General features: G+C 48.9%; 2 protein-coding genes across 10 annotated transcripts; one reads left to right on the plus strand and one right to left on the minus strand.

Moving 5' to 3' along the window:
• Positions 1-1,021: 1,021 nt before the first annotated feature.
• Positions 1,022-26,853, minus strand: NFE2L1 (NFE2 like bZIP transcription factor 1). 6 transcript variants are annotated; one of them, XM_077315236.1, is made up of 7 exons: positions 26,683-26,830; positions 23,352-23,580; positions 22,535-23,040; positions 7,960-8,175; positions 6,063-6,152; positions 5,458-5,619; positions 1,022-4,252 (listed from the first exon to the last, which is right to left on the minus strand). In XM_077315236.1, the coding sequence occupies exons 3-7, from the start codon at positions 23,036-23,038 to the stop codon at positions 2,936-2,938; spliced, it is 2,289 nt and encodes a 762-aa protein (XP_077171351.1). In that variant the 5' UTR covers positions 23,039-23,040; positions 23,352-23,580; positions 26,683-26,830; the 3' UTR covers positions 1,022-2,935. The 6 variants fall into 6 exon arrangements, with proteins under 6 accessions (XP_077171351.1, XP_077171353.1, XP_077171352.1 ...); XM_077315238.1 differs by having other exon boundaries at positions 7,960-8,142; positions 22,535-23,580; positions 26,683-26,853; XM_077315237.1 differs by lacking the exon at positions 23,352-23,580 and having other exon boundaries at positions 26,683-26,832.
• A 13,295-nt stretch (positions 26,854-40,148) lies between these two features.
• COPZ2 (coat protein complex I subunit zeta 2) lies at positions 40,149-57,732 on the plus strand. 4 transcript variants are annotated; one of them, XM_077315242.1, is made up of 10 exons: positions 40,149-40,424; positions 43,134-43,202; positions 44,731-44,812; positions 46,545-46,636; positions 48,178-48,233; positions 48,899-48,976; positions 50,750-50,801; positions 50,895-51,003; positions 55,400-55,438; positions 57,670-57,732. In XM_077315242.1, exons 1-8 carry the CDS (start codon positions 40,314-40,316, stop codon positions 50,991-50,993), a joined length of 639 nt encoding a protein of 212 aa, XP_077171357.1. In that variant the 5' UTR covers positions 40,149-40,313; the 3' UTR covers positions 50,994-51,003; positions 55,400-55,438; positions 57,670-57,732. The 4 variants fall into 4 exon arrangements, with proteins under 4 accessions (XP_077171357.1, XP_077171358.1, XP_077171360.1 ...); XM_077315243.1 differs by lacking the exons at positions 55,400-55,438; positions 57,670-57,732 and adding an exon at positions 55,236-55,358; XM_077315244.1 differs by lacking the exon at positions 50,895-51,003 and having other exon boundaries at positions 40,151-40,424.
• The last annotated feature ends 12,681 nt before the right edge of the window (positions 57,733-70,413 follow it).

The raw sequence follows: 70,413 nt of genomic DNA on the forward strand, positions 1-70,413 counted from the left end.
TGGCCTTCCCTTCCTCCACAACAGACACCCTGTGAGGGGGGTGAGGCTGAGAGAGCCCTGATATCACTGCTCGGTCAGAACAGCTTTATCAGCGCCAGGGTGAGCCCAAGGTCACCCAGCTGTCTGCATGTGGGTGAGTGCAGAATTGAACCCAGCTCAGATTGGAAGTCTGCACTCCTAACCACTACACCAAACTGGCTAAATTAGAACAGGATTGGGTAATTGCTCTGTCTTCCAGGGGAGGCTATCTCAGCCAGGATTTCATGATGGCCCTGGGTTTCCCCAAACGGGTGGGATTTAATTTTTAATATATTTTCTAAATTTCTTAAAACATTTATCAGGTGATATAACTATATGGTCATGTTGACTTTCCTCCCTCGAGGGAGTGGGAAGGAGAGGGGCCCCAGGAGATGTGTACAATACACTTGGATGGGCAGAAGAGATGGGAAATGTTGGGACTTAATTTGACCACTATCCACATTCTGTGGAGCTTAAATGTTCTAGAATGGACATCCAGGATGCTTGTTTCTACTCCAAGCAGTTGGAGGGGGGAAACCCCCTCAAACGTTCAGTGCCTAAATCACTAATCCTCCAAGGTTATATTACATTTACAATGAGAGATCTCTGAACAGTCCAGTTCTAATGATGGACAGTGTGTTGGGAGGGAATAGATTGGACTAGGCTGCTAGAGATTGTAATTTTTATTGTTTGGTCCAAGAATGGTGGTCAGTAAATTTAAAAATAAAAAGATGTAACTGTCCCTTTGGATAGAAGACAAATCAGTGATCAGTATACCTTCACTGCTCATTGAGGCTGCACAAAGGCTCCCATCTTGTTCTTTAAATTAGGGATTTACTATACTATAGCCAATGAAGCCTTTGTACCTATAAGAAAAAGTCAGTGCATGGACAAATTTATAGTGGTGACCGTGTCAGACTAAAGATCAGGGAGGCCCAGAATCAAAGTTCTTCGAGCTAGGAAGGCAGTTCCATTTTTAAAAAAAAGAAAGACCACAGTGATGTTCAAATAGTGAATAAGCCTTTTTTTATTCTTTTTCATCCTGTGCTTGCTCACTCTCTCCTCTCCCCAACAGATCACAGAAACCATTCAAAATAAAAATTTCTAAAAAGGAACAAAAAATAAATTAACACATGCACACATCAGGGCTCCATCCGAAGCACCCAGCGAACCCCAGCCACAATTCTGACACATTTTGTGCTTCAAGTTTTCATGCTGTCACACACCTTGCAGGCACAAGAGGCTCCACGCTCCCACCTCCCCGTGCTTTCTCTCCAAAACCTCGGCCTTAGAAGGCAAGATCATAGGGAGCTCCAGGTGGCCATATTTGCCCTTTGCCAGATAAACAGCACATCATAAACCCCCTGGATGGTGCTCATCTCAGTGCTACACCCTCTCACAATCACATACACAGGACTGACTGGCTGGGGAGGGAAACCCAAAGCCATTAAGCTCCTCAGGTGCTGGTAAGGTCAATAATACTACCAGCTGTGCTATACTGCAAGTTTTAACAGCTTGGAGGACGGCCTCGAAGCTTGAGGCCAGCCATGTTCAAGGCACTACCTGCACCCTTTGCCTTATTCTCAGGAGAGGGAGAGGTGGTCAGAGTGACACGCCCCCCCCCTCAAAAACAAACAAAACCAAAAAACCAAGGGAAGCCAGCTGTGGAATCACAGAGTGTCCTGTTATGGCAAAATAAGAATTTTCAGCAGCCTTCGTCATCCGGGACAGGGAGACCGCATTTTTCCCTTGCTTTTCCTACATGTATGCTACAAGACCAGTCTACAGTGCAAAGGGGTAGGGAGAGAACAAGACAGCCAACTGCTCTAAAACCCATTCATTAAAATCCAACTACCCTCGGAGAAAGGGGACTCGCTACTGGGAGTGCAACGTTCTCCATAGCAGAAGCCCATTTTAGGGGAAACCAAACCCACTGGGGACCCAACAGCAATGACTCCACCCTACTGAAGAAACCAGGGTTTATACCTACTCCCCCCCCCCCAAAGCAGTTTCTTCAAGCCAACTGGTAGAGAAGATGGCAAACTGGAGCATGCGATGTACTGTGTGCCATCTCAGCTGAATGCATCTCGAAGGCGGTGTCGGCCTGTCACCCATGCTGGTTCCTCCCTGTGGGCAGTGACATGCTTGGTGAGTGTTCAATGGGAAGATGCATCACCTTAGCTGCTCTGTTAACCCATCCCAGCCTTCCAACACTTCTGGCAGGTACTTAAAGGCCAGATTGCACTAGTTCACTCCTTGAATGGAAACTTCTCACTTCCTCCCACAGTCCAAAGGGATGAGGAAACAGCCCCTAACCAAAAACCCTTTCCTACTGCTCTCATCCCCCCTCCCTCCCGAACTTAAGGAAGGGATGCTGGCTAACTGCAGGATAAAACTGAGTTTTTTAAATTGCACCCAACTGATGTCAAAAAAACAGGTTAAGGAAAATAACCCAGGTACCTGACATTTACCTGCATTTTGGGAGTTCAAAAACAAAACGCTCGCTTACACCTGCTTCGTCTTTCCACAAAATACTTGTTCCCCCCTCCCTTATCTTAAGAAGACCCAGCTGTAGCAACTCAACTTTTCTACCCTCCACTGCGACTCACCCCCCCCTCCCACATACACATTTTGCCAGCGATCTCCCCCAACCCACCCCCCAACATTCCACAATGGGTGCCAGGCTGCTGGGGGCGCAGGTCTTTCCCAACATGCTTTGCCATTCTGCCCCCTCCAGACGTGTCGGCCCCCCCGCCCTGCAGTCTGCTCTTATACACTGACTGGCAGCTATCATGGTTTTGAGAAGATATATTGGATAAGAAGGGCGTGAAAGTTCTTTCAGCTTCTTCCGGGCTCAGCCCTTCTCGAGATGTCGTTTCAGCGAGTTTCAAACTCCCCTGCTGCTCATCACCACCTCTCACTTCCTCCTGTCTTTCTGTTTCCTCTCTTGCCGCCTGCCCTGCTGGTCAGCTAAGGAGCGTGGTATTAGGATCATGCTGCCATTGCTGGCGTACTGTAGGGCATACTGATTTGGGGAATAGGGCTGGCCGTTCTCATCCCGCAGGCAGCCGAATACCTCCTGGTAGAGGCTCTGCACCTTCTGCTTCATCTGGCGAAGAGACCTGAGGAATTCCACCTTCTCCCTGAGCAGCTTCGACTTGTCCCTCTGCAAGTCCTCCACGTCCCTTTCCAGGTTGAGGATCGTGTCCAGCTTCCTCTTGCGACAGTTCTGGGCAGCCATCTTGTTCTTCCCCCGCCTCCGGATGTCCCGGATGAGGCTCAGCTGGGCCTCGCTCAGCTGATACTTGGACAGGAGCTCATTGAATTCTTCCACGGGCAGGTTGATGATCTTCTCGTTGGGGAAAGGGATCTTCATGGCTCGGGCGCGGTGCTCGTCTCTGCTCATCTGCTTATCCAGGAAGTCGGCCTGCTTCTCCTTGGCGCTCTTCTTCCCCACGCTGGCTGGTTCGGGCTCCTCGGTTTCCAAGCTCCTCGGGTCCATGTTGTAGGTGTGGTTGTGACCCACATGCTCTAGGTAAGGCAGGTAATGCAGCTGGGAAGGGTTCTGGTAGCTCATGCGACAGAACTTACTGTACTCCGGCTGGTAGCCGACAGCCCCTTCCGTCTCCTCAAAGTCCACGTTTTCAGAGTCTGAGTTGTAGCCTACGGCACCTTCCTCAGAAAAGGAGGAAGAAGCAGAAGAGGACGATGAAGAGCCTTCGGAGCTGCTGAGAGAAGCAGGGCTGTGACTTGAGTCCAAAGACAGCCCCGAGTCTGAATCAAACTCCTCCTCCAGGCGGGAGGCCTGCACTGGGTTGAAGCCTTCCTCGATAGCCAGGTCCATCAAGCTAATCTCATCCAGCATGGCTTCATCTAGGAGCCCCCCTAGAGGATCGGGAAGGTCGGGCTCGGATGTGTCGTTTACAGTGTTGTTCAGCTGAGAAGGGAAAAAGATCCCGCTCAGGTTGGTCGAGCCGAAGGTGGAGGTGAAGCCGGTGGAGTTGTCGGGCACCAGCTGCAACAGAGCTGAGCTGCCGGCGAGCGAAGGGCTCTCGATCTCAGAGCTGAACAGGGAAGGGAAGTCCTGGGTGCAGCTGCCCAGCGATGCCTGATGCAGGCTGACATTCTGATTGATGGGGGTGGAAGGTGCAAGGCTGTAACCGGCTGTCAGGAGGTCTCCGCCTGTGCTGTTGTACAAGTTCTCCGCAGCCGCTGTGCTGTTGACCTCCATACCCTGATAAAAGGAACAGAGATTCTCTCAGAGGTCTCTCTTGCTCTAAATCACATCTATGTCCTTAACCACCAACTAGGATGCACAGCAGTAAGTACACAAAGCAAGCCCTTCCCCACCTGCTCATGGAATCCCAACAGAAAACCTTAGCAGTCCATATTTTAAAACTCATTTTTAAGGCCCATATAAACCTATGGAACTTCTGGGTTCCCCAGGACTCCATCAAGACAGAAGTTACAGATAGCGGGGAAGGAACAGGTCTATTAGGTCACTGCTAACTCATGCCATATGGTGCAACTTCTGACAGCCATGAGACTTTTTTTACTTTAAATCGGGATTTCCAGCAACTTTCTGTATAGTGAACTTTGATTATTCAGTATGCAACAAATATGGGCTAAGAAAAACCCTGGCATCTCAGCTCCCCAACTAGGCGATGGTACTCCGGATCCTCCAAAAGGAAGGACGGCCCAAGCAGTTACAGGCTGCCTTGCTTGTAAACCTGCAAGGTGCTGTATGCCCATGGCTGGCTCCCAACCAGGAAGCCACAGAAAGCTGGAAGAGAAGGGCCCTCCGTGTTTCAGCAGCAGCTTACTGTGCTCCAGGTGTAGAGGAAATCCATCTGCCCCAAAAACACACCCTGAACAATGAAGCTCTACTAGGGACAGTGACGAGACCATATGCCTTTATGTGAGGGATGCTGCATGGTTTGGTGAAGGGCTCCAGCTTGCACAGGTGTCTCTCCTGACCCTAGAGGTTCTCTTCTTTCATTGAGTCCTCTCCTGCAGCAAGCGGCTGGCGCCGTCTCTGTGCTCCTATTACTCAATTTTCTCTCACTTTCTGCCTAAAACAGGACAGGGTCTGGATGGCAAGTTGGGCTGGTGGGAGGTTCTGCCTTTTGGGTACTTTCCAGTCAGCTGTTTTGTGCACCACTCCAGGTGGTGAATAATGTGTCTGGCAGCTGCACCTGTTCTGTACTCCCAGCCTAACATTATCAGGCTGATGTTTGTGGGGAGGTGGTGCAGGGGAAGTCCACTGCACGCTTTCAAGGCTTGAAGCCTATACAGAAAACAACCAAGGCCAATCACAGCGTCAGAGTGAGTTTCTACTGCTGAAAAGACTATTGGTACAAGCAATGTAGAGGAGAGGACAGCAGCAGGGGATCCAGGATATGCAGCTCGGGGAGAGGCAGGCCGGCCAGCCCTCCTCACCTGCGTTTCCATGATAGACATGAGGTCCTGCCACTGCTGCTCCAGATCGAAGGGCAGCGCCGTCTCTGTCAGAAGAGGAGACAGGAGCCCGCTTGGAACAACGGATGGCCCGCTTTCACTAGGCACAGCTTCGGTCAGGCTGGGGGCATCTGCAGCTGGAAACTGAAAACAAAGCAGAGTTTGCTCACCTTGGGAGTGCAGCTATACGAGTCATATCAGTGACAGTCAGCCCAGTCGTTCCTACATACAAAGGGTTTTAAAGCAAGGGGGACAGGGGAGAAGCAGGCACCACAGTCTCCCTCCGCCCCCCCCCCTTTCCCTGTGCTTCATGCAGCAGCAAGCTTTCTTCGCCATTTAGGAAAGCTGCTCACCTAACGAAGCCTGCAGAATACAGAGACGTATGGCAGATGAAATGCTGGGCTTGGCCGCAGCCAGCCCAGGTTCAAATCACAAAGTGACCTTGAACGGTCCCCTGCCCAACTCCCAAGGTTACTACAAGGACATGAGGAGGAGGGGGCTCCACAGGCCTCTAGAAACGGGAAAGCCCTGCGGAAATGACCGTGATGATTCAGCTGCCCATCCCCAAGGGTAAAATGCACACCCACCTCCGAGTTCTCTCCAAAGGGAAATGTGGCCTCCAGCAGCCTAAGGCACTCCTCCAAAGACAAGGCTGTCTGGTCCTCCACACCAGGCACCTGGAAGGCAGCAATTCAACAGCGGCTTTAGCTCGTGGCGGCCCAGCCACAAGGATCCTCTGCCCCAGGCAAGACCTGGGACCTCCTTTCACCCTAGCCTCAAACATGGAACCCATTTAATTTTTCTTTCTACTGTCCATTTTGTGGGTGTGAACTTTTTCTCTTAAGTAACTGCTGATGCAGCCCAGTTCTGAGTCATAATCGAGACCAATGATCTAGGCCAGCCCGTGGCTCAGGAAGCTCCATTTGCTTACTGGTCCTCTTGGCAACACGCAGATGTCTGTTCAATCCCACAAGCAAGATTCTAACCCCTCCTGCAGCACCCTGTGCGTTCTTCCTTGCTCCAATTACACCCAACTGCCTCCTCTGGGCTCAGCCATGCCTGGCCATAGCTCTGCCCAAGGAAATAAATTGCTGTAATCAAAATAAAATCTGTGTGGATGTGAGCAGAAAGGCGGAGATCTTGCCCTTCTTCAAGTGAGCATAAAACATCACATGCAGTCCAACTCCTGTTTTACCCTCACAACCACTAAGTTAAGGTAGGGCAGGCTGAGAGAATGAGAAGGACTCCAGCTCGGCCAGCAAGCAAAGCTTCATAAAAGTGGGGATTTGAACCTTCAAAATGCTCTTCACGTGTTGGCAGCTTTCACAAAGGGTCCATTTGTTAGAGGGCAGGTTTGTCCAAACCCTAGCCTGTCACACCAGAGACCCTGCCTCAGCTGCCAGCAACATTCGGCCAGCACCAACTGCCTGAGGACCCCTGGCCCCCACCTGGTGGGATGAGCTCCCTGAAGGTATCAGGGCCCTTCCTGAACTCCCACAATTCCAAAGGACTTGTAAAAGGAAGCTCCTCCTCCAGGCATTCGACTGAGGCCAACAGACCTAACACCATTCAGCTGCCCCCCTCCCCCGGGGACATCAGACATCCTCCACATCCACGGGTTCTTTTTGAAAGTTCTCTTGCACTGCTAATTGTTACGTTATTGTTGATCGGTTCTTACCGTTACTGTTATGATTATTATTATGGTTATAATGGGCTCCCCTATCTTTTACGTAAACTCCCCTGAGCCTTACAGGAGGGCAGTATAGAAATTAAATAGATAAAATAAACCATAGCAACAAAGGTAACTTGACAACTGGAACCAGGCCAGGCACCTCACCCACTGGCTGAAGATGGTCAAGAGACCCACGCACAGCAAGCTCCAACATCTTACCCTAAAAGCCCAGCAAATCTGGGGGTCATTAATGCACACCCTGAAAGAACAGGAGGGCTAATGTCCCAAAAAGCTGGAATAAAATTTTACTAGGTTTACTAAAAGAGAAAAAAATGGTTTTAAAAAAAGGGAACGGGAGACAGGCCTTTTTTTCAGAGAAAGCCAGAATCCCAGGGGTAAGATTTGGGACCAGCAATAACCCCTAGAAAGGACTAAGGGACCCCTTAGTGCAGAAAATATGGGAAGGGTCACAATCACAGACAAGCCTTCAGCCAAGGTACCAAATGGCACTAACATGTGTATCTGTGCCCAAATGCAGCACAAACCGGGAGAAGCTGCCCTCAGTGCCTGCTTTCTGGACCACACTGGCTCGCAGCCTCTGCAAGGGCTCAGCTTGAGAAGGGAGGGCCCTCGTGAGCATCGCTGCCTGCCCTCCCTTTTCCCCTTGAGAAAAGCCTCTTTTGCTCCAAGGCCAGCCTCAGCACGCAGCTGCAGATTTCTCTTCCCTCCTATTGGGCCGCTGGAGAGAGACCAAACCCCCAAATGAGAAAGACGGCCGGGCCCAACCAAGGGTGGGGTGGTTTTGTTTTTACCTGTGCAGGGAAGCTTTCCCCTGTCTCGCCATCCACTAGCAGGGCCCTGTCGGCAGCGTCGCCCCTTCGGCTCCTCCAGCCATCCCCACACTCCTGCCCGTTGCTGGCTTCTTTGTCCACCTCGTTCTCCTTCTGACGGTGGCTGTAGTCAAAAATCTCACGCCCAGCTCCAAGGTCGATATCCTGTCTCCACAGGATGTCAATTAAATCAATGTCCTAAAAGGGAAGGGGAGGGGGGGGGGAGGGAAACTTTTCTTCAACACTCAACTCCCCCTTGCTCAGAAGCCCCCCCCCAATTCTGAGCACAACCATCAGCAGCCCCTACTCCCAAAGCACCAAGACAACTTCAGCTTTGCCACTCAGTTGACCCCACTCACCTCCAAGTGCCAGCCTTCCTTCGGGGCAGGAGCCTGCCCCGCCTTCCCCTCTCTTTTCCTGGACCAGCCCCGCTGCCGTGGGGCTCCGGGCACCTTCCCCCCACCTACAGCCATTCTGCACTGGGAGCTTGCCAGGGGCGGCTCTGCAAACAGGCTGCTCCGGGGAGCAGATCGCGAACTCCATGAACAGCCACAGAGCTGTCTCCTCCTCGCTGCCCATGCTACGCAGCAGTGCTCTTTCGGCCCAGGCAGGAGGGAGTCTGCAGCTTTAACTGCTCAGACGGCTGGCTGGCTGGCTGGCTGGCTGGCTGGGGAGGGAGGGAGGGCCAATTGTCATTCCAGATTGCTGCTCCATAGCGGGCTTGCATCAGCCTGTGGTGCCATTCTGGGCATTTGCATAAAGGGGTGGGGAATCTCTGCATTTCCAGCCACCTGATGCAACTTGAGAACCCGGCTTTGCCATGCGTGCTGTGCCTTGCCAGCTCGGAGGCTCCAGACAGCAGAGCTGCTTCCCGTCTTAGCTAGCCCTTTCGATGGAACCACTATTTCAAAAAAAAAATCTGAACTGCAAAGTGGTGCCCAACCCTTACCCATTCCAGGCATCCTTTCCCCTCTGGCATTCTTTTTCCTACACCCACCCACCCACCCCCGCAATATCCCACAAATTCTTCCTCTGCAGGACAGGCCTCTCCCAGGGGCTGATCCACCCACCCATCCGCCTGACCAGCAGGCTATATTTATTCATGAATTGCAGGAGCGTGTTCCTCTCATCCTGGCCAGTCCTGAAAACTGCCAACAGTCGTTGTTTAGTGCCACAAGAAAACCTGCAGTCAAGTCTCACAGGCAGTATGAACTTCAGACTCCACCCATTTGCTCCCCATTGAAAACCACTTTATCTTTCCGCCCCAGTCCCCCGTCCTCCTATTCCTGTATCGCAAAGAGAAAGGGAAAGGACTCAGGCATGCCAAATGTACCCACTGAGACATTACTCCAGTTTCTTTCAAGTGAGAATAATACCCCCTCTTTCAGAGCAAGATCACAGATCACAGCAGCATTAGTTAGTTTTCCATCTCCCGCCCCACCCCAGAATTTAACGGTATTCAAGCTACCAATGCCATTTAGAATTATGTAGCTGCCCCTGCCCCAAAACCTAACATCTTTGCCCTGCATGTGTGTAAACCCCACTGCTGCCCTCAATCAGGGGCTCAAGGGCTGCAAATCACCTCCTCTACAAATCTTCTTGGATCTTCTTTTCTGACCCGGGTCTAAAGCAACTTCATCCCTCAAGGCCCAACTTATTTCCTGGCCTAACTGTGCTAAGCACCTGCCTGGATTATTCCATAGCCAATCCTCCCCCCACCATTATTCACCCATGTTAACTAAAGATTATGTACACCCCCACCCCAATTCACTCGTGAGTTGTCTGACCCAGAGTGGCATCTTCCCCGCTTTTGCCTCTCCTCCCTTCTGAACTCGACTTCCATCATCCAAAATTCCCATTCAGACGAAGGACTCCGAGTCAGATGGAAGCTCCATTCAGTTACTCACAGAAGACAACTTATGTCTTGGAACAGAATGACAGCAACGGGGAAGACAGTCTGCACCCCCTGCCCCAGCCACCGTCGCCTGCCCCACCTTCCACGGTATAATGTCCCGGGGCACCTACAGGGACCAAATTCTTCCTCATTTCTATCCCACCTTCTCAGTAGTACATTTCCTTAGCAATGTTCACCTGTCCTAAACCTCTGCACCTTCCTGCATGGAAACCCCTGCCCCAAAACCCTCTCAGCACACATAAATCCTCTGTATAGCAGCACTGCCTCATAATCTGAGCACCCGCACCAAGAAACCTCCAAACACAACGTACTGTGCCCACATCGGTCGCCATTCCCCTTTCTCTCTCAGTCCACCAGTCCTCATCAAGGTACCACGCATCCTTGGCTCACTGCAGACCCTTTGGGGGTCCTGACATCTGGTGGGAGAGACCTGGCCTGGGTCCACCTAAAAGCAAGTGGCAGGCAAGCATGACAGGCATGAAAAGGGTTAAAAAGAAGGGATACCTTTCTCATGTCCCCAGCTGCCACTCCCAGAGCTGTCCACCCAGATCATGGTCTATGTAGAGCGCAGATTCCAGGCAGGCAGAGCTGGGTGACCCAGGCAGGGTGCCGGACAGACATCTCCGGTTTCAGTTAGCAGCTGTGCTTTTTCTTTTCTTTTCTTTTTTTTTTTGGGGGGGGGAGGAAGGCTTGCCAGCTGCCCCTGAGTTGTTTGGAAGCCCCCCTCCCTCCCTTGCCAGCATGTGACCCACAGGTGCTGTGCTAGAGCCGGCCCTCCCCCCCTCCCAAGCATGAGATCCAATCCTCAGCTCTCCTTGGCTTGTCGCTTAGAGAGGAGTTCCGGCGAATCCCCACCCCCTGCTCAATGCCCAAGATGCAGAGATGGAATCCCCACCCCATGTGCCGTGCTGAGGCTGCAGCGAGACTGAGACAACACCCCCACACTCACTCTCTCACACACACACACACACACACACACGCACACTCACACACGCCTGTTACCTAGGCTGCAGCCGGAGCCAATCCCCTCCCCCAGGTCACCGCGGAGGATGCAGAGGGAGTCAGGCTCCGCCCTGTGCCGGTTACCTAGGATGCAACGAGAGCCAATCCCATGCCTCGGGTCCCTGCCGAGGATGCGGGGAACGGGCTCCTCCTTGCGCTCGTCACCTAGGATGCGAAGAGGAGAGCCAATTGCTTCTCCTAGCTTTCGACCCCGCCCAGGTCGCCCTGGGAGCTGCAGCAGCGGCTCGGGCCTCTCTCTCCTTGAGAAGCTCCCACGCCAGAGTGCCCCACCCAAGCCAGGCTGCGACGGTGCAAGAGGAGCGCCGGAAAGAATAAAGCCAACACACTCACCTCGTCTCTACCCCCCCCCCCCCAATCGCATACCCTTGCAGACCGCACCCCTACCCACAATACTGGCTCTTGTCCCCAAAGGTTACAAGCAATTCTCCTCCATCAGCCCAGATTACAGCAGGCAGGAGAGGTCTGGAAGGCCAGGCTTCATCGCCTGCACAGAGGCAGGATGGTGTTTGGGTGTGTGTAAAAAACAACCCATCAGGAACTTTTCATCCGCTGCCATTAAGAATTTGAGCTCAAGGGGCTAGAATTCTGCAAAGGAACGGGGTGGGGAAAAGGAATGCAGGGGTGGGAATGGCGTTTCCTGCCTCCCTCCCTCCCAACGGCAAGCAGGAGATAAAAACACACAGAACTGCCTGCCCTGGTAGCAACTTGGACTGCTTCAATGTGGGCACAGAAAACTAGGCTCCCCCCTGGAGAGTCCGAGAGGGTAAAGATGGGAGCAGATCCAAAGGCGTGTGCAACACACCCATGTGTCCTGCTGTCACCAGGAGACAGCACATAAAGAGGTGAAGCACAAGCCATGACTTAAATCATGGAGCTGAGACCTCCTTGCTTATTGCTGACCCTGGGATGGGATGGAGTGACTGGTGCTGGACCAAAGATGTCTGAAGAACAGATCAGGAAGGAATGTTCACACACACGTTAACCCAGTCAATGGTAATCCAGTCTGGACTACATGCTTTGCCAACTTTCACCTGTGCTATTAGAGAAGGAGGGTAAGAAGGGGGGGGGCACAGAAATACTGAAGCATTGCAAATGAAGAAAACTGCAACATGGACGCATGCAGCAAATCTACTTCTAACTGTTAATTGCTTATTTTGCTTAGGTTCTCCACTTCATGTTACCAAGAGGAATAGGCAAAATCCTAGACTGGATATTTGAACCCAGCATCTGATTCCTAGAAGCTCTGCTTGAAGCACTCTCTCTTCCTTCCCACCCTGACGCTGAAAATTTACGAGGCCACATTGGCCTATCCTTGCAGGTATGGACTATCCTTGCAGACATGAGACACTTAGTTAGCTGTGGCATTTTATGCAGAAAGCTGAGATTGAGAAAATAGTGCACTTGAAGAGCAACACACTTACAGAATAGATGAGCATTCCCCAACATGACAAAAAAAAGGATCTCTGGTTCCCAGGCAAGGTTTTTTGGGCCTCCTAATTACAAGGCTAGGAGAGAAAAGTAAAATCCTACGTATTGTTGCCAGCGCCATATTTTTGGGTTCCGGTGCAACCAGGCACCTGGGATTTCTTCAGTCTTATATGCACAAAGTTTGTCCTAGCATTTCAAGAAGGCAGAAGTATATAAAGTTTTCATTAACCTAACAGCACCATCTACAAGGAATCAGCAATATTCTACAGGGGAGGGAGAGATGCTCACATTCATTGCAGGTATGTTTATAGCAAACCTGGAAAATAGACACAACCCCCCCCCCAACAAAAAAATTCTGCTGCTATCCTTATAGAACAGGGATAGTCAAACTGCGGCCCTCCAGATGTCCATGGACTACAATTCCCAAGAGCCCCTGCCAGCATTTGGAGGGCCGCCATTTGACTACCCCTGTTATAGAATCTCATGGAAAGCTCATCCTCTTTGGGACACCAGTCAAATAGTGAGCTGACTCAGTGCTCAAGTCACTGTGTGGGCAGAGCCTAGAGACCACCACACAAGGATGCTGTACAGGACTTTAAAAAAATGCTACAGCATAGGCACATTTGCTGAAGCAAAACTGGCAACCACTTCACTGAAAGAGTGAAAAGAAATGGAAGCAAACCTTGTTAAGGAGAGAGATCCTCTACTTTGCCCCCTAATATTTTTTTGTGAACCACCACAAGCCAGCAGGGTCTGGGAATGGTGGTCAATAAATGCAACAACAAACAAACTATAAATGAATATGCAGTTACCTGGCTGGGAAAGACTGGGCCTAAAAGTCAGATGTGGAAAACCCAAGAAGAGATCTGAATGTTACCCACAGCAAAAAACTAATACTAAGAAGTCTCCAGGGGGTTTTCTCTGGTGGTAAGTCACACAATTGCAGTGTGGTGTGATGGTTAAAGTGTTGGACTAGGCTCTAGGAAATCCAAGTTTAAATCCTCACCACTGTGCCACAGAAGCCTCATGGCCACCTGAAGCAGCCTTGGACTGAATCAGACCTTTGGCCCATCCAAGTCAGTACTGTCTACTTCAGGGGTAGTCAAACTGCGGCCCTCCAGATGTCCATTGACTACAATTCCCAGGAGCCCCTGCCAGTAAATGCTATTTGCTTACTATTCAGAGTTGTGTGTCCTGGTGCCATTTAAAGTATTAAATATGTCCTAAGGAAGTGCTACATGATGCTGTCACCTCCCAAAGCCTTCAGAAGGCCTCTCAGAAGACAGCTTGGCAAACCCCCCCAGGGTTTCTGGGTTCAGCAGGACAGTCGACAGCCCTACAATTTCAGTCCACAAACTAGAACAGATCTAACTCTACTGCCCATCAGGTTGTGTGAGTGGGCAGCAGAGAGAGAGAAAAAAAAACCCTTCCCATCACCTCTCATAGTTTAAGGGACAGTATGTTCTATATAGCCCATGTTTACAGCCATTGCCTGAAGGACAACCTCCTCTACTTTGGGACTAGTACAGGGGCGGGGACAGGAGAAAAGAGACACAGCAAAGAGTAAGGAGATCTTCCCATATGCTGCCAGCATACTGACAGGCTGGGGGTGGGGCAGGTCACGGTGGGATAATACCAATTCCGGCAACTCTCATCACATGTCGACTGAGCTGGGCATTTATTTTTATCCCCTTGTTGTGGAAATACTGCGAGGACACCCTAATCTGGCGAGCAGGTCTTTCTAGAAGAGCGAGCTACACCAGATCTAAACTGGAAGCAGAAAAAGATACCAAGGGGCATCAAAAGCAAACCCTGGTGCCTTATCAGTCCCCTACCTACAGGGATCTTTAATGAGGGAGAAAAGCTGGGCATCAAGACTGCAGAATCCTGAACACAGGCCAAACTCACCTGATTCTCCACCTGTTGCCAGAGGATAGATACCAATTCGCAACAGCTTAGGTGAACCAGTCCTTAGCAGTTATACCCTCCTTAGCCCACTGACTTCAGTGCAGTTAGAAAAGTAAAATTTTAGGATTGGTCATTAGCAATCTGCAGGGACCCAAGAACAAACTGGACACACAGGAGCTAGCTATGATATGAGAAGAGCATAGAAGTTTAAAAGAAGCTTTTAAAGGATCAGGTGAAGTGGAATCAGGAAAGGGGACACAACAGACCACGCAGGCAGCAAGCTCAACAGAAAGGCTTAGGCGTGCACAGGGCGAGAAGAAACACAAGGATGAAAAGCAAGTAATGACCAGGGACTAGCAGCAGGAAGGAGGATGCCATTTTATCCACAGCACTTGGGGCCAATGGGTCAGGGCAACAAAAGGCAGGTCCAGAATTACGTCAGTTCAGGGGAGGGCAAAGTCAAGAAGCAAGCATTGACGACAGCTGAGGCAAGTGATAGAATGGCCAAAGGCACTCTGCGTAGTCCTGCAGACAGAACGTTCTTCAGACACACAGCAGTCCTCTCTGGTGATCTAAGTCCCTATTCCCACCACCACCACCAGCACAGTGGTCCTGCTTTCATCATAGGAAATATAAAATCTCAACTTCACAGTGGAAAACATCCATCAAAGCACTTATATAGGATTTAACACACCTCCCTTTTATTATGGCCTATTTCTACCATAATTGTCCACCATACAGACTTCCAAGAAAAGAAGCTTCATTTGCAATTTGATGACACTGCATTAAAGACCGAAAGGATAAAAGGTAAAGGTATCCCCTCTGCAAGCACTGGGTCATGTCTGACCCTTGGGGTGACGTCCTCTAGCGTTTTCATGGCAGACTTTGCCAGTGCCTTTCCCAGTCATTCCCGTTTACCCCCCAGCAAGCTAGGATAGTCCAGGTTAAATGGCTTTTCTAGGGCAGAATTTTGTGAACCTTATATACGAAGGGGGGATCATTATCAGTGTTTCAAGGGCAACGTTGAGGGCAGTTGAACGTGCTAGGCTCAACTTTGACCTTAACTATGAGCCCATGGAATACTCTTTTAAGAAGTCACATTCTTTCTGGTACCCCTTTCTATCTGTAATACAAAAATACTAGTCATATTGCCCTAATGTAAAAGGCTGCTGCAAGGATTATTACGTGTTAAGATTAAGAATGGGGAGACCCAGGTTCACATGCCCTTTCTGGCCATGAAGTTCACTGGATGACCTTAAGTCAGTCATACTCTGCCTAACCTATGTCACAGGATCACTGTGGAGGTACAATGGAGGAGGGCAGCATTAGGCATGCTGCCATGAAATCTACGAAAAGACAGGATTAAAAAGTAACAATAGAAATACTCAGATTAGGCCTTCGATGGTTCTTACTGTTTTTGTATCCCTCTCCTGGAGACTGAGGCCAACCAAGGTGTGTATTTACTTAAGTATTTCCTAACACACCTTGGTTGGCCTCAGTCTCCAGGAGAGGGATACAAACAGTAAGAATGATCGAAGGCCTAATTTGAGTCAAGGCTTAGCCTGTGTACATACAGGCCTTGAAGAATGAGCAGAACAGGAGGCAGATACGGACAATTTTTAGACATGTTTTAGTCCCAAGCAACCCTCTTTCAAGTTCCCCAACCAAAGGAAGCATGGATACCAATAGGCACCCATTTTCCTTCTACTGAAACGGCATCTAGGATGGGCAAAACTCAGGGTACTAACAAAATATGAATTTTGGGTATCAAATAAAACTTGGAAAAAGCTTGCCCTTGTTCAGAGTAACCTAACTGTACCCATGTCCAAAACAAGACAGCTCAGCAGATATTCATAAATTAATTCCGGTCATATTATTGCATTGCTCCCAAGAAGCAACATGTGTATTTTGCCTGGTATTAGCAATCAAGTACTCAGTCTAGAGAACAAACAGCAATATTCTGATGCTTCTAAAATGTCATAAGCAAAAGATCTCCCTACGCACAAGCAGAGAGCTGTAATGCAATGTCCCATCTACTTCTCAAAGGCAAAACGCATGACAGCATGCTTTCTGCACTACATATATGGACACATGCCTATCCCTCTTCATCTCAAAATCCCCTTTATGTGCTCCAGAGCTCTTCAGGCAGAAGAAAAAGCTTTTGGCTTTGAAGAAGAAGAAAAAGCTTTTTGCTTTGAGAGAAGACTCGATGCTCCGCATCCGCGGCAAGCACCATCTTGCTTCTCCTCCAGGAGGGATGCAACACAGTGCGGGTGAGGTGCATGCGCACGCAGGCCAAGGGGAACTACAGCAAGAACAAAAGGGTAAATAATCTGGCAGTGAGACTGTTTTAGAAGAAACATTAAAGGACTGAAACTATCACAAGGATAGATAAAGAACTCTAAGGAAGGGGTAGTCAACCTGTGGTTCTCTAGATCAGTGGTCCCCAACCTTTTTTTTCACCGGGGACCGGTCAACGCTTGACAATTTTACTGAGGCCCAGAGGAGGGGTAGTCTTTTGCCAAGCGATGTTGCCGCCTGAGCCCCTGCTCCACTTGCTTTCCCGCTGATGCCTCTGACTTCCCGCCGCCTGCTGGGGGGCGCTGCCAGCAGCAGTTGCACAGTGCCACGCCGAGGGGGAGCCCCAGCCACGGCGGCTGCTGGAGAGCACCAAAGGTGAGCCGGCGGCAGAGTTGGCAGGGCAGCCCCCGAAGCAGCAGTCAGAGAGGAGGATAAGGAGGAGCTGCGGACCCGTACCGGTCCCCGGACCAGGGGTTGGGGACCCCTGCTCTAGATGTCCATTGACTACAATTCCCATGAGCCCCTGCCAGCAAACGCTGGCAGGGGCTCATGGGAATTGTAATCCATGGACATCTGGAGGACCACAGGTTGACTACCCTTGCTCTAAGGAACAGAGGAGCAGAAGAAGAAAACCATTTACTGCAGTTAAGCAGATGTAGGGAAGAACAAGACCCTTCCCACTCCACACATCCACAAAGAACTACTGCCAGGATACAGAAATCAGCTTTGAAAGGATCACTCACTCCTTTGAATAGCAAGTGGAAACAGGTACTTGCATTATTGTGTTTGAATAATCAGGGGCCTGACAAACAGCTCCAACTCCATAACTTTCCCTTATGTTCATTTGACAGAGAGGACCTGCAGCTCAAGCACTTCGGGAAGCCAAGTGTTCCCTCATGCCAGTCCTGCTGGGTCCAGCTGTTATCATCACGTGGTGAAGCCAAAGGCCAAAAGCCTAGTACTACTGATTGACATGATCCCGGGGCAAACCCTGATGGTCTGAGGTTTTATGACGGCAGAGCAGTCTAATAGTAGGGCTGTACCTTTACTGTTGGCCTCAACTGATAATTACAATTATTACAATTAATCCCACAGCAATAGATGCAATTACGACAACTCTAAAAGGTAATTTGCGGCTGTAGCTTTTGGATTTTTCCCCGCCTGGCTAGCCCAGCTACCTGCAGTTTTTAACAAGAAAAAGGAAGAGGGAGTCCCCTCGTAGACAACAGGAGCCTCACCTGCAAATGTGAATAGTGGTGGGCTGCACTGTCAGCTGCAGGATGGGGCACAGACGGTGAGGGAGGGGAGAAAATGCTTTGAGGGCTGCAGTCATACTTACCTCCTACGCTAACTGGTGCTTGGATTAGCCCAAATTCCTCCCTTGCAGTGGATCCGGTCTAAGCCGGCTAGGGTTTGTAGCAGGCTCATTGCATCCAATGGGCAGAGAACAAGTGCTGGGAAACAGGGCTTAAAAAAAAAATCAACATTCAACCCAGCAATGCACTTCAGAATGGAATGAGTTTCCGGGAAGCTAGATGGGCCTGCAAACCCTCAGACATCATCCCGAAATGATCTCATACTGTTTTGCCCTGCATATGCCCGGCTCTTTTATTTTGGAAGCAAAGCATTCATGATCATCCCCCTCAAGGGAGTAGCCAAAAGCTTGGAATGTCATTTCAAAACCTTCACATATGTGCAACTTCCAGAGTGGTGTAGCAGTCAAGAGCATCAGACTACATCTGGGACATGAGGGTTCAAATCCTCGGCCAGCTGCAAAGCTGACTGGATTCCTTTGTCAGTCACACACACTCACCCAAAACTACCTCAAACAATGCTCATCATGAGGAGAAAAGGAGGAAGGAAAGAATCATAATCATTACCTTGACTTCCTAGGAGAAAGGGTGGGATTAAAAAATGCCTAAATATGAAGCTGAAAACGCAGTGGTGTTGGGGACGCCCCTCCCTCAAGAGTCCCACTGCCTGTACAGTTTTAACTTTGGTGACTGAGGGACTCCTATGCTCTGCCACCTGTCTTGCTTTTCTTCACTTTCACAACCGCCCTGTCAAGATAAGCGACTAAAACCCATCTTGTTTACGGGAAACTGAAAGAGAAAGCTCAAACCACAAACTAAATCCCTGGTTAAAGATGCACTCAGTTGCTTCCAGATCCAAATGTATCCTGCCGCTAATCCAAGGGCCACAACAGCTCACCCCCAATGCTCTTTTCATCAAAGTTGTATTACAGCATCCCAGTTTGATGCAAACTCACATTTTTAGCCTCACAATGCTCAGTGGTGAAAACATTTCACCAAAACACACGTTTTCAGCTCCACAATACTCAATGAGATGAGTGTAATAGTAGGATTGAGTTAGAAGAAGAGTTGGTTCTTATATGCCGCTTTTCTCTACCCGAAGGAGGCTCAAAACGGCTTACAGTCGCCTTCCCATTCCTCTCCCCTCAACAGACCCCCTGTGAGGTGGGTGAGGCTGAGAGAGCCCTGAGATTCCTGCTCGGCCAGAACAGCTTTATCAGTGCTATGGCAAGCCCAAGGTCACCCAGCTGGCTGCATGTGGGGGAGTGCAGAATCGAACCCGGCATGCCAGATTAGAAGTCCGCACTCCTAACCACTACACCAAGCTGGCTCTCAGTTAGGCTGAGAAAGGCCTTCATGAACCACCCAGGGAGTTTCACAACTGCAGGGCATGGAACCAAGGTTCCCAACACAGCAATCCAACCAACTGCACTACACTGCCCACAGCCTCTACCATTGCTGTTGTCTTGTTTGGCTTTCATAACAGCCCACACCCCAGTCAACCTCGCTGCCCTAGGACAGTGACAAGAGCACTTACATTAGCAGCACTGGCAAAAACCTGTGCCTGAGATCCCACCTGCCATCACAGCATACAGCCACCATCACACTAGATGGTCCATTGCTTCCGTCTCCATACAGGGTATTTCCATAGACCCTGTCTTTTCTGTCCCACAATACAGACCACCAACTATGTCCCTTCAGCTGTCCTTCAGTAAACAGGGGTGCCACACACCTGCCAGACAACAAACAGAATTAAACAGAGCTCATATTGAACAGGGATGAAGAAAACGGTCAGTGTTAAGCCCTCTTTGAAAGACCATGTCTTGTTCACACCCTAGTGCAAAGCCAGTGCTTAACATGACCAGTACATTGTTTATTTGCCATTTTACTACTTTCCCATGCCCATAAACATTGATACCAATTCCTGTTCTCAAAGTCAGTTCCTGAGGATCCTTGTATTGTTCAGAGAAACTGGCCCATTGTGTGAGGCAGGATGCTGGACTAGAGGGACCACAGGTCTGATTCAGCAGGGCTCTTCTGAGGTTCCTATGAAGGCCTCTGCCTCTCTGCCCTGTTCTTGGCTCTCCAGAGGAACTGGTTGGCCACTGTGTGAGGCCGAATGCTGGACTAGAGGAACCACTGGTCTGACCCAGCAGGACTCTTCTTAAGATCTTATGGGAGAAGGCCTCAACCTCTACGCCCTGTTGTTGGCTGTCCAAAGGACTTGGTTGGCCACTGTGTGAGACAGGATGCTGGACTAGAGGAACCACTGGTCTGATCCTGCAGGGCTCTTCGGAGGTTTTTATGAAGGCCTCTGCCTCTCTGCCCTGTTCTTGGCTCCCCAGGGGAACTGGCTGGCCACCGTATGGAATGCTGGACTAGAAGGGACCATTCGTCTGATCCAGCAGGACTCTTCTGATATTCCCTGAAAGTCGACCATAAGTGCAGTGAATAGGGATTGTGTTCTTTTACGTGCATCATCTCTGCCACGCAAAGGAAAAAACAGAAAAAACGCAAAGGAGAATAAGTATAGTATTAAGTGTCAGTAATTGCCTAGCATACACATACCAATTCATCTCCTTCCTTCCCAATATTTCTGTCCTTGCTGCCTGGGAAAGAGCAAGAAGAATCCAGCTATTCAGGCTCCAAGACTTCTATGAACACTTTCAGTCCTCCAATTTTTTTGCAGCCTTTATCTGAATCTTTTAATTGTCTGCTTGGGTGAAGAAAGGGGAGAATGGCTCTTTGCCAAAAGGCAAGCAAAGTGATTGCGTAGCTATTGCCCCAATCCCAGTGCCTGAATTACGTGCTCTCAGTATTAGTACGGCAGTACAGAGAACACACAAAGCTGGTGTAGCATAATGAGCATCACACAATGGGAAGTCCCCGAGTAAAACTGTACCTGAGACAAACTCACGGGGTAAGCTCAGGAAAGCAGCTATCTACTTCAGCCCTCACGGGGTGATAATACTGGCCTGCCTTGTATTGCTGTAGAAAAGGTTAGAGACAACATGAAGGGCACTGAGCATTTCAAAAAACAAAAGCACAGGAAATACACTGTTATAGAATTATAATGATTTGGTCACTCTAGTTTTGGGTCCCACATGAATGGCAGCCCAAGGGGCAGCCCCAGACCAGAGGGGCCCAGAAACATACCCACTATGCTAAACTAAAAGCTGCTGTGAGGCTTGCCAGATCCTGCTCACTGCCCTGTGCACCAATTCAACATAGATACTACAACATGGATACTTTGATACTATGGCCTCCCCTCCCACTAATACACTAAGAAGTTTATAAGTTTGATCAAATACAGGGTTGATTTTTAGTGTTATGTCTAGGGAGCCCTGCTCTGAGGCGTAAAAACTCATTTAGACCTGTTTTCTCCACATGCAGGAATTTCAGGAGCTGTATACAAACTTCTGCAGCCATTGCTGAACCCCCTTCACAGGCTGCACAGAAAAGTCATTATGGGCACAGACCTTTCTATCTCTCAAAAAAAACTGCTTTATGATCTTCAAACTGCTCACTGTCATGACCTCAAGGTGGCTACTATTTTTTAATGTATGATCAATGGTAACTGATTATTAATATTGGCGTTCTGGAAATAAGAATTTGCAAGCGTGAGAAATTCCAGACCACAATTATCTTCCCCTCATTCCCACAAGGAAGGTGGCAAAGATTCACATCTGAAGAGCCAAACAGGTGGAATTCCACTTCATGTTATGTATTCCCATTTTTCACCTCAAAAAAAATGGAGAAGATGATCTATTATTCTGCTTCCTTCTTCTTTGTAAACACACACATCTTCTCCCTAGAGATATGACTGGTCCGTTCTCAGTTTCTCCTCTACCTACTTTGGTTGCTGGGAAAACCCCACATCCAAAGCAAGTTTCACTTTTAGATTTCCAAGGCCAGCTCTCCAAAACCTTTAGCCTATTTTCTGCAAATAGCGGGGCTGAGAGAACATGACGGGAGCGGAAGGCAATCACAACAGCTGCTTTAACAACCCCCAGCCCGGCCACCACATCTAGTAACGCTATCTGCTTTCAACACAGGAGGCCAGGGATTAAGGGCAGTCAGGAAGCAACTCCATAGGACGAGTCCACTCTGTTTTGGAGCACCCATGTAGACAATCCAGTAATTGAATTCTTTTCCCCCAGCAAAGCACATCTACAGACAAGCCAAACCAGAATGGGCCTTTCACAAAGAAAGCCCTATGGAACAGTGCTTCAGGGAAGAGACTGCAAAGGCATGATGGAGCTGGAAACTAGGGCAGAGCTGCCCTACCTAGTACTGTGTTGAAAGAAGAAGGGGGAAAAAAGTAGAAAGAACTTCTGGAAGTAATCCAGAGCTGAATAAATCACCACTCATTTGATATGTGCAATGAGACAATTGCCCAATGCTACCAATTAAACAGGTGGTGTTATTCACTAAGATGCCTCCTGCCAAGCAAAGACAAAGGCTGAGAACAAAGAAACTGCTTTAACTACAAACCAAGATGTCATCTAACCAGGAGAAAAATTCCTAAAATTCCCTTTTGTTATCCAAACCAATGAGAAGTGTTTAAACCAGGCTACTTTCTCTCATGGTGTCTTTCCTTCTGAAAGTCCAGCCATCCCCTTCTCCCCATCACCCCGGCCGACAGCCAGCACAAAGGAAAGCCACTTACCTCTTTTGTGAGATCTCCATTCATGGGAGGAGCCACTGCACCCAAGTCTTCCAACTCTTCACCAAAGCCTTGCTCTGCTCCACTTTCCCTCACCACATTCTCTGAAACAGTTCCATCTTGCAAGCTGCCACCGTTCTCAAGGACAATGCCTGTGCTGGGCTGGGCGCCGGAGCCTTCAGGATCTCGATGTACCAACCAGGCATTGACTTCTGTGGTGGGCACCTGGAACCGGTCCAAGGCCCTCACCTGGTTAAGAAGCCGGTGAGCTGTGAAATAGTAGTCCAGGTCTACACTTTTGGGATGGATAACATACCCGTCTAAAGTGTTGCGCAGGTTGTGGAACTGCGTCTGAGTGTAAGCTGAGCTCTGGCCCAGAAAGATCTCCCGCAGAGGGGGAAGGTGAGAGTTCAGGTAGGTATCTACGTCCACCCGCACTCCGATCAGGCTGAGGAGGATGGTGAACTGGATGAGTCCTTCTGTGAAATATTTCTTCAAAGAAAGCATTTCTGTAAGAGGAGAAGTAAAGGCATGCAGCAGGGTTTTTTGTAAAAGCCCACACTTTGCCCAGCTAGGTCTCCACACAGTTGTTTAAGGGATTAAAAATATTCAACTGAGTTCAACTTAGTTTAAAATGAAAATGAAAATCAATCAGGTTGCCAGCAAAAGAATTAACACAAAGTCCTCAAAATCTCCAGAAGCAAAAAAGGCTGTCTTCTCATCAGAACTCCTGCCCGTTCTGGAGTTCTCTACCTCCTCAGAACTACAAACTGTTTTGTAACCAAGCCGAGGCAGTCGTATATAAGCCCACGTGACTTACTGTCTCACAGAGTTCACATACAGCAACTTCCTTGAGTCTTTCTTGTTTCCCACACCAACTACAAGACGGGACAAGTCTGCTGGAACAGCTGCAGCTTCACTTTCTTTCCCCTCCCTCTTCCTCCTCCGGCTCTGAGAAGCTTTCCTGGAGGAGCAGTTAGAGTCCAAGATTCCCAAGGAGGGAAAGGTTCAGAGACTCTTCCACTGCTTGCAGCAGATTTCGTCAGACACTGAAACACATCAAACAAATGAAGGGGATAAGATGCAGGAGACACCCCCTTTTGTGCACTGTTCAGCATTGGCTCTCATCATCATTTATGGGTCGCAGGGAACCCCCTCCTGCACAGCCTTCACCTAGCTCAAACAACAAACATAGGTGGCATCAAAAAAAGTCAATGTTAAATTTGGGTCAGGGTTTTCCCAGTGCTCCCACCATGTTCCCTTCTCAGTTCAAAGCAAAACCAACGTTTCTGTCCTGCTGGGTCACCTCCACAGTACGTTCTGCTCCCCTTCCCTCCTCAAGAAAATGTAGCAAAGTGCCAACCGGTCCAAATTGCAAGAACGCTGGCGCCTGCCTGCCGCCCTCTTCAGCCCTCCTGCCTCCTCTACCTGCTGACAGCTTGCACTCAAAGCATGCTGATGAAGCCTTTCATGCAGCGTGACCTTCTGATCAGTTTACAATGAGGGCAAGCGCTGGGGTCAGATGCTGGCTTCAGAGGACTGAGAAGCTATTCAACCACACAAGGAGTGTCTGTGGACACTTCTCCCCAAGGTGCAGGTGGCTTGATGTGACCTAAAGGCAAACCCAACCCCTCTCCAACAAGGGGAGTATTCTAAATAAATCTTTAAAGCACCCTTTCCATTCAAAACTTTTAACAGCTTTTGCAACCACTTATCAGGAAATATCAGGTTATTTATTTGTTAAAAACCTGCCTCTTTTTAGGGGCTGACTGCTAGACTTTTGAATTTCCCACATTATTGCAGTTAATAGGCACAGAACTGTTTGCTGCTGACAGCTCTACTGGTTTCAAAGGCTCCTGAAACAGGAAATCCCCCATCACAGTTTTAGTTACCATTCCTTGCCAAGTTCACAGCGCACATGTAGTACACATGTTATGATTAGTAACTTGGGAAGGGTGCGCGTAGAATGCTAGCAGACTACTGCCCAACTAGCAGACTTATTTACCCAGGCTTTTTTTGGAAAGAGAGCTGACCTCTTTCACCTCCCTGTTCCCCTCAACTTAGCTTCTAGTCTTCAGATGTCTGTACAGTGCCAGCATGAGCACTGGAGACCATACTGAGAGGGCTGGACAGGCAATAAAGCACGTATCCTTTCTTCCCATACAGGCACATACATAAGCCCAAGAAGCCAATGCCTAGCAAATCCCTGATATTTTGAGGCTGCCCGGAAGTTATAAAGTAAAAGCCACTGAAGTTCTATCAACAATCTGTATGACAAGAAAAACTAGCTTTTGTAAAAGCTCTATTCAACAACTGCATGTACAGAATTTTACCTACATCAAAATACCAAACCTAACCACCACAGTAGTGCCACAGAATGCATCAGGACTAAATTACCACAGCCAGCTGAAAGTGTGAACAAAAACAAAATTCCTCTGAACTGTAGGTAAAGCCTCAAGCAGAAAGATTATGGCTTCTGAACCTCCCTGTCTTGTTTTTTTGAAAGTCAGTGTTTCAACACAACTTTTGCCCCAATTAACTCGACACCATCCATCCTGATCCAGCTGCTGTTGCCATCAGCAACAAGTGGCATACAAGAGGTTGCACAATTCATACCTTAACTCTCTGAAAAGCGATCATGTATTCAACCTCACTCACCAACCGTTTTTGGCCTTCAAGCCTTTACCTCTTGCCTCTTTCCCTTTCCACAAGTGGGACGTAACTCTCAAGTTGCTTAAGCAAAGACAAGACTAGGAATACCAGAATCCCCTACTATGTATTTGTTTGTTTGGCATGCCCACTTGTCAAATCTAACTTTGTCACTGGGACTTTTGGGGGCTCATATTTCACACTGCCTCTTTTAAAACCCTCTCAAAATGCATCCAAGTGGCAAGGGAGAGAACATGCAGAACTCCCCTAAGGCTAGACACGACCACAAAGTCCTTTTGCAGACCAGCATGGGGCCGATCCTATTTATACAACATCACAAGGAAACACAAAAACTTCCATGATTGACACTTACAGACCCCACAGGCAACCCCCCCCCCAAATTCCCATTCTCAAACAAGCAATGGTCACTTATCTGTTTAGATATTTATTAAATTTTCTTAGCTCTTTCACACACACATAAAAGGGACTATCACCAATCTACTCTTCACCATTGATTTCTTTGTCCCCTCCCTTTCCTATGAATCAATGTCTTCCCTACCCCAGCAGTCCTCCTATACTTCCTCTGAATACCCCTACCTCCCAGCTAGCTCACCTGAACCAAAAAGCAGCAACCTCTAAACCAATTACACCTCTGCACTTATCGTTAACATGGCTAAGATGCAGTTTGCAGGAGCTGCATTTGTACAGCATAATTGTTTGTGTATGTGTGTGTGGGGGGGGGGGGATTCTATACACCTGTGGTGGCAGGGAAACAAACAGGAGGTAATCGCCATTAAGAATGAATTCACCCAGAGTAACAGCATCACATTACATACCTCACTGATTTCAAACATTTTGTATCCTGCCGACCATCCTCCCTAAGTCCACAAAGCACCCTATGCACTTCCCAACTGTTTATCTATATCATCCGCCTCGTTGCGGCCCGGAAATAAAGGCTCCAAAGTTGAGCTCCTCCACACATCCTTAACCCCTGTAGCTTCTGCCCTGCCTTCCTGACCCCTTTCAGCCCCTCCTTTTTGTTCCTTCGCTTGTCCCTTTGCTGCACACAGTCCCTTTCCACCCTAAGCCTTAGCTCCCCACATGCCTTCAGACCTCCCACCTCTTGGACGGTTACACTCGCGTCTACTCTCCCCCCCCCCCCCCCGCTGTTTTCACTTTGGGGGATTCCCCCCAACCTTCCCTTTCGCAGCCCCACTTTCCTGTTCACGGCCCCACCACACCTCACCTCATTGCCCACAACTCTGGACTGCTTTCCACCCACACCCTGCCTAGCAGCAGCACTGGCCCCTTCTCTGCCACCCCCCCTCTCCCCTCACCCACCCCCCTTAGGCCCTTCCCCTCCCACAGCCCCCTCCCACCTGTAGCCCCCTCCCCATTTCCTCATCGCTCTCCCCCAGTTCCCCCCCACCCCACGCGCCTCTGCTTAGCTCCTCCCCCTCGCCTTCCCACAGGCCCCCGCTGCCCCTCGCTGCCTTTCCTACCGTTTCTCTCTTCAGACCCCGCCGCCGACTCCTCGCCGTTTGCCTTCGGGCGGCCTTACCCCAGCGCCGGTCCTCCCGAAGCCCAAACAGGCGCCGCCGCCTTGCCCCCACCCTTCTCCCCACCTCCGCGGGGCTTCGGCCAATCCGCTCTCAGGACGGAGGCTAGTGAGAGCCCCTCGGCCCAATGGCGGGACGAACGCGGTCTTCCTGCCGACACGCCTCACGGCGAATGACAGACGGAGCGGCCAATCAGGGCATCGAGTGAGTAACAAAAAAAAAAAGAGAGAGAGAGAATGAGGATAGTCGCTGAGGCAAGAAATGCTGGTGTGTGGGGGCGAAAGCCAATCGGTGGGATGGAGCAGCGGCCGGCCCTTGGGCTGACTGACAGGACAAGTTGGCCTATCTGTGAAGCGCTCTCTAGGCCGCACCCCAAAACGCTCTTTGAGCGATGAGCTTCTTAGCCAATCGTCAGACAGCAAATGCACAACGCGATTCATTCCCTTACTCTATTGTCTTTGGGGCGCTTTGACACTCGGGGCCGAGGCTTCCGTAGCCAGCCCTTGCCCCTCCCCCACCAGGCCCAATACGTCATCGGTCTAACTGCCTTCCTGGCCGGCCGCTTCTCTCGTGCAAGGGGGGGGGGGGAGCCAGATTGCCATTGTTGCCATTGGCAACCGACCGAAGGCCTTTCGACCTTCCTGAACCGGAGTGTTGATAAGGCCGCACTCGCGCACCGAACACAGTGCAGGATTACACCCTCCCACCAGGGTTACTATCAAAACGTGAAGCTGTTTGCTTTAAAAAAACAAACACACACACACTTTCAAACGGATTGCTCCCCCCTCCCTCCTAAATTTAAATTATCTTGTGCAATGCTCCATAATAAACTTGGCTTCCAGAGCTGTCATTGGAGAAGGAAGGGTTGCCTGTGCAGAAATGCAGATGATAATGCCTATTGTTTGGGTCACATTCACCTCAATGCACAATAGAGACAGAGCCTCCCCAAAACTGCAAATGCACCCAAAATATAAACCTACGGGCATTCTGCATTTGGCAGCGTTTGCCCCAATATTGCCAATATTGGCACTGACAGATAGCAGGAACTCGGTTGAGCTTTCCCCAGTTAGAACCTTTTTGTTGGTAGAATAATGGGTGTGAGATAGTGGATGAAGGAATAAGGAACAAGTTCCTTCCTGTTAAGCCCCTGGACATCTCCCGCCATTACAATTGATCTCCAGGCAACACAGATCAGTTCCTCTGGAGAAAACAGCTACCTTGCAGGGTGGACTCTGGCATGATACCCTGCTGTGCTCCCTCCTGAGGCTCCTCTCCCCAGATCTCCAGATCCTAACAGATCTGGCAGTCCCATACCCCACCCATCCTAATCATCTCTCTCTGGAAGCGGCTAGATCACTTTAGGAAAGCCCCTTCCTCTGCCTCAGTTTCTAATTTATAATATGGGGATGATGATAATACTGTTGGTACATCTAACTTTACAGAGTGGGAATGTCTTGCTTCTCCACCCTGTGTCTAATCACTGTCACACAGGATAGCAGCTGGGCTAGTTTCAACCTGACCCATCTGTATTTTTAAGTACTTACTGTTTTGGAAGGTTGTCCTGAAAATTAGGGAGTATACTGTTATAAATGTATATAAATCTAAGTCAAGTCATGTATGCATCCAAAGTAAAATGAGTTTCATAAGGTTGCCTTATTAGTCTTCTTTAGCCGAGATCCAACAAAAAAAAGTCAAAGGGTTGGATCCTATGTGCTTTCCTCAGCAGTGAAAGGCGGAGGGTGGGCCTCTTTTGACACATAAAAAGGAAAACTGATTTATATAGTAGTAAAAGTTCTCTAGCCCCCCGTTGGAGGTTGGCAATCCTAAAGCTGTAGTGCAAGGAGGGAGACAGAGAGACAGAGAGAGAGCCAACTGTGCCAGATGCAGGGGGTGTTACACTCCATGGCCAGAAGGCCAACATGATCCAGTGTGGCTGATCCAAGATAGTGTGTGCAAAAGTTTATAGCTCCTGCATACATGAACCAGTGAGGTGGGGCAGCTACTTCCACTACTGAGACCCAATTCAATCATATTAAAACTGCATTTGACCTCCAGTTCAGCAGCTCCCTCCTTAAAAGACTCTGTTAGCAACTCTTCTGCAACATGAATCCCTCTCTTCCTTAGACAACAGCCTATCTTGCTGTTCTGAGCTGGCCATGGGCCCAGAAGCAAACTGAATGTGAGCTCTCTGCAATGCATTTGTCCATAATCAATAACCAACGCATGGACTTTAAAACAGTCTTCTTATCCATGGGGAGCAACATGAGGCATTCAAACTGTTCTCTTCCAGCACAGTACAAAATCTGTACAGAGAAACACATTTCTGTCTGCAGATTTACCAGAAGTATGTTAAAAACTCCTCTAACCTGAGTGTCCAGAGCTCCTGAAGGTCTCTTTTTGTCTGTTTAAAAAAATCCACTGCTCCCATTCTGCCCTGCTTCTCCTTAGGGTGGGAATGCTTCCCCAGAACCACCTATGTTGATTCCCTTTCTCTTTTTATTGATTTATTTACTTACTTCATTTTGATCCTGCCTGTCTCCCCGATGGGGATCGAAAGCTGTTTACATCTTTCTCCCCACCTCCATTTGAGTCTCACCACTTCCCCCTGAGTAGGCGTGCCAACCTCCAGGTGTCACCTGGTGATCTCCCACAATCATAACTGATTTTCTGGTGATCCAAGATCAGCAGAAAACATTTGGAGGCTTGTCTCCACAGCATTATCCCCTGCTGAAATCCCTCCCCCCCCCTCCCAAATCCCCCCAAATCTCCATGTATTTTCCAGCCCAGAGCTGGCAACCCTACCTGTGAAGCAGGTTAGGACAAATGTGTGACTGGCCCACGGTACCCCAGTGAATTCTCATGGCAGAGCAGGTCTTCCAGATCTAACACTCTAACCACTGCACCACACTGGCTTTGCACCTTCAGATCGCTCCACCCAGACTGTCACGAGATATAAAAACCTGTTTCCATTTGACAGGGCTGTCACTGGGTCTTCTTCAGCGTCACTTAAGTCCTGTATACAATATCCGCCTCCGAAGAGCGGAGGCAGTCAAAGATTATCTAACAATTCTTTCCTTTGACATCAAGAAGTGGTGTAATCTTAATTGCTATTTGTCAGCACTCGTTCAGTCATAAAGTATGTACCAATTCACCCTTCAGCCCTAACCCTGACCAACACACCCTGCTATTGGGAGGTTTTGACCTGCCCATGTCTTTCTGTTAGAAGATGTCCTCCACCCTTGCAAAGACATAAAAAAGCCAGGTGAACTGAGAAACCACTTGGCCTGTTCTTGGTTTTATATTTAGAACAAAATATAAGGGAGCAAGGCTCCTCACAGTTTGTTTTAGAACCACTATGAACCCCTTTTTCACACACACACAGCTAAATTTGAACCCGCGGCTCAGAAGAACTCAGAATGAGATTGCACAAGAATTAAGAAATATTTCTGTAGTAAGGTTGTATCAAGATCCTGTTGTCACATGTTCTTGCCATGATGTTTTCATGACCTGGGTTGCATTTACTCGTATCTGTCTTGTGTTTGTCCTGTGTGTTAATGTACCATTTATACACTGTCTTATTTTGCTGTGCTTGAATAGGGGCTGTTGGATAATGTGAAGCTTGTTATTTTAACTTTTCATCCCTGGGGAGGTTCGCACTCCAAGTTGCCTCGTATGTGCCTCTTGGTTATCTCTTGGCCTTGGGTGGCAGGGATCTGGCTCTTGGTATGTCTTGGGCATTTCGTTTAATCGCTTTCGCTTTGACAGGCTTGTGGCATGAGAACAGGGAATGATAGCACCTAGCTTTTTGGCATCAAAGGGTACTTTGGGTAGCCTTATAGGTAGGCAGACTTGTTCTAACTTTGGCTTCAGCAAAGAATAACATGCCTGTTTTGCTCTTCCTTCAACCAAGATTCTGGTTTTTTGGGAAGTTGATGGGGCACTGACAGGCTGCCAGCTCTGGGTTAAAATCATAGAATCAGAGAGTAGGAAGGAACCCTCTGGGTCATCTAGTCCAACCCCCTGCACTATGCAGGACACTCCCAACCCTATCACTCATCCACTGTAATCTGCCACCCCCTTGAATCTTCACAGAATCAGCCTCTCAGTCAGATGGCTATCCAGCCTCTGTTTAAAAATTTCCAAAGACGGTGAACCCACTAGCTCCCTAGGAAACCTGTTGGGGTTGGGATATTCCTGGAGATTTGGGGGGTGGAATCTGGAGAGGAAGGGGTTTAAGGAGGGGAGCTACATCAGCAGCATATAATGCCATGAAATCCACTCTCCAAAGCAACTATTTTTTCCAGGGAAATTGATCTTGGTCATCTGGAAATTAATGGCAATAGCGGTAGAACTCCAGGTGTTACCTGGATAGGTGGCAACCATATTCTGCAGCCATGTGTCTTTCCCTCAGTGTTGAATAAGCACAACTGGCAAATTCACGCCACTCCTTCATAAACAAAATGGTTCTAATTAGGAGTTAAATTTTGGCAGAAATGAATTAATGTAAGAAATTAAGTTTAGTACAGCTTCTATTTGGCATTTAATGCAAAACAGCCTATGTATTTGAAAGCAAAAGTCATGGGTATATTTGGGAAGAAATCCTGCTGAGCCTTTTATTTTATTCACATATATTTTTCTTCTCTTTCCTTCAAAGAGCTCTTGTTGGCATATACAAATCCCCCGCCCCCCATCCATGTCGAGACTAGATTGAACACACAAAGTCAGACCTCGGGTTCAAATCCTAAGTCTTCAAGAGCAAAGCTTTTTCCATCCAGATCAATTACTAAGATGTTTGCATCCTGTCCTTTCCAGAAAGACTATAGCAGGTTTCAAAATAAAAGTACCTGGGGTACAGAAAAATCCAAAAGTTAGTAATTAGAGGACAAACTCATCTAGAATGCTCCAAACAACCAACTCCAGGACAAAATCAAAGCACTGCAGCTGGGAATTCAAAGTGCTGAAAAACCTTGTGGGTTTTTTTATGTGTTCCAAAGCATGCCAAAAGAATAATAATGGTTTAGCCAACCTTGTTATAAGCAATTTCAAGCCGTCATTTCCAGTTAACAATGTGACAGTAAGAATACAGTGACCATCCAGCAACTGCCATATGTCCCATGCATACCAACTGCAAACTGAAAATCAGTGTTTATGGAATATCCTAGAAGCTGTTATGTGCAAAGGTGCATGTGAGATTGTGGCATTTCTTGCGTCATCAGATATACTTAAGGAGGTAGTTTGCTTCATGATGTGTTATGTAAAACAGCAGCTGCATAAACATGGGCAAAGCCAGTTTGACAAGGCAGCTAGCTGAGGTTGGCTGGAAAGGGAGATGCTCCACTGAAATGTTCTGGAAACCCCTGAAGGGTGCCTCCAGACATCATCTTATATCACACCTCGTGCCAGCACCACCCCCAGACGGCTCCGCTGTATTGCCTTGCGTCCATTCTTTTGCACCAGTCTGAAACTCAAATAAAAGAACATCTCTATGCCATCCACATTCCCAGCATGCCTTGCAGGTTTTGAATTGGCTCCTTCCATACAGACTTACTCCGCATTGCTTCCAAACCGAAGTTTTCATCTTGTTTCTGGGTTTTCCTCTGCTTCAGTATATATGCTCTTTTCCAAGTCTGTTTTGGTACAAAGATCACAGCTAAAGCTTATTTGTATCAATATGGATACGAAGGGGCAGATTTTTTCAGGACCAGCCCAGATTGGTACCATTTTCCTGACCTCAGTCCCTCATTCTCCCCTCATATAGGATTGCCAACCTCTGGGTAGGAAATAAGAAAAAGAAAAAAATCTCTGTGATTTAGAAATGAAGTAATACAGTGGTAGTTACGTCCCTGTACAACATTCTTTTATAGACAGCCAAGAGAGGATTACCTTCTATAATACAAAACCACCCATCATAAGAAAATAACTTATTCTTTAATGCAATGAGAAATACCTGGAGATCTTGGACTGAGTTCTTTCCTGAAGGATGGCGGCGAAACAGGTTTCAAAGCAAAAGCACCCAGGCCAGAGATAATCATATTGGCCAGTAGCCACCTTACAGGGCTGTTGGAAACATTATTGAGATCATGCATCTATGACATTTCAAATATCTGAAAGGTGCTATAAAAATGGCAAAGGGTCAGTATCCTATTACTGAGCCATGTTCTTTAAAAGAGCCATTACACTGGGTAGCTGTGTTATTCCACAATAGAATAGCGAGTTTCTAGTAAAATAGCACTGTAGAGCTAGACAAGATTTTTATGAATAGGAGGAATGGACTCAGATACTCGTTCCAGCAGTGTCTGATTAAAGAAGCTTTGACTCTCAAAAGCTTATCCTCTGAAAATGTTTTGACCCGATGCTACTTAGGGCTGCCAGCTCTGAGTTGGGGAATTCCTGGAGATTTTAGGGGTTGAGCCTCAGGAGCTAGAGTTTTGGGAAGGGGTGGGGCTTCTGTGGGGGTAATGTCCACCTTCCAAAGCAGCTGTTTTCCCCAGGGACACTGATCTCTGTTATCTAGAGGCTAGTTGTAATTCCAGGAGATAGAATCATAGAAGTGTAGAGTTGGAAGGGAACATACAGACCAACCCCCTGCCGAATGCATCCAAGATAAATATCTGTCCAACTGCTGCTTGAAGACTGTCAGTGAGGGGGAACTCCAGCCTCCACCTTATTTAATTTTCTTGGATTTCTATACCGCCCTCCCATAAGGCCCCTGAAGACTGGAGATCAACTGGACTCCAATCTAGCAATTTTATTAGAGCAATTTCAGTGTCTTACCAGCTCCTTCCCCTACCCTCCAACGGGTGAAGCTCTAGTGTGTCCGGAAACGTTACTGAGTGTGGGGTGAAAAAGCTTCCAATAGCAGTTTTCCAGTTTTTGTAAACGTGCTGCAATGTAAACAGTTTCCAGACGGAACTAAAATAAAATCCCAACGTTGCGATGCCTAAATTTAGATCTTTTGAGTTAGAAATTTGGATTGTGCTTTCATTTGCAGCTGAGCTTAAAACAAAAACAAAAACCTGTCTCCAGCGTCGCTCGGCTCGCAATAATTGCCAGCTCGTGAAAAATTAGTCTCTGGGTGACTCCTTAAAATAAGATTAACCACAAACCTAGTTAATTCAGGGAGCATTTGCGGCGTTAATCTAGTCTGTTTGCTCATCAAGCGTCACGCACTTCAGACACTTCCTTCAAAGAGGTTCAGAATGAAATCCAAAAATAACTCCCGTCCCATGACACCCTGGCTGAGGCTTGGCAAGGATATAAAATACGTTCTGTACTGCAGGGAAATATATAGATTGCTGGAGAGAATGTCCTGGCCGAGGTTTGTTTTTGCACGGATTCTGCTAACTAGCAGAGGTGACAAACGGGAGAGTCAAACCTTAGTACCACAGGGGGTTTTGGGAGAAGACATCAGCCTGTGAACACAAGGGACAAAGAGTTTTGAGCTGCAAAAGAACATCCCCTGCCCCCAAACCAGTCAAATCCCAGAACCTTGGCCAGTATTTGGATGGGAGACCTCCATGGAACACTAAAGTCATGACGTGGAGGCAGTCAACAGCAAACCAATTTCGGACGTCTCTTTCCCGACTGCCGGACAAACCTAGGATCTCTTGGCTAAACAACACACAAGCCATCCAGTAAATAAATTAAACACTTGCTAGGGCCAAGCCTGCGTAATTTCTGAGATCTGACAAGACAGGGCTAGGCTGGGCTATCTAGGGCCTAGTCTGCACACAATAGATAATGCACTTTCAATGCACTTTAGAAGTAGATTTTCCTGTTCTGCACTGGAAAATCCAGCTGCCAAAGCACATTGAAAGTGCATTATCCTTTGTGTGCAGACTAGGCCTAGGTCAGACCACCTGAAAGAAGAGCCCAGCTTTATTCCAGCCCAAAGCCCCATGTGCCATCTTCATTCTCATTACTTAGTGGCTCCCTTTGAATCACACTGCTTGGCTTCTTCTTACCATACCCACTAATTGCTGGGAAATTGATAAAGAAGACTGCTGCTCCCATTATGGGAAACTGGTTTGCCCAGACTGGGTGCCAGAGCACCTGACAAAAACCCTAAAAAACAACACAAGCGTGAATTGGGGCGTAGGTTGAAAGGTTGCCCAAAATTGCAGCGGGGTGCAGCCGTTGCGTTAAGAAAGGAACCGCACACTCTGTGCTTGCTTCGTGTCGCCCTCCCGACCTGGACGGTCCCTCCCGGCCTTGAAATCTGTCCCCCAAGCAAGTTCTGCAACTTCAGCCTGGTCTGAAAGCACGGTGCGGAAAGCAAACCTGAGAAACCTGCTCAGACTGAAGAGGTATTTAAATATAGGCATTCCTTCAGAGAACAGTTCTTGGGAAGCTGTCTCGATTCCATACTGATGAAAAAGGGGTTAGAGGCATTTTTCTTAATACTGTTCCCTGGCAGTGAAAGCTAGTTCTGAACTTCAGCTGGTTGCAAATAACAAAGTAACGTCCAGAATCGATTTTGTCACTTCCCAGGTAAATGTGTCTCTTGGGTTATCAACCAAGGAGCATTTCACCGGGCCAACTGGTAAAACACCCTTTACCAATCTGGTAAAAAGCTGCCACACAGCTGATGGGGTGGAATGAAAAGCACATAAACGCCAGATACTGGACAATCCCGACAAGGGTTGCCATGTGTCAGAGGAGACGACTTGGCAGCACTGTTTCGTCCCAATGGGGACCCAACACAACATGCAATGTCATCCTCCCTCTCTCGAATTTTATCCACACAGCAACAACCCTGCGAGATAGGCTAGGCTGAAAGTATGTGACCAGCCCAAGGTTACCCAGCAAGCTTCCAGGGCAAACTGGGCATTTGAATCTGGCCCTCCCAGTTAAACCCAGCACCCGCCAACACCTTTTCTAACGCCCACCACTGGTTTTTAGGGAGCGGGTGGGGCCAGGTACGGCCTTTGCACAGCAAGGCTTCCGATTGACCACTGGAGATCTGATTGGCTATGCAAAGATTTTTACTAGAAGAAGAGTTGGGCTTTATACCCGGCTTTCCACTACTCAACGGAGTCTCAAAGCGGCTTACGATCGCCTTCCTGCAGCAGATTCCCTGTGAGGTAGGTGAGGCTGAGAGAGCTCTGACAGGACTGCTTGATCAGAAAAGCTCTATCAGGGCTGTGACGAACCCAAGGTCCCCTATATACAGAAGAGCAGGGAATCACCCGGGCTTGCCAGATTAGAAGCCACTGCTCTTAACCGTTCTACCATGCTGGGACACCCATTTCAGTCCAGCTTCCAATCTGGCCATGTGGAGGAGCAGGGAATCAAAGCCGACTCCCCAGATTAGAGCCTGCCGCTTTTAACCACTACCAAAAGCAGGCGCCAAGAGCATGTAAGTGTTTTGTTGGCAGGGGCTTCCACCACAGCATAAGGATCCATGCTGTCTGACTGAAGTTAAGCTGTGGCCATCATTTTGCGGCCGGCTCCACCTCCTTTGGCAGGCATCTCTTGTCTGTGCCCACCATGGTAAGTCAAAATTCCAAGTGTGGCCACAGGTCCCAAAGGCTGGGGGCCCCTGCTCTAACAACTACACCACACTGCCTCCACCTCTGGTTTGCTAGTTTGTTTCCAGCTCCAGGTCTATGGTTAAGGCCAGTGCAGGGCGAAGATCTGGGCAACCCCCTCCCCTCCCAGGAAGACCTCCCATTTGCTTTTGGAACATCATGGACGATGACCAGCTGCAATAGCCCCTTTGCCGCCCCGGCAGAAGGCATAACGTTACGGGGAAGGGCTGGTTTTTACTGCCATGCTGTATTGTGTAATGTATTTTAATGGGGTTTTTAGTGGGGTTTTATAGTGTAACCCGCCACGAGCCGGCATGCTGAGAGTGGCGGGAAACCAATCTAATAATTAGTAAATATTTAATAAATAAATAAGTTGTCAGTTCTCTCCAACGTTGGCCACCCAAATACCCTTAGCACAGGTATGCAAGGCCTGTGCGGATCAGCCATTGTCTCCTCATTTTCGCCTTTTGCCAAAGTACAATCGGAATTCAGCTGAAGAATCCAAGTTAATTAACTGCCCCCCACTCCCTCCATACACTAATTAAAACCTTTCCACCAGTCAAGACTGGAGAGCATCGACATTTAGAACACTTCTTGTGGGTGTTTAGTATTCCCCACCACAGAAGCAATTAGTAGCGAAACATCTGGCCCCTCTTCAGATGAACTAGGCATCATTAACATGTTCATTAGACGTCCAAATGATGGAGGGGCTGCTCTTTGTTGGACTGGAACGGTTCCAAAGACACAGGGGCTATGGATAGATGGAGAACGTGGCTTCAACCCAATGACCTAAATATATGAGCTAGATTTATAGTTGTGTGGTGGAGACTGGAACCCAGGGCAATTAGGGAGTCCGTACACACGCACGCGCTCACACGGTAAGTAGACTCACAGTTTAATTGCCAGCCGGAGGGGACTCCGACACCCATGCTGAGGTCTCCTCAGCTGGCTCCGTTCAGGACTTCATGTCCGCCGTGGCAACGATGGGACCATCCCAGCTTGCGTTGGGCCCTACACATAAGAAGGGTCATATGGGGAGTTCCTGCCCCAGACTGGTCTCTGGTGGTATTGTAAAAGGCCCTAATCTTTGTACTCCTGGGATCTTTGTACTCCTCCCTTATGCTCCTCAGAGGAGACTACACTCCAGCACAAAAACAATCTCAAGATCCCTGGCCCCAGAGAAGCTTCAGCCAGAGCCAGTGCTTTTTCTGCCCTAAACCCGGCCTGGAGGAACGTTTTTCCGTGTGAGATCAGGGCTATTCCATACACATTGGATAATGCACTTTCAATGCACTTTAGATTATCCAGTTCTGCACAGGAAATTCATGCTGCAAAGGGGTGGAAAGAGCAACGTTCTCATGAGACAGCCAGGTACCAGTGAAGGGAAAACTCCCTTTTGTATACTGTTGACACACTTACAATGTTTTAAAAATGCTGCCCTATATTTTTGCTAGCATCTTAACATGTGGTGCTGGCTTCTATTCAGCTGTGGATCCTTCCCCCATACCCAGCTCTTTGACTGCTTTTTTTTTTTAGAAGACTCGCTAACAGGGTTATGCTCTTCCAAATCTAGAATAACTTTTTGTCATCAGGTTGGCCTGTATTTTAAGTTTGACAGCGTGCTTTACTGCAGGGGTAGTCAACCTGTGGTCCTCCAGATGTTCATGGACTACAATTCCCATGAGCCCCCTGCCAGCAAAAGCTGGCAGGGGGCTCATGGGAATTGTAGTCCATGAACATCTGGAGGACCACAGGTTGACTACCCCTGCTTTACTGTATGCTATTATCTGGGCTGCTTTGGATCGAACGTTCCAGGGCAATCCTATGTAATGATATTCCTGTCAAAGCTCGATGGTTTTAGACAGCAGCCGTTCTGAATAAGATTGGATTGTCTGTCCTCTAATCCAGAAAGCCCGTGAAAATGGCACAGGATTCACATTCATTTTGTTACTTATTTATTAACTTCATTGACACGCCATCTTTCTCTCTGGTGGAGACCCCTAGTGGCTTCCATTCTTCCCTTTTCCATTTCATCCGAACAACCCCCCTGTACAGTAGGACAGGCTGGAAAAGTGCAAATGGTCCAAGGTTGCAAATTCCCAAGGCAGAGTGGTGGCAATTTGAACCGGCATACCGCACTCTGCGCAGCTAGGAGTCTTAGATCGCCAATGTCCTGTGTGCTAGGGACTGAGGTGTGAACCCAGAGTTTTGTTGTCCTAAACTAGAATAGCGCCCATGGGCATCATGGTACCACCAAGTGTTTTTAGAACGTTGGCAGCGTCAGGTGACACTTTGCCCAGCAAGACTTCTGATTGGCCACTGGAGATCTGATCAGTTGTGCAGATTTTTAAAACGTTGGTTTGGCCGCACCTGCCACCACAGCACAAGGATCTGCATGGTGTGACTGCAAAAGAGCCATGGCAGCCGTCTTGTGGCTGCCCACACCTCCTGCTAGGAGTCCACTGTAACATTTCCAAGACATACTGGCTGCAGTCCTAAAAGCCCTTCCCCTAGGGGCAAGTCCCACAGGATAACATGGAACTGACGACTAGGAAGATCCCTTTAGGATTGCTCCCACTGTTGAGTACTGTGCTTGTAGAAAATAATCTCAAAACTAGAATCTGATGTGAAACTGCTGAGTGAGCAACCATGAAGAAATTCGGCACTGCTCCCTTTCCCCCAGGTTTGAACAGGAATTTGGATTTCCTCACCCACTGCAGGTGCTAACCGTTTGGCGTGACACACCTTCCACAGACCTCAACTAGTTCTGCGGAGCCTGTTTTGCACAGCACCGGCCTCGATTCGATCTGAGTTTTCCGTTAATTCAGCTCTGCCTGTCTATCTGAAGCTGGGAGGGGTCCTCCTCACCCCCCCCCCTAAAAGAGAATGATTTCTCTTGGGTTCTTGATTCAGAGCGGCCCTCTCTTTGTAACATCTCCCCGTCCCTTCACTTCCGTCGCTTCAGTTATGGAAGTTCACATCCCACCTTGGAAGAAGAGAGCTCCGATTCAGGAAAACTTTCCGGGTGGATCAATTGGGTTAGGCCCTAAAGCAGGGGTAGCCAACCTGTGGTCCTCCAGATGTTCATGGACTACAATTCCCATGAGCCCCAGGGGCTCATGGGAATTGTGGTCCATGAACATCTGGAGGACCACAGGTTGGCTACCCCTGCCCTAAAGAACCCCTGGACACCCGTTTAACGTCTGCTGCCACCAACTAACCCCACCCCTCCAGAACGATGGCCTTCACTCCAGTTCCCTCACATCAGCTCCTATTTTTAGCAGCTGCTGGGGCGGAAACACTCTCGAGGGGAAGGCAGGACTCCGCAGGGGCACACTGCTGTGCCTCTTAACGGAGCAATAAGACAACCGGTTCTGGGAAACGCTCGTAAAGCGTTTTGTACACCGGAGGAGGGTGCCGTGAGGGCGACGCATCTGCGCACGTCCCAAAAACGTTCCTGTTCTCCCAGAACTATGTCGAGTTTCCCTTTAAGCAAAGCAAACAAAACAAAACAAAACAAAAAACACCCTCTTGCCATGCTGCAAAAACACTGGAGGGCAGCTTTTTTTTGTCAGCCAACTTCGATGAAGGGAACTGTGGCTCTCTGCAGGGTTGCCAACTCCGGCTCGGGAAAAATCTGGATCTTTTGGGGGGGGGGAGATGAGAGGGGAGGGGGCCGGCCTCCTTGGGGGACAAGGCGACACCCTCCGAAGCAGCAGAACCGACCCGTCGCCTGGAGAGCGGCCGGAACAGCCCGAGATCTCCAGGCACGGTTGCCACCTCCAGGGCGGGAGGTTTGGGGCTGGAGCCTGGGACCGCAGGGGGGCAGCCTCCACCGCAGCCATTTTCTCAGGGGGAAGGGCTCCCGGGAGCCTGGCCTGGCCAACCCTCCCAGCCCGTCCCGAAGCGGCTGCCGGATCCACCCGCGGCGTCTGCGCGGGCCTCCGCCTGGGTGGGGAAGGGAGCGCGCCGCAGCCCACCCAGCGCCCGCGCGGGGCGGAGCAGCCCTGGTCGGCCGGATCCCCGCTGGGCCGCTGGAGCGCGATGCACAAGGCGGAGGCCCGGCCACGTCAGCACGAGCCCCCGGGGGCCACAGGCGGCGCATCGGGCCCGGCGCCCCCCGCAGCCCTGGAGAGCCCCGCGGGGATGACGCTGGTAGGAGCGGGCGGGCGGGCGGGGAGGACGCAACTTTCTTCCACGCTCCCCTCCAAACTTCTTCCAACTCCGGCAAGAGCGAGCCGAACGTGGCCGGCGCAGGCGCCGCGGAGAAGCTCGGCAGGGACAGCGCCAGGCCGGTTGCCAACCAACCTGGAGGGGGGAATGGAGACCTGCCGGGGCCACTTGGGCCAGGTCCCGTTCTTGACTCGCGCGCCGTGAAACGGGCCCGCTGTTCCCACGCATTCAGCCTCTCTGCCCGGGGGAGGGGTTGCCCCCTCCTCTCCAGGCTGGTGGCAACCCTGCGCACAGGGGCCAAAAGCCCCGGGCGCCTCGGAAAGGGGACTGGTTGGATAAGAGAAGGTAATCTGTCTCTCTATCCCCCCCTCCCTCCGCCCTCCCCTGCAGAGCCTAGTTGGAGCAGGGAGGTACAAGAGAAAGGAAGGTCATTAGAAGAAGATCCCCTGCCAAAGTTAGGGCAAAATGGATGGGGGCTGGAAGATGAAAATATCTTTATTGATCTGTTATTATCAGACATCAGACTGGGATGGTGATCGTGTTAATAATCATTAAAAAGTGCTGGACATCTGGCCCTTCCATTTAAGAAAATTCCTATCTAGCTGGTAGAAAACTGTCGCTTCAGGAACAAAGCCTGCCTAGACCCCTGGATTTACCCCCTCTATGCCCCCTCCACTATGCCCCCTCCAAAGGTCATTAAGATCATCAGGTCAAAACCTGCTTAGGATCTCCAGTCCAAAGGAGGTGAAACTGGCCTCTTCAGCTTTGGCCCCAGCCTGGTGGGATGCTCTCCTGACCTGTTCTGCCAAGCCTACATTCGGGGCCCTAATGGATCTGCAAAAAGTGCTACAAAAGGAGAGGGGACTGGCCACTAAAGATCAGACAACCCCCCCCCCCATAAAAACTGAACAAGTTGTGGGCTGCAGAAGGCGATGGTTTTATGGTGTCTATAGCTGATTTTATAATTTTATTGACACTGGAATCTATGTTGCTACCTGCCCTAAGCATTAGGAAGGGTGGGTGATAAAAATTAAGATGATGATGATGATTATTACTATTACTATTACTATTATTATTATTATTATTATTATTATTATTATTATTTACCTTTGTCCTCAGCCCTCTCGCTTTCTGTAGGGTGGTATTTTTTTTCTTATGTTTTCACCATCTTAGCCCTTGTCTGCAAGCAGAGGTCATGCCGGCCAGCAGGGCTGGCATCAGAATTCTCTGCTCCGGACACACCACTTCTAGCACGGCTCCAACCAAACTCATGGCAAAGAGCCACTGGGATCATGGCTGTGGGCAGCGGTGAGCGTGGGCAGTGGGAGAGAGCCAAGGCTGGCAGGTAGAGGACGCCCAGGTAGGCGGGTGGGGTAAAGGAAAGGAAGGTATGGGTGGGGCCTGGTGGCGGCTAGAAACCTGACACTGGCACCAAAACCAAACACAAAACACATTAACAAAGTCAGAGCCTGTTCTCTGAAGCCCCAGTTTGAGGGGCACCAGGCGTCTGGTGGGCACTGGCTCTGCTCTGCTCGCTCCCAGCCGTCAGCAACAGGCATCCCCTCCAAAGCCTGTGCCACTGCTGGCCAGGTCCAAGGCAGGGGTTGTCCTACCTCGCAGGGTTATAAGGAGGAGACAGGGAGACTGGTTGTATGCTGCTCTGGCATTCCTATGGAAAATGTTCTGACTATTGTGGGTATATCCTCGCTACTTGTTTTACAGTTGCCAACGAAAAGGCCTAAATATATACGTTTAATTTTATTAGCCACCTGCCACTTACTTCCAACAGCTGGATATGTTGGAAGGCTTAAAGGCATTCCCTGGATGGAAAGGAAGTGTTCTTGTGCTTCTGCAGGGGCTCCTGGGAACTGTAGTTCATGGGCATCTGGAGAGACACCCCTGTTCGAAAGCAACAGAAAATGTTGTTACATTGTCCTCTATTTGTCGGGGTTGTTGTTACATTGTCCCCTATTTGTCGTGGGCAAGTGTTGCACCGGTAGTGACTCCATTTAAATTAGGAGCAGCACAAGTACCATGGTGGGCCAGTAAATCCTTCTGCACCAGCATCACATTAAAAACGTTGATGTCCAAAGTGGTGGTCAGTAAGGCCAAGATGACACAAGGGGAGAAGCACATGGGTTTTTGGTAAACATATTTATTTATATCTTTTGCTCCCGGTCTTTCAACCCCATGGGTTCTCAACACAGCCTACATTGCTCTGGTCTCTTCTGTCATTTCTTCACAGCCACCCCGTGTAGTAGCTTAAGCTAGATGTGTCACTGGACAAAGGTCACCCCGCAAGTAAACCACACTGACTCTCACAGGTGGCAATCTGAACAAAGTTTGAGTTCAGTGGTACCTTTAAGACCCATAAAGTTGCATTCTGGGTTTAAGTGTCATTGTGCAAGTCATAACGGCAAATCTATAGTTTGTAATGCAAATCAGATTTCCTAACTGGGTGATATGTTTTAGGAATGGCAATAGGGCAAACCTCCAGGGGAATCTGCCAAATGGATATTCTTCCCCTGCATTCTCCCTCTGTCCTGGTTCCTTCAATTAAGTCTCCAGCAATTGCCACGAGCACAAAAGGGCTTTCCCCCAAATCTTCCCTGGCAGCAGCAGCAGCATCACTTTCTGGCTTGCCTAGTCCTGACACCTGTAAAGAAAATGATCTCTTGTTGTTATCCCCAGGAACCATCCCTCTACACCGTCAAGGCGATTTTCATCTTGGACAGCTTTGGGCAAAGGCTTTTGGCCAAGGTCAGTGCTGCCTGTGGCTTTGTTGGTGGTCCAGTTTGGTTTCTATAAGATGTCGAGAGAGCTGCAACTACCACTTGAAAATTGGGGGATGCCAGATCTCTTTTTAGGGCTGCACGCCACTTGCTGAAAGTGAGACACACAGTGCATCAGAGATAGAGAAATGTGTCGTTTACAAACAATAAGTTTGTAAATGTTTACAAACGTTCCTTCTTTGGAAAAATCAGCACAGCTTATCTGTGGCACCTGGATGACATAATAGACACCTGGGCTCCAGGCTACCAGAGGGGCTGCCTCCTTCCCTGTCTGCTGACCTATTGCCAGAGGTCATCTGGGGAGGTTGAGCTGTCGGAGCCCGCAAGGGTCAACAGGTGCCTGCTTGAGGTAGCCTGTTTCCCAAATCTTGGTAGCCTCTTCCCCGAATTTTTGGAACTCCTTACTCCAAGAGTAGCCCCTGGCCCCTATCAAAAGGCCACTCAGAAAGAGCTTTAAAACTCTTTTAGAATGCCTTTTAAAATTAATTCCTATTCCGGTATTTCAGTCGTGGCTACTTTTGGGAAGTTTTTAAATTTCTCATCTTTATGATCTTACTAGTAGCAAAGTCCTTTCGCCCTCCAACGTTACACCTTTGCTCCTGTAGAGCACGGAGGGCCAACTGGACTGGGCAGCCCCTCTGAGCTATCCTGGCAGCCAGGGGGGTTGGGAACATGGGGGAGGATGCCCAGACAGTCTTCTTACCCTCCTGGTGGCAAGGAGGCTGGGGAGTGCTGCTGTGGTGCAATGTGGCCATCCCCATCTCCCCATCTGACCGCCTGCCATCTTTTCCTCCTCTGCCAGGAAGCAGCATGGAGGACAAGGAGCAGGGGGGCGGGGAAGAGCCTTTGATTGGCCCTCAGTGCCATCACTTTACTAGGGAGATGTTCCCCAGTGAGGGCCAATCAGAGGCTTGGTATGTCGTCGGAAGGATGGTCATCTTTTTATGTGGTATGATGCAAAGTACAAGGGAACATAAGAACTGCCCAACTGGAACTGATCAGAGGAAAGACACCAAAGTGGCAGCCTTCCCTTCTGAAATGTTCCCAGCAACTGGTATTTAGAGATATACAGCCACTGGATAGGGAGGTTCTATTTAACTGGCTTGGCAAATATCCACTGCTAGACCTAACTTCGACAAACATAGTTCTTCAACAGACTGTACTAAATTTCACATCCAGGGGCTTTTTAGCTTGAGCAAAGACGAGAATGGATATTAGCTGTAAAAGAAAAGGATGGTTGCAGCAATAGGGCATTCCTAAATTTATTTGTAAATCATTTGTAGGGGGTGGGGGAGTCAATGCAATGTCAATGCTCAGGTAGATATTCTCCATTCAGAAATTATAAAGTTTTTTTTTTCCAAATAAAAACTGAAATTGTTAGAAAAATGCAGCTCAGTGCAGCTCCAGCTTGAACAAAGTTGCTTCTTGGTTGTGCATTATCTGCCCACTCCTGAGCTGCCTCCTCCTCTAAGACATTCTTGCCGGTCTGTCCACAGTACTACGATGGCACGTTTCCATCTCCAAAAGAACAGAAGCTCTTTGAGAAAAATGTCTTCAACAAAACGCACAAGACTGACAGTGAGTATCCAGCCATTCGGGGTGGAAAGAGACTGGCTGGTCTGAACCCGGCCTTCGGAGCCATGCTGCCCAGCCCTCTGGTCCAAGCTTGTCCTCCTGCTCCTCCTGTTCCTTTTTCCAAACTCAGCCATTCAAAATGGCGGTTCTGAAGAAACAAAGGTCCAGGCGATAAAGGGGAAGGCAGAGAGAGGAGGAGGAGGAAACAGGAACCTGGGCACCAGTGACAAAGGGGCCCAATCTGAGGCCCCTTGGAGGAAGCTGGGGGAGAGAATTAGAGTTGCCAACCTCCTGGCGGCGGCTGGAGCTCTCCTGCACCAAAACCTTCCTGACAAGTTGCCAGCGGCCTATAGGGGCTTGTTGACCTTCAAAAAGGCTACCGTACCCAGAGAGCATAAAGGATCCTCAGAGCTGAATGACAGTCCACTACAGCTTAAAAACCCAATTAAAGGTCAGGGACTGTGGGAGCAAGGGATCTCAGGGGATTACAACTCATCTCCAAGTGACAGAGATCAGTTCTCCCGAAGAAAACAGCCACTTTGGAAGATGGACTCTATGGCGGGGGTAGTCAAACTGCGGCCCTCCAGATGTCAATGGACTACAATTCCCATGAGCCCCTGCCAGCAAATGCTGGCAGGGGCTCATGGGAATTGTAGTCCATGGACATCTGGAGGACCGCATTATGCCCCACTGAAGACCCTCCCCTCCCCAACTTCACACTCAAAATCTCCACATATTTTCCCCTCTGGAGCTGGCAGCCATAGGGAGAACTCAGGCTGAGACTCTACCACCTTCTCAAAGCAGCACAGTTGAGCAAATCTGCCTGCCAAACCCCAGCAGGCAGAACAGGAATAAAACCCTTTTCTTGACACATCCCATCCGACAGGTTTGCCTTTCCAGTCGCTACAGGGATGCAAGACAGCAGCCACGAGTGGGAGGGGCTCAAGCACATCAGTTTCCTCTTTTGTCCCCTACTCTCTCCAAGAGAGAGCTGCAGGGATCTGCCACGCCCAGCGGCTGGAGAGCTGTAGGAGGGTTACCTGGGCAAAGAGGGCTTGGTCAAGCTGTGTGCAGCCTCCCACTGCCTCCGCCTGGAAGTCATTTTTTAACTGGTCCCTCTAGCTGCCTCTCGACTAACAGTTCAGCTTTTATATTTTAGCTCCGTGCCATGAAAAGCTTCCACTGCACTTTTATGTCCCATGGGACAGCACGAATGACACTTGGTAATCATAGTCAGAAACCATTTGCATAGGGTTGCCAACTCTGGGTTGGGAAACCCCTGGAGATTTGGGGGGTGGAGCCTGAGAAGGGCAGAGTCTGGAGAGGGGAGGGGCTTCAGTGGGTTCTAATGTCCAACTTCTGGAGGGGCCATGTCCTCCAGGGGAACTGCTCTCTGCAGCTTTGGGATCGGTTGTAATCCCAGGAGATCTCCCACCTACCAGCTGGAGGCTGGCAACCTTACTCCCACAGTCTCTGGCCTTAGTTAAAGTGGTTCAGCTGTATTGGGCCGAGCCTTTCAGTTCCGGGGGAGCTCTGTGCTCCCTGAGATTGGTAACCCTCTGAAGGTAAACAAGTCCTGACAATCTCTGCCTGCAGCCAGAGAGAAAAGTTTTGGTGTACCCACTTAAAAGGCCAGCTGGGGACAGAGTTAGCATTTTAAAAACGAAAGGGTGTACACATGCAGAAGGAGTGCAGCTGCCCTAATAATGTTCTCCCTTTCTTATTCCCTCCTCAGGTGAAATTGCTTTTTTGGAAGGCCTGACTATTGTCTATAAAAGTAGCATTGACCTCTTTTTGTACGTAGTGGGGAGCTCCCAGGAAAACGAGGTAAGCTTTCCTTTGAGGAACGGGTTTCTCACAAGGAGGGAGAGCCCGAATTGGCAGGGAAGCCTGGATTCTCACTCACCCCCACGTCAGTCTAGTACCCGTTCTCAAGCTTCCTTCCTGTTTTGTCGGATCATTGTTTTCACAGGATTTTTCTTTTAAAAGGGGGGGCTGATTTCCCCCCTTAACGGAGGTTACTTTATACATGAATCTCCAGACTTTTCAAGCCTCCGGGCATCTTTCGAATTTTGACATGGCATGGTGGCCACAATCAACAAAATGGCTGTCCCAGTGAAGATCCTTGAGTTGGGGTAGCAGTTGCTGCCAAAGGAACATGGATAAACATCTGCCCAGCCAGTGGCCAAAAAGACATCTAGATGGGCAAAAACTCCACCTGGCCCGGCTCGCTTTCCAAAAACACTCATGAAGATGTCGCCCTGCTTTATGGAATTTGGATCATGTCCATCAGATTCCATGACCTATCTTGTTTCTATGTTTCCAGATTTAAATCGGGGCCTAATTGGGTAAGGACAGGGCTCTGTTGGTATTTTGTCAAGGGCGTAGTCCGCAGTCAGGCCAAGATATGTGCTCAGCAGAAATGATGCACTGCTTTGTTTGCTTGGGGGGAGGGCTGTGGCTCTGGGTCAGAGCATCTGCTTTGCATGCAGAAGATGCAGAAGGTTCCAGGTTCAATCCCCGGCATCTCCAACTGACAGGAATAAGTCCGTTGGTGTTGTGAAAGACCTCTGCCTGAGACTGTGGGGGCCGCTGTGAGTCACCGTAGACCAGTCTTTAGGACTCTGATATGGTGTGGTGGAACCAGACACAAAATGGCCACCACAGAATGGCTACTGCAGGATGCAGAGCCAGCCACAAAATGGCTTCTGCAGCTCACCTTCGATCACAGAGTGAAGATCCTTTTGTTATGATGGCAGCTGCTGCCAAAGCAATGTTTTAGAAACCCTGCCTCAGGCTTCTTCAGACAGGGTTTCAGGAAACCCTGGAGTTGTTTGAGGGCCCTGGAAGGGTTTCCCAAATGGGTGGAGTTAATTAATTTTTTATATTTTAAAAAAAATATGTTAAACATTTATCGAGCAATATGACCATATATGGCCATGTCGACCTGCCCTCCCCTCCCAAAATGGCCAATGATGGGTCTGGAGGGGGTGGGAAGGGGAGGAGCCCCAGGTGGGCATGTCCACAGCTCTGCTTCCCAACCATGTTCTGCTCAATTGCATCACCTCTGGGGTTTCTCAAAGCCTGAAGAATGTTTCAGGGGGTTTCTCAACAGTGAAAACGTTGAGAAAGGCTGTCCTATTGAGCAATTGAATCTCCAGTGCTCATTCAGCAGCTTTGCCCCATATGACCCCAGCTGCTTTCTAAAGAGACCTGGTCAGCTCCTGGAAAGGGGTCTGCAAGCACCATGGGACCCCTGGCACAGACAGTTGACCCTGATGGACCCAAACTCTGGCTTGGTGTAAGGCAGCCTCAGGAGTTCATGCATGCTGGTCTTCCTTCCTTGACCCTGCTTTCTTTTCCCACAGCTGATGCTGATGTCGGTTCTCAGCTGTCTCTTTGAATCCCTCAGTCACCTGCTACGGTAAGGTTTCCTAATTCCGGAGGAGATCAAAGGCAGTGGGTTAGATCCAAGGGGTTCTCTGTGGCAGAGTGGGGATTCGAACCCGAGTCTCCCAGAATCTAGTCGGACATTCTAACCACTGCTCAACACTGCTGCCCTAAGGATACATCTTGGTTCCAAAAGGGTAGTTAGTCTGTGGCAGCCAAACCAAACAGAAGCAGCCTTGAAGCGCCTTAAAAATAAACAGAATTCATGAATCTCTGACTCACGAAACCTTTTCTGAAATAAATGTGCTTTTACCAGGGGTAGTCAAACTGCAGCCCTCCAGATGTCCATGGACTACAATTCCCAGAAGCCCCTGCCAGCATTCGCTGGCAGGGGGCTCCTGGGAATTGTAGTCCATGGACATCTGGAGGGCTGCAGTTTGACTACCCCTGGCTTTTACGGTGATGTTGGGGGCGTTTGAACGTGATGGTTTGACCCGGCTGCTTTCCTCAAAAATCCTTACAACTGTGACTTTGATCGGGGGGCAGATAATTCTCTCATCAGGAATCTGAGTTCCCTTTTCACAGAACTGTGGTTCCCAGGGTTCTGTGACGAAGAAGGGATTCCTTCAGCCGGTTTAAGCCTGCGGCAGTGTCGATATGTCCTCTGTGTGTCTCCAACATCTTCTGTTTTGCATCTAGAAAAAACGTGGAGAAACGGACCCTGCTGGAGAACATGGATGGGGTGCTCCTCGTGGTGGATGAGATCGTCGACGGAGGGTGAGCCCCAAGCAGACAGAGAGAGAATATTGAACTGAGTGGACAGAGAAAGAAACCATCAATAGAGAATCTGCTTATAACAAACGGTTCAAATCCTGTATGGCAGTATTCTTCCAGAGCTTTTATCCGGGGCAGGCAAATTTGTCTGGTCTCAGAAAACTGCTTAACACATGTGGACACACATGAAGCTGCCTTATTCTGAATCAGGACATTGGTCCCCGAAATTCAGTATTGTCTACTGACTTCGGCAGCTGCTAGCCAGGGTCTTTGGTAAAGGTCTTTCCCATCACCCACCACCGGATCCATTAACTGGGGATGCCTGGGATTGAACCTGCAACCTTCTGCATACCAAGCAGATACTCTACCATTGAGCCACAGCCCCTCCCCAAACACCACCCTCAGCGGGGTGTCTGCTGAGGGTCACTCAAATCTGATTGCTAAAGCAGTCAGCGATATGGAGGGTAAAGCATCACTCAGACGGCTACACCAAATCACATTAAGAAATCCTGTTACACAGTAATCTCACGGTAATGGGTCCGGTTTAAAACATGACCTCAGTGAATGAAAGGCATGTTTTTTCCCCAAAACAAACTGTTATTTCATCTGAACTGGATCGCTTTCCTGCTTTTTGAAATCCTTTGAGACTTGGGCCTAGCTGTAATTCCTCAATTGGGCAAGATAGTTACGAGTCTCAGCATGAACAGCAGGCTATAAATATATTGATGAAATGAATAAATATAATATGAAAGGTTACAGCATCCAGGAGCTTTGCTGCAGAGAGAAGAGCCTTCCACATTTCTGTTTTGAAAGGTCGTCTCGTGCTTCTGCAGTCCAACCAGGGAGCGCTCAGAAGAAAAGGGGCAATAGGGGTTGCCCCGACCAAAATGTTGCTTAAAGAAATGATTAAGGACAGTGGTCTATGCTGCCATGTGGGGTATATTCTAAGTAGGACCCTGTTTATGTAATTTCTGTACCGCTTAGCGTGTGATGTGAATCGTTGCACTGTGCTTTATTTATTTTATTTGATTTATTTGATTTCTATACCGCCCTTCCATATGGCTCAGGGCGGTTTACATACAACATGGGGGATACATGGAACGAATTTATATATAACATAAACAAATACAACAACAACAATAATCTAAATAACACAATTTAAGTGATCTTAAACGATATAATAGGAACGGAACTTAGCTAAGGCCCTTAAAGAGGACTAACTAGTTCAGGCCATGGAGAGGATGTCTGAGTTGGGACCTGTAATCGCCTAATGCACTGATTATAAAACATCCCATAATTCATTATTGTGCTGTCCCAAATCCCTGGGAGAAAGGCGGACTATAAATAACATAAATAAATAAACCAAGATTGGCACTTTAAAAAAATCTAATGCAATAAAAGGCCCAGCTTCTGTGACGTCACGCGCGCTAGCCAGTGGGTGCTCGTCACATTTGAGTGGCCAGTCTAAGCAGCATGAATTTAAAGATATCAGTTATCATTTATCTTAACAGCCACAAAATAATGTGGTTTGACCGCTGGGGGGAAATGTCGTTTCCCTGTAGAAGAATAGCTTCCTTCAGGGGAGGCATCTGGCTTTTGCAAGACAGCTGAATAGCAACTGTATGTATATTGGACAACAAGAAGAAAAATATCCCAAAGCTATTTAAAGTCCTGTCGAGTCTTATACACTGGGTTCTTCATTGCTGGAGATATAGAAGGGTATTCTTTCTCCCTGAGATGTTTAATGTCTCTTTCTCCCTTTTCTTTGAATTGTAGTGTGATTCTCGAATGCGATCCCCAACAAGTTGTGCAGAACATGAATTTCAGGGTGAGCAGTCTCCCTTTCCCTGCATCTCCCTTGCGTCATCCTTCCGCTTGAGCTGGCTGTTTAATCTCTTCCCCGAAACTCTTTCCATCCCAGATGGTCCCGGAGCCGGCAGCTTACGGCTTCGTTCTGTTTGATTACATCACGGGTAACTCGGAACAGAAAGAGATTCTCCCCGAGAAGTTGTACAAATAATGAAACGCTGGTGAGGAGTAAGACAGCTCCCCTTTTTAAGCATGTGCCCGCTGATGTGGTGTGGCATGCTGTGGGCCGGGTGGAAAATGCCCCTGTCCCTTTATCCTTGGCTCCCCCCCCCCTTAGTTCAGCTTGCCTTTTACATAACTTTCTGGCAGCGGTCCCCAACACGGTGCCCACGGGTGCCATGACACCTTGCCGATACCTTTTCTGTAGCCCGGCAGGTGGTTTTAGGAAGTGGCCAGGGCCAGGTTTCTGACTGGCCATTGGAAACTTGATTGGCTGGACAGATTTTTAAAACTGTTGGCAGCAGCTGCCGCCACATGACAAACATTTTCACTGGGTGACTGAAGGGAAGCTGCGGCATCCGTTCTGCGGCCAGCTCCACCTCCTGCCGCAGCTGTTTTGTGGCTGCACCCCCCGCGCTGTGTTCGAAGTCCAGCATGGCCTAAAAGGTTGGGGACCCCTGCTTTAGGGCCCTCTTAGGGGCTTGGTCTGAAGCATGCGTGTGTGAGTGTTGACAGAGAGGCTTACACGTAAAGTCAATTAAGTCAGCGCAGAGACCGAAAAGTCCTGGCTGCTTTGATCCCAAAAGAACCATTTAGGGAGAGGGATTTCAAGCCCCCTCACCCCCCCTCGACAGGACTGCATCCATACATCATTGGATATTGCACCATCCCTACGCTGTAGCAATCATTTTCAACTGGATCAGCTTGTTCGGGCTGGGTAATCCATATACAAATGACCACCATTGTGCCCAGCTAGCGCAATCCCCAATAACGCGCGGAGGCTCCCTACGAATTTATCAGGAACGTCTCCGTCGCTGACAGCTCTCAGTGGTGTCCAAACTGGATGAGGTATTAGAGATCCATATTCCTAATCGATTTGTGACTTTGGAGTTCTGTTTAGGGGACCCGGCGGAGGGAATCAGGTCCCTGGTGTGTCTCACTTTCCATATAACATCACTTTCCTCCCATGCTGGTTTTCTGAGGCAAATCGTACACACACACACACACACACACACACACACCAACTGCTGTTTGGCCAGGTTGTATGAGCATAGTCCTTTTCCGATATTTGAGTTTTGGCTCTCCAACCATGGGCAATAAGAGCCCAGGAAGACCTCTCCTGGATCAGACCAGCAGTCCACAGTGGTCAACCGGTACTCTGGAAGGCCCACAACAGGGCATAGAGTCTGAGGCCTTCTCCTGGAGTTGCCTCCTGGCTCTGGGATTCAAGGGTCTGCTCTAGTCATCACGCCCAGTAAGCCCTGGCAGACCTATCCTCCTTGGGTCATAGAAGCCAGACATAGAGGAGAAGGAAAAAATTACACAAGAAAATGCCCCTCCCTCCAAAAAAAGGAGAGGGAAGGGGAAAAAATTGGACTAGGATCGTGCACGGCGGCATCCTAATCGGTCAATCTAGGCCGACGCAGCTAGCGCCACGCCGTGGGAGGGGGGAAGGGGAGGCCCGGGCGCCAGCGCGTAACTCAGCGCACACATCCAGGTGCCGCCGGAAGGGTTTCCTGGATGGGTAGGAGTTCATTAATTTTTCATATATTTTTTTTTCAATTTGGGCCTGGAGAGGGGGGAAGGGGAAGGTCCCCGGGTGGGCATGTCCAGTTGGGCTCCTTCGGTGACTTGAGCCTCCATTGTAAGGGAGGCATCAAGAGTCCTGCCCCAAGTCCTGGCTGAGTGCGAGATCTTCAATCTATTGCACTCCATCCAGGCTGGGCAAGCGCACTTCCTAATCCGGCCCCTTCCTACCAAACCACAGGACCTCCGTCTTGGAGATGTTCCCCATGGGAGCTCACGCCATCCGGGATCCTCCCAGCAGATGCAGCCGCCATTTTGTTCAAATACGGCAGTGAATGTATCTTCGCCTATTGCTCTGTCCAAAAAGAACATGGGAGTATGGAGGGCACATGTTTGCAAGGACAGTGTTGCTCTGTTCATGCAAAATGGCAAATGAGGAGGATCATGAGTGGCACGTATCCCCATTGTATCCAGCTGGAACAGCAAAATCAAATGTCTGGAAAAGGCTTACAGCAAGACCATCAAGACCTGAACTGGAAAAACAGTGCAGAATAATTTTTTTTAAAACCCTCCTCCTTTTCTGCTCCCTGCTGTGCCACACCCTCCCCTCCCCTCCCAGCCGCTATGTATAGAAAGATCTGAATCCAGAGGCTCTGCTTACCAATCGCCCCAGCTGCTGCCCTGAACGTGTATTGTAATAAACCATTAACGTGGTCTCCGAAATAGCTCCAACGTCTCCGGTTTCAAAAACTGAAACCAAGCACAAAGTAAAGTTTGACGAGCGCTGCGGACATTTCTGGGGTTGTTACGGAGCATCAGAAAACATAGCGTGCGCACCAAATACGTACTCTTAACCAGTTAGGCTCAGGTGGCGCATGGAAGTTGTGGCTGTTGTGGGGAATTGCAATCTGACAGCAGTGGCAGGTCCCTTATGGGAATTTGCTTCCACAGCACCGCAGGGACCTGGTTTGGAGGGGTGGTGGGCATATGGCCTTCCTTCCAACCCAAAACTGCCCTGGGGGGGCATTATTCGTCCCACTGGATAGCCGCGCGTACAAGTATCCAGTGAAATGCATCCAAGAGGAAATCTGGCTGTGAATTTTGTCTCCCTCACTTGTGGTCTGGATTTGCCCACCGGATGGATTCCTCATCCCCAGCCATGTACCCCATAACACAGTTGCTTAAGCCCTCCAGTGATCCGTCCACCATGGCTTCTGGCCTCATTTTGTGATCTGTGGCAGGGGTAGTCAACCTGTGGTCCTCCAGATGTTCATGGACTACAATTCCCATGAGCCCCTGCCAGCATTCGCTGGCAGGGGCTCATGGGAATTGTAGTCCATGAACATCTGGAGGACCACAGGTTGACTACCCCTGATCTGTGGGACTGCTGCTGGTGAGAGGAGATGAGGGTGAATGTTCAGTGCCGAAAAGCAGGTAGACAATTGTAGGCAATGCAGATCACGGCGAAGAATTCTCAAGGCAGTAGCTTGGACTGTTTCCTCCAAAGAAGCCGGGGAGTTGTCTGCATTGCTTCCGTCTCCTTCCTGTTATCCTCACAACAGCTCTGTCTATTCCGTATATGCAGCCAGTGTATATTCTGTACTCTACGGGTCTGTCCTGAAATGTGAAGAGTGTGGGGGAGGGTTTCCCAGCAGGCCGTGGGTGCTTCAGTTTTGAAGGGCTGGGTTGACAAAACAATGAAAACCAGGCCATGTCATGAAGCGCTGTGGAATGTTTCTCCACTAACACTGTGGCAGGATGAAAAAGCCTACTGGGAGCCTACAGGCTGTTTTGTTTTTTTAAACCCGGCTTTTTTATTTAGAATCATAGAATCATAGAGCTGGAAGGGACCTCGTGGGTCATCTAGTCCAACCCCCTGCACTATGCAGGACACTCACAACCCAATCCCTCATCTGGTGACGGGGAACTGACTTCCTCCCATAAGAACCACCGAGGGGCACAGTTGTGTTTATAAATGTGGAGAGAGGGGAGATAGATCATGCAATCATAGAATCATAGAGATGGAAGGGACCTCGTGGGTCATCTAGTCCAACCCCCTGCACTGTGCAGGACACTCACATCCCAATCGCTCATCCACTGTCACCTGCCACCCCCTTGAACCTTCACAGAATCAGAATCAGATTTTTAAACTGTTGGCAACAGCTTTTGCCACGTCACGAACATTTTCACTGTGTGGCTGAAGGGAAGCTGCGGCATCCATTCTGCGGCCGGCTCTACCTCCTGCCGCAGCTGTTTTGTGGCTGTTTTGTGGCTGCACCCCCCACGCTTGTGCAGATGCTGTTCCCGGATGAACTACGCTTTTGCGGTTGCACGCAAGCACTATTTGTGTGGGTTTGCGAATGACTAGAGTTGGTATGACCAATTGGTATCCCTTCCTTCTCCTGAGAGTTCTCTAAACACCAACGTACAACAGGAGCTGTCCTCCTAGCTTATGTCTGTGAAAGATGAGTTTGCTGGGATCTACCAATTAGAATCACAGCCTTGGAGGGGAACTCATGTTTGTTCTGTTTTCTGTTTCCCATATTTGAGTAGGATTCCTGCATTTTAAGGTCAGTCCTTTAGGACTCCTCAGCTTAGCCCCAGTCCCTAAATCTTCCCAACTAGCTAACCTTCATCAGCTCTTCCTACTGCTATCTGCATTTATTTTATTTACCCAATTTATATGCTGCACTTTTTATATGCTCAGGGCGGCTTACGACATCCATACTGAAGATCTCAAGCATCTGTACATTAAAAACAAACCTGCCTCCTAAGACCATTTCCATGGGAACAAGTCCGATGATTGCATAAACTGGGATTTACTTGTGAGCAGACCTGCTTGGGATTATCCTTCTTTCCTTCTGTTTTTAGGTGGATGACAGCCCGTTATCAGAGCACAGTGTCACTCAGGTAAGCCTCCTCGAACCATCTAAAGTTCCCCAAAATGGTGTGTGAGGGGGGGACAGGGCAGGAGCAGAGCTGTTCTGACGTGACACGCTACCTACTGCTTACGGAGTCTGATTGGAGTGAGGGCCCCGCTTTCCTGCCCTCGCTCTGTAGCACTGCAAATATTCATCCCTGTTTTGCTTGAAATGGGGGTACATTTTCTCGGGGGGGGGATTTTCTTTTTTCTTTTCTGTTTTGCAAAATGAATCTATTCCCTGTTATGGCTTTTGCTGCAAAGAAACCCGGGAATCCTGGGGGACTACAGCTCATCTCCAGACTACAGAGATCAGCTCCCCTGGAGGAAATGGATGGAGGGTAACCCCCCCCCCGACACACACACACACATACACACCCCACCAAGGTCTCTGCCCTCCTCAGGCTCCAATCCCAGATCTCCAGGCATTCTCCAACCTGGAAACAGCAAGCCCCTGCTAGCAGGGAGGGGGGGCACGCCTGACATCCTTATCCCCATCACAGAACTACAGTTCCCAGAATTCCCTGGGATAAGAGAGGACTGTTTAACCCCGTTTAAGTCAGTAGCTTCCGGAAAGTGCCGTCAGCAGATTCCACACACCCAGGAGACGGTACTGTGGGTTGCCTAGCAACTGCATCCGGACTTTGCATAGGCCCAGCACAATAGCTGGCCATAATGCTGGAGATGTGTGGGGAGGCCAGAGACAAGGAGACGGCAATGAGAAGAAAGGCTGCCCCCTACAGGGCAAGGACCTGGGTCAGGTTTTCTTCCCACGTGAACCAAAAGATTTTGCTCGTAGAAGGATGCAGACTGATTCACGGGACAAGCAATCCAGGCTGCGTCTTGAAGCACCTGGCGGTCCCAAAGAAACCAGCAAAACTTAAAAATGGTTTAATGTGGCATGAATCGCCAGCGAACCTGAAAGAGTGGTTCGGAAGCTCACGCCTTGAATAAATCTTTGTTGGTCTTCAAGGTGCCACTGGACCCTGATTTTATTCTGAAAGAAAGGAAGTTGTGTTTGCATCCTGCCTGTCTTTCAAGGCGCTCCAAGGGGCTTGCTGGGTTTCCCCTTTCAACAGCCACTCTTCTGAAATGGTCTCCAGCCTCATTCTGAGAGGGGAAGGTGTTCCTGCACACAGGGGGCCTTGGTGGCAGTGGAAGCGTGCCGTCACATTGCAGCTGACTCATGGCGACCCCGTAGGACAGCGTGACCAGCCTGTGGCTCTCCCAATGCCCGTGGACTACAATTCCCATGAGACCCTGCCACCTGGCAGGGGCTCATGGGAATTGTCGTCCATGGGCATCAGGAAAGCCACAGGCTGGTCACCCATGCTAGGGGTTTTCAAGACAAGAGATGTTCAGAGGTATTTTACCATTGCCTGCCTCTGAGCCCATACAAATACCAGCCAGGGCCGACTCTGTTTTGCTAGCCTTGGGCTATCCAGGGCAGGGCAGGGCAGGGCACCTTAGGACTAACCCACCTTTGGTGGAGATCTCAGCTGGCAGCCGATGGCCTAGACTGTAAGATAAGATGCTAAAGGCCGTGGAGCTTCCTCCAGCAAGCGAAAACATTAAGGATCAGGGTTTATTGTGGCGCTGCCTCTTCAAAATACGAGTCAAGCATATGAGGTCAACACTTTTAAGTATTAGCCAGGGTCTTTTTTTTAAAATAAGGATTCTCTCCTTGGAAGGCCTTGCTCAAAGGGATTAAAATAAACATAGGGGGAGAATAATATGGGAAGGGCGTCATGGAGGTGCGTGTGTATTCATTCCACAGGCTGACCCTTTTCAAGGTTTCTTCATCTTGAACCCACATTGCCACCTAGTGGTTGAGAAGGAGAGAGCCAGGCCACTTTTTCCTTTAACTAATGAAGTCTCTTCGCTCCCTTTCCAAAAAACAGAGGCCTTTGATTACGTTCTGGTTTGGGGGACTCAGTTCATGCGAGGATTCGCAGCAGCCCTTTTTTGTAGTAGTGAGTGAAGGCAAGTGAAGAATACAGTGCCTCTGAGACTGTGCGGAGTACCTTTCCCTCATTGCAACAACCACACATTTGTGATTCTACTTAAAAAAAAAAACTTATTCAGGTTGTGTTTTGCCTTGATTCAATGGAAGAAAGAGTCATGAAGTTGTGGGAGGCATGAGGACAAAACACTTGTGAGGGAAGGAAATTCTGATTTTGACCTTTGTCTCCCTCCTTTTTCCTCCTTCATTTCTTCATAGGTTCTGCAGTCGGCCAAAGAGCAAATCAAGTGGTCCTTATTAAAATAAACGTCCATAACCAAAGACTTTGTGTGGGAGAATTGTCATTTACAGCTGTCACTTCAGCCTTTCCTGTGTGGCTCTGAAGGAAGGGGGAGATCTTTTTGTGGAATACAAGATGGCCGCCCCTTGGCATCTGGGAGAACATCAGCCAACTGGTGCCTTGGAAGCTGGCAAAAAGGAAAATCTGGCTTTCTCGGTTCTCAGATAATTGTCTTTGGGACAACGTTCCGGAATGTTTTGGGATCTTTCCCCCAGGTTCACAGCCCGTCTGGACGTCTTTATGGGCAGATCTTTCAGCTTCTCCATGATTCCTTGGAGGACTGGACGAAAGACAGTTCTGTGGGGGTCAACAGCAAGGGGACTAATATGAGCAGTCTGTCACACCCTGGTAACCGCGCTAAGTAACATTTCCAAGATGGAGTTTTTCCACCACGCATTAAACCATTTCTGCCCCTTTTCTCACTATTGGTGACCCCCCAAGTGGCATACATTATTAATTTCTCCATTCCTCTCTGTTAGGCTACGGTTAACATGTATCACTGACCCACAGGGGAGAGGAAGGGAAGGGAAGGGAAGCAAGCCGCTTGGAGACTGCCTTGGGGAGTGAAAAGCAGGGTATAGAATCATAGAATCATAGAGTTGGAAGGGACCTCCTGGATCATCTAGTCCACTATGCAGGACACTCACAACCCTCTTGCTCATCCACTGTCACCTGCCACCCCCTTGAGCAGGGGTAGTCAAACTGCGGCCCTCCAGATGTCCACGGATTACAATTCCCAGGAGCCCCTGCCAGCATTCGCTGGCAGGGGCTCCTGGGAATTGTAGTCCATGGACATCTGGAGTGCCGCAGTTTGACTACCCCTGCCCTTGAGCCTTCACAGAATCAGCCTCTCCATCAGATGGCTGTCTAGCCTCTGCTTAAAAATGTCCAAAGATGGAGAACCCAACTCTTCTACTGACACAGGAGTAGGACCCATCCAGAAGGATGTCCCCCTTTGCCTGTCCTGATCAGCTTCCTCCCTTGTGTGTCTGCCCCATAGGGTGGGATTGGGTGGCATTCTCACCTGCCCCTTGCCCAGAAGCCAGCGGGATGCCATCTGTCTTGGAAGGGTTCCCAAATGGGTCCCAAACTACCGGCCACCTGACACTGCTTCTCCTTAAATAAGATTCTTTCAGGGGGCGCCTGACGCTTGGCTTATGCCCTGCACCATCAGCTGTAAGGTTTGGCCTCACTATTTAGAATATGGTTGGGTAAAGATGGGAATGGGGAATTCCGCATTTGCTCTACATTAGAACCTCACAGCCCAGCAGATGTGCAAACTTCCTTCTGTGTGACCACACGCTCCAGGCATGTAAATACCCCAAAGGGGACTGAGAGGCCCCCGAAAGCTCTTTTGATTCCGAAATCAGAGGGAAGTTAAATAAAGCCATCAAAAGGCACAGAAACTGAGGGGGGGGGGGAGAAGGAATAACAGATGTAAAATTCTGCAATACTGTTTTGCTTTTCCAACAACCGGGGGATAATTTATAACCAGGAACAGGTGCTAGGAGAAAGCCTTCCTGGTAGCCAGACTTCCTAACCCCAGATGTGCACAGCCCGTGATGCGAGGAACATGTCTTGCATATGGTCTCTGCAGCCAAATCTCTTGAGATATATTCATTTCAAGACCAGTGTTTAGATTAACTCTTTTGTGACTGCAGCTGTGAGTAACAATGTGACGCCCTCCATCTATCTGTCCATCCTGTTATCAAGTCACAGTGGGGTTTTCAAGGCAAGAGAAGCCCAGAGGGGGCTTGCCATTGCCTGCCTCCCTGCCCCAGCGGTGGTGTTCCTTGGAAGAGGCCTCCCATCCAAATACTGACCTGGGCTGATCCTGCGTAGCTTCTGAGATCTGGCTTTACCAGACTAACCTGGGCTGTCCAGATCGGGACCGGAAACTATTCGTCCCTTTTCCATGTTACATTTTTTAAAAACGCCGCTTATAAAGAGCCACTCCTCTTTCTCTCCACAGTGGCGCGAACACCTGTTCTAAGTTGTTGCCCTCTGCCTCCTATACAAACATAACACAACAAATATATATTTTTGAGCTAGCCTTCTTTTTTTGCTCCCCCCTGCAGGGGTGAGACAGGCAGCAACTAGAGGCAGGGCTTTTTTCGATGTTGGCACCTTGCGTTTGGAATGCCCTCCCCCTTAAGGCCCACACCACACCTTTTCTACTGTCCTTTAGATCAGGGGTAGTCAACCTGTGGTCCTCCAGATGTTCATGGACTACAATTCCCATGAGCCCCTGCCAGCATGCTGGCAGGGGCTCATGGGAATTGTAGTCCATGAACATCTGGAGGACCACAGGTTGACTACCCCTGCTTTAGATGCCAGGCCAAAACATTTCTTCTTACCCAGGCTTTTAACTAAGGAGTTCCATCTTTTTAAAAAGGTGTCTTATAGTCCACTGCTAGGTTGAAGGCAGTTATTTTAGATTGCTCAAACACCGAGCCACTGAAAATAATACCCCACCCCCCCCACCCCGCAAAAAAAAAAAAACTTGTTTTTTGCTCTTGGCTTTGTACTTAATGGCTTGTTTTGGTTGTTTTGTGTTTAATGGCTTGTTTGGTTTTGTCGTCTTGTTGAGCTGCCTCCAGCAGGTCTCTGCAGAACCGGCGTGCACATTATCAAAATTAAGAAATAAAATAAAACAATTTAAATGCATACAATCAGACTCGAGAGAACGGATGCTAGCGAGGGAACGGGAACAAAATGCACCTCCTCCTTCAGCACCAGGGCCTTTTGAGGAAGATTAGGAATAGAATGGGAACACGGTTGGTACACAGACCAATTTAGAGACCAAGTTGGCGCAAAACGGGAAGAAAAGAGAGGAAAGCTGCAAATGGCGGGGGCTGAATACAGAGAGGGGGCTGTGAAGACAGGAAGGGGGCAAATCAGAAACACGGAAACTCTGCCTGCTCCCATCTTTTCAAAAATTGTGTCCTCACTAATACCTTTCCCCTCGATGCTGGTCGAAATTTCTTCTCCAACGAATGCACTTTTGAAATTCTTCTTTGTCCACTACATAGGGAAGGCTTGTGGTCTCTCTCGCGAAGACACAGCATGTGGCCTTGCCCACCCGCACCCACCCAAATCCTCAAACCCAGCCATGCAATGTATATTATTACAATGTGTATTTGTGATCCTGGGCAGGGAGGTGGCATGCCATAGGCCGGACTCCACAGATCTCAGAAGCTGAGGGAGAGTATGCATTTGCAATCCTGCATCGCCACCTCATGGCTCTTTGTGGTAATGCAGTATCTTATCTCTTCTCTGTATCTATGGCAGCGTGCATGCCCAAGGAAGCTGATAGTTTTGTTAGGTGAAGCCTTGTTCTGCCGCTTCAGACCGACATGACAACCCATCTGAATCTCTCTTATATCTAGATGGAGGAGGAGGAGTTGGTGTTTATATGCTATTTTACAGTCCTGATATTAAGAAGAAGAATTGGTTCTTGTATGCTGCTTTTCTCTACCCGAAGGAGTCTCAAAGTGGCTTCCAGTTGCCTTCCCTTCCTCTCCCCACAACAGACACCCTGTGAGGTGGGTGAGGCTGAGAGAGCCCTGATATTACTGAAGAAGAGTTGGTTCTTATATGCTGCTTTTTCTCTACCCGGAGGAGTCTCAAAGTGGCTTACAGTCGCCTTCCCTTTCCTCTCCCCACAACAGACGGCCTGTGAAGTGAGTGAGGCTGAGAGAGCCCTAATATTCCTTCTCGGTCAGAACAGAAGAAGAAGAAGACGAAGACGAAAGACGAAAGACGAAAGACGAAAGACGAAGACGAAGACGAAGACGAAGACGAAGACGAAGAGTTGGTTCTTAGATGCCAGTTTTTCTCTATCTGAAGGAGCCTCAAAGCAGCTTACATTCGCCTTCCCTTTCCCTTTATTCCTAGAAATAAAAATGTTCAGCACTGGTTTATTATTGGTGTTGCGGTTGAGAGTGGCATCTTCTAATCTGGAGATCTGGGCGTGACTCCTCACTCCTCCACATGCAGCCAGCTGAGTGACCTTGGGCTAATCACAGTTGTGTCGGAGCAGTTCTCACAGAGCAGTTCTGTCAGAGCTCTCTCAGCCTCCCTCAAGATTTCTGTTGTGGGTGGAGGGAGGGAAGCTGCTTTGCGACTCCTTCAGGCAGTAAAGAGCAGGATATGAAAACCAACTCTCCCTCTTCTTCATTTTAATAGTCCTATATAGAACAAAACAAAAAAAACCCAACAAATACCCAGGGTGACTTACGATATTAAAACCTAGGCAAAAGAGTTAGAATAGATAGCAGCCATTAAAAACTTGCTAGCCCAGGGGACAGATTCAGCTGAAGGAAGCCTTCTCCGCCAATGTAGGAAGGCCGCTGGAGAAGGAACTAGCCACCAAGTGTTTGAGAGAAAGGCAGGCAGAGAACTCCAAAAGGCACGTCTGCTGTGTTCAAGTGTTTCTCTGCTGGTTGCCAATAGTTTACTATTGCATTTTTTAGCTCCGTTGTAGCCATGCCTCTTCCTGGGTCTAACTTCTTAAGCAATACTACGTTTTCCTCTTGCTGTTTCTCTTCTGGACTCTAGCCAAAGGCGGGTTAAAATGTCTGTCCCGGCATTGTAAGGAACTTGTGCTTTACAGAGCAATGTGCTCCCCTGCCATTTTACGTCAGGAGATATTTGGGGCAAAAAGACACACAAATGAGCTTTCTAGCTGCTACTAACAGCTCTGAAGATGGACCATTCCGAGAATTAAATATGACCAGGAAGGCTTCCAGGTTAGAGATCCTACTACTTTGCTGAAAGGGTAGTTCCCATCCCATATATGAATCCTGTAAACCAGGGGTAGTCAAACTGCGGCCCTCCAGATGTCCATGGACTACAATTCCCAGGAGCCCCTGCCAGCGTGCTCATGGGAATTGTTGTCCATGGACATCTGGAGGGCCGCAGTTTGACTACCCCTGCTGTAAACGCTATTGAAGGAAGTCATATATATTTACGGAATATATATTCTGCCTTTTTTGCCCAATCAGGGACGCAGGGTAGTCTTTCATATCTCCAGTTCCCAAAACTGCTCGGTTAAGTATGAAAAACATGCCTGGCCAATTAAGTCTTCATTCAAACCATGACCTCTTCCTTTAATCAGAGCTATGTGGAAACTGAGGCTTGTCTATAGTGAGGGGAAAGCACGTACATAAGGGTCACAGGCCCGGAAAGCGTGAAGCCCAACACTGAAAACAGAATCCAGTTTCAGCCCTAGGAAAACTGCCTATTTTATATCAAAACTTCCTGGAGTAACCAAGATATAAGACAGAAAGCCAGCTTGGTGTAGTGGTTTGGAGCACTGACTTCTAATCTGGAGAGCTGTGTTTAATTCCCCTCTCCTTTTTCATTTGCAGCCAGCTGGGTGACCTTGGGCTCACTACAGCCCAGATAAACTCAAAGAGTTGTTGTCAATGGTGTTTCATCAGACTGGAGAGAGGTAAGTAGCGGGGTACCTCAGGGCTCGGTGCTTGGCCCGGTACTTTTTAACATATGTATTAATGATCTAGATGAGGGGGTGGAGGGACTACTCATCAAGTTTGCAGATGACACCAAATTGGGAGGACTGGCAAATACTCCGGAAGATAGAGACAGAGTTCAACGAGATCTGAACACAATGGAAAAATGGGCAAATGAGAACAAAATGCAATTTAATAAAGATAAGTGTAAAGTTCTGCATCTGGGTCAGAAAAATGAAAAGCATGCCTACTGGATGGGGGATACGCTTCTAGGTAGCACTGTGTGTGAACGAGACCTTGGGGTACTTGTGGATTGTAAACTAAACATGAGCAGGCAGTGTGATGCAGCGGTAAAAAAGGCAAATGCCATTTTGGGCTGTATCAACAGAGGCATCACATCAAAATCACAAGATGTCATAGTCCCATTGTATACGGCACTGGTCAGACCACACCTGGAGTACTGTGTGCAGTTCTGGAGGCCTCACTTCAAGAAGGACGTCGATAAAATTGAAAGGGTACAGAGGACAGCGATGAAGATGATCTGGGGCCAAGGGACCAAGCCCTATGAAGATAGGTTGAGGGACTTGGGAATGTTCAGCCTGGAGAAAAGGAGGTTGAGAGGGGACATGATAGCCCTCTTTAAGTATTTGAAAGGTTGTCACTTGGAGGAGGGCAGGATGCTGTTTCTGCTGGCTGCAGAGGAGAGGACACGCAGTAATGGGTTTAAACTTCAAGTACAACGATATAGGCTAGATATCAGGAAAAAAAGTTTCACAGTCAGAGTAGTTCAGCAGTGGAATAGGCTGCCTAAGGAGGTGGTGAGCTCCCCCTCACTGGCAGTCTTCAAGCAAAGGCTGGATACACACTTTTCTTGGATGCTTTAGGATGCTTAGGGCTGATCCTGCGTTGAGCAGGGGGTTGGACTAGATGGCCTGTATGGCCCCTTCCAACTCTATGATTCTATGATTCTATAAAGCTGTTCTGACCAAGCAGTGATATCAGGGCTCTCTCAGCCTCACCCTCCTCACAGGGTGTCTGTTGTGGGGAGAGGAAAGGGGAGGTGACTGTAAGCCGCTTTGAGACTCCTTCGGGTAGAGAAAAGTGGCATATAAGAACCAACTCTTCTCCTCCTCTTCTTCTTCATATGTCTGTCCTCTAATTTCAATGGTATGTTTCAGAGCACTTCCATCAGATGTCTCCCTGCGGATCCTGTGCAGTATCTCTCCATGCCAAGGGCCGCAAAATAGCATCATGTCAATGAATGAGACAGAAATTGTTCCCTGTTGCTCTCACACAAAAACGTGATGCTTTGTGACTGACCCCATGCGAGGGCATCTCATTGGAGATTATTATATCCTCAGGGTGGGGGGAGGTGGACTGGGATTCTCAAGGGCTTATTCTGGGAGGCAAAGGTACTTCAGCTCCTTATCCCAGCGATTTGAACACATGAAGCTATTTTCCCCTGTTCCCTCAGAGCCACAGTTTTCTGGGGTCTCAACCGAGGTCTATCACATCAGCCGATCCTTTTAACTAAAGATGCCAGGGATCGAAATAGAGACTTTCTGCATGCCAAGCACATATTCTACCACTGAGTCACACCAAGTGCTCTGTGGGGAATTAAGGAACTTTAAAAAACAGGACCTAACTTCCCTCCTCTGGTGAATTTATGCCATAGTTTCCCTAGTGGCTGGCAGACAATATGCCAGCACAGAATCATAGAATCATAGAGTTGGAAGGGACCTCCTGGGCTATCTAGTCCAACCCCCTGCACTATGCAGGACACTCACAACTCTATTGCTCATGCACTGTAACCTGCCACCCCCTTGAGCCTTCACAGAATCAGCCTCTCCATCAGATGGCTATCCAGCCTCTGTTTAAAAATTTCCAAAGTTGGAGAACCCACCACCTCCAGAGGAAGCTTATTCCACTGAGAAACTGTTCTATCAGGAACTGGTTCCTTCCACTAATGCAAAGAGACATGCTTAGCAGCAGAACCTCACCATGCTGGTCGGCAGAGTCAAAGAGGGGCAGACTATACATTACGAGATAACCGGTGAAGAGGTCAGTTACAGCCCTGGAACATGAGAAGTTTGGACATGGGAGAACAGGTGCCTTTAAGCATGTGCAGAGGGCTTTCTCATTGCCAGAGCACAGCAATGACCGATAAAGCACCACTCCACATTTAGCATTAAGGGGAAGTGGGTGGGTGGCCTCCATGCCACGGAGCATGACAGACACTCAGATGTGGGTCCCATCGGTTTGGATAATTAAAGGGGACCCAGGAGAGGCAAGATGAAACCATTCACAGGCATGGTTCTTCACCTCCAGCTCTCTGATTCCCCCTTTGATCCAGAAGCAAGGCATCTTCAGCCAAGATTTTAAAACTCCCCTCGATCCTCTGCCAGCTAGATCAGATTCCAGGCTCAACGGTGCAACAGCAACTCACAGTGGCAGCCTGGGGCCATCACAGCTGCTCAAGGCACAATGTATAGATAGGGTGAACTGCCATGCCTGGAGGACGGAGAGCCACCCCTGCTGGGAAACAATGACAACTTCCAGTCCCTGATGGTTACGCTACCCAAAGCTAGGGACAGACGCAAGCCGAACCCACTCCATCGACAGGTCTCTGCATCGGTTTGGTATTCGGATGCTTAAATGAAGAACACTACCAGCACATCACCTACAGAACTGTGATCAGGAGAAAGCCTTAAAGGAGGGCCACGTCCTGCATAAGGGGAGGGGGCCAGTGACTCCTGGCACTGTTCCCTGCCCCCCCCCAGCCTCTACCCATTCCCCTCTGTCAAAACCCTGGATTATGACATAGTTTGCATGGAGATTTTGTAGATAACGGAAGGTGTTCTATGAATGACAGACCTTACATTTAGAGGGAAGGAAATCTACTTCTGGGGGGGGGGGGAATATCTTCTGCGTTTCACATTTCGGTCCTTAGCCGTCCCCCAAACCAAAACTTCTCGGAGCTGGGATTCCAGACAGCAGCTAACTCGCCCGGCGTCCAAATCACGCTCAAGTGCTGAATGGCAAGGAGAGGAGAATGTAAGTCACTCCCCACCCTTTGGGAGGCTGTTTTGGATCTTGGAGGGTGTCATACGGTCAGGTAGCTACAAAACATTCTGAATTCTTTTCAACTGGTGCTGATGCCCACCCTGACCTGGGTACCCCAGTCTCATCCTCAAACTTAGGTGGGGTCAGCCCTGGTCAGACCACCAAGGAGGTCTAGGGACATGATGCCAAGCTGGCAATGGGAACCCACCTCTTATGTATCTATTTATTTATTTATTTATCTATCTATCTATCTATCTATTTATTTATTGTTATTGTTCCTGTTCCTGTTCCTTTCCTGTTCCTGTTCCTGTTCCTTCAATTTATTACCTGCCAGTCCTGAGCCAGTTCCTAGCGGGTTACAGATGTCCAATAAAACCCCTAATAAAAAACCCATTAAAATGGACAGCAAATACAATAAAACCCAAACAACACGGCAGTAAAAAGTCCAGAAAACTCTTTCATTCCCCCCCCCTTACCTCCATCTATGGAGGGATGGAAAGAAGGTCAGATCGTAAGGCTAGCTGCTGGCTGACCAGGGGTGGGCAGTGGGGATGATCTTCCGCACTCCCCCAGCCTCAACCATAGACCTGGCGGAAGAGCTCTGTTTTGCAGGCCCTGCAGAACACCGAAAACTCTGACCTTGAAAGGCCCCGGGATTGCCATGTTGGCTGGGACTGAACAGCAAACAAACTGAGCCCACCCCCATGCTATTTAAACACCCACACTCCCAGCCACAACGAAATACCCCCACGGCCAGGGCTGTATTCACTTTGGAGAAGCTAAGCATTTCTTGCCAATTGTATTCCCTGAAAGAAAACTACTCTCTTCCCAGAAGCAACCAATCCCACCGCACAGGAACGGTCTCCTTCTCACCATCTTTGACTTGGGAAATGTCCAGCTATTTGGGGATGGGGCCTGGAGACAGTGGAGTTTAGGGGGGGGGAGATCAATGGGCATGGGAGGTCATAAAGTCCACCCACCGAAGCTGACATGTTCTTCAGGAGAACTGATCTTCGCAGTCTGGAGATGAGTCCCAATTTTGGGAGAAATCCAGGTCCCCCCTCCTCCCGGAGGCTTGCAGTCCTACTTCCACCCCCTTCCTGTTGGAAATACATGCCAAGTTTATTCCTTGTAACAAGCCGAGGAGAGAGTTTTAGAGGACAGTCCTAAACAGAGTTATACCCCTCTACGTTTAGCTTATTTAGATCTGGATTGGGGGAGTTCCAGGAGATTTGGAGGAATGGAGGACCACAATGGCAATGCCCACGGGCCGTTCTTAATTTGCCCCGAAACGTCGCCTCCTTCCCATTTCATCTAATCTGTGTGGACCATTTCTGAAACACAAAGATCAGAGAAGGGAGGACCAAAAAGATTATCCCCTTTCGAATCCCGCTTTTTATAGTTTCTCCCTTGAACGTAGGCCTCTGCCATTGGCTGGCAGGAAACAAGGCCTCTTTGTGCCGATTGGTCCCTGGTTTTGGCAGTGATGGATGGCTGCCTTTGCCATTGGCCGGCGTCACAGATGGGCTGCTCCAATGGAAGCAGGCCCTGCCGATTCATTAAGCCATTCCCAAGAGGCCAGCCGTAGCCTCATCAGCATGCCCCACTCCCTCCCCAGCCCAGCTCAGCCCAGCCCACCCCCTTGCTAATTTCTGGTGTGTGTTCACAAGACAAGGCAACAGAAGTGGTATTAAATCAATGGGAGGGAATTCTCCAAAGAATTGTTGGGGATGGGGAAGAGATGTGACCTCGTGTCACTCCCTCCTGTCTCCACCATCTATGCAAAACAAATTAGCTTGCACCCCAGGGGTTTCCTGTTATGCGTCTCCCTCGACCGGGCCAGATCTTTTGTTGTTGTTCTTGAACAATTATTGCAGTGTACACAGACCAGTCCGGCAAAGGCAAGCTGTGCAGACAGGTTTCGACAGCCAGCTTTGCTGTTGTCCAGGCAGAGGGCTGCCCCGGAGGCAGGATGTGGGAGAGAGAACAGATCCTACCTGCCTCCCCCCCCTCCCAGTCACTCACCCACTCGCCCACTGGAGGCCTTGCTCGTGTGCCCAGGTAGGATCTGTGTCTCCTCCCCACCACGCGCGCACACACAAAATCTTTTGGGTCTTCTTTTCTTTTTTGCAAATCTGTGAACACTAGGAATCGCTGCATAGCCTGACAAACAATGCGTCCTTCAGTATTTTTAACCTGGAAGTTGGGGGGAACGGGTTCAAGGGAGGGCAATGCAGCTTCTGTACTTTTGCACAGAAAAAGGAACTCAGGGCCAGCAGAGGCAGTTGTGCAAGGGTGAGGGAAACAGTCCTTTCTGCAATGTTTTCCAGCTGTCAAAGGTACAGGAGTGCCGTCCTTGATTTCTGAGTGGCTGCCCTCCCTGCATGCAGGGCGTGAAGGAGGGGAAAGCCCTTTAGCATTCCACAGTGGTCTACAAAGAATCTAGTGTGATTCAGGCAGGAGCCCAAATCAAAACCAACCATGACCAGCATTAGCCTTGCTAAGAACCACAAAGTGATGACAAAGAGTGTCACGTTGCCCTTTTTCCGAGGAATTCCACAAACAACCCCTGGATCATGTTTGTTTGTTTGTTTATTATTCATTTATTCATTCGTTTGTTTGTTTAGATTTTTATACAGCCCTTCCACACGGCTCCGGACGGTTTACATAAAACACGATGAGGTAATTATCTGGAACATCACAACAAATCTAACAATCATAATGTAACATATCACATATCAACTAGGATATTTCAACAGAACGTTGTTCAACAAAGAGACGTGTTAGAGACAAGTTAAAATGAACCAGCTAGGAATATGCAAAACTGTGGCGTGTATAATCTATTTGATGTTCACATCTGCACGAAGCTAATTCAAACCTCACAGATGAAAACACCCCGAGTTCTGAACTCATGGAGTCTTGATAAAGAAACATACTTCTGAGCATGTGCAGAATGCTTCTCTTGGGCAGCTGCAGAGTTCCATTCTCCCTACCAGTCAGACTGGGGACTGCAGGTATGGCTTTTCGAGACCTGATTTCAAATTTATCTTTTATTCTGCTTCACTCCCAGGCTCTTAATGTTTCAGTTCATGCTGCTGCGGTAAATTATTAGCGCATAATGTTTGGCTGCCATGGCTAAACATGTTGTGGAGTTTCCCCTCTCGTAGTAATTTCCCCTCCTGGTGTAAATTATGGGCTCAGGAAGTGGTTTTGAACTTCTCACTGAAAAGTGCATTTGGCCAGTACCTGTGTACACTTTCATATAGGGTTGTGCGTGGCAGCACTTTCATATGTTGTTGTTGTTGTTGTTGTTGTTGTTGTTGTTGTTGTTGTTGTTGTTGTTAACACAGAGCTTAAAGCAGGAGTCCCAAATTCTGTTGTATCTATGGGCATTTGTGGAATACCAGAAAAAGGGTCGGAAGAGAAACCAGAAAGCGCTTGGAGGGTCCAAGCCAGACCACTGTTAAGTGATGTCAAGTCTCAGCTGCCTGATGGTGTCCCTGTAGGCTTTTCGAAGCCAGACCCATCACAACCGTGGTATTCCTCAGAGGCCTCCCATCCAACTCCTAGCCAGGGCAAGCCCCACTTAGCTTCACGGGATCTGACGGAGGTCGAGCTCTCTGGGGTAAGAGAGTTCTTTTTAAAACGACTGGGTGTCTCAAGAACAAGAGAACTGGAATGTGGCTTGAGAGAGATTTCGCTTTGGGTGACGTACTTGCAGAATTCTCCTGCTCCGACCTCTCCAAAGGGGATTGTCGGGTTTGGAAACCTGATTGCCCCAGTCGGAACGCACCACACGCATCCAGCCTTCCCTCGGCTTTCGGGAGAAAACGTCTGCCTACTCAAACTCTCCAAGTCTTCAGTCTCCACCTTTGTCTCATTTATCTGTTTGAAATATTTGCACCCAACTTTTCCCCGGACCAAAGGAATTCAGAGCAACTTGCCTCCAATGTAAAAACCAAACACAAACTCAGGAATTTGGGCCTACGAGGATAAGGAAGCAAGCCACTCGGCTGCATGACGGAAGAGTTCCACTTTAGAGGGTCTAGAACAGCCTTTCTCAACTTTTCTTTTACTGTTGAGAACCCCCTGACACATTCTTCAGGCTTCAAGAAACCCCAGAAG

Source organism: Paroedura picta, chromosome 16, assembly GCF_049243985.1.
Source record: "Paroedura picta isolate Pp20150507F chromosome 16, Ppicta_v3.0, whole genome shotgun sequence".
In the NCBI taxonomy this organism is placed as follows: Eukaryota; Metazoa; Chordata; class Lepidosauria; order Squamata; family Gekkonidae; genus Paroedura; species Paroedura picta.

Excerpts from the sequence above, each read along its gene's own strand:
- COPZ2 (XM_077315242.1), top strand. The coding sequence starts at position 40,314 with ATGCACAAGGCGGAGGCCCGGCCACGTCAGCACGAGCCCCCGGGGGCC. Across the intron at positions 40,425-43,133 it reads GCCCCGCGGGGATGACGCTG|GAACCATCCCTCTACACCGT; the intron begins GTAGGAGCGGGC and ends TGTTATCCCCAG. Across the intron at positions 43,203-44,730 it reads GGCAAAGGCTTTTGGCCAAG|TACTACGATGGCACGTTTCC; the intron begins GTCAGTGCTGCC and ends GTCTGTCCACAG.
- NFE2L1 (XM_077315237.1), bottom strand. The coding sequence starts at position 23,038 with ATGCTTTCTTTGAAGAAATATTTCACAGAAGGACTCATCCAGTTCACC. Across the intron at positions 8,176-22,534 it reads ATGGAGATCTCACAAAAGAG|GACATTGATTTAATTGACAT; the intron begins GTAAGTGGCTTT and ends CTTCCCTTTTAG. Across the intron at positions 5,620-6,062 it reads CCTTTGGAGAGAACTCGGAG|TTTCCAGCTGCAGATGCCCC; the intron begins GTGGGTGTGCAT and ends CTTTGTTTTCAG.